Source organism: Pristiophorus japonicus, chromosome 6 (assembly GCF_044704955.1).
Source record: "Pristiophorus japonicus isolate sPriJap1 chromosome 6, sPriJap1.hap1, whole genome shotgun sequence".
NCBI lineage: Eukaryota > Metazoa > Chordata > Chondrichthyes > Pristiophoridae > Pristiophorus > Pristiophorus japonicus.
In genome coordinates this window covers 199713675-199785763 of record NC_091982.1, presented here as the reverse complement: position 1 = coordinate 199785763, position 72089 = coordinate 199713675, and the positions used below count along the sequence as shown (strand labels likewise).

The 72089-nt window shown below is 48.6% G+C and overlaps 1 long non-coding RNA gene across 1 annotated transcript; it reads right to left on the bottom strand.

The window, feature by feature from the left end:
* Positions 1-20027: 20027 nt before the first annotated feature.
* LOC139265940 (uncharacterized) lies at positions 20028-28469 on the bottom strand. Its single transcript, XR_011593661.1, has 2 exons — positions 28281-28469; positions 20028-21343 (listed from the first exon to the last, which is right to left on the bottom strand). It is a non-coding gene; the product is annotated as an uncharacterized lncRNA (long non-coding RNA).
* Positions 28470-72089: the final 43620 nt, after the last annotated feature.

The following is a 72089-nucleotide window of genomic DNA, read 5'->3' as shown; positions in this document are numbered from 1 at the left end:
ATTCCAGCGCAACATGGAGAGTCTGCTCAAGTCCATCCCGGGGACGGTTGTATTTCAAGACGACATACTTATCATGGGCAGGGACACCGACTCCCATCTCCGTAATTTGGAGGAAGTACTAAAGCGGGTTGGATCGGGTAGGCCTACGAGTCAAGAAATCCAAGTGCCTGTTTCTCGCACCCGAGGTTGAATTTTTGGGCGGAAGGATTGCCGCTGATGGAATCCGCCCAATAGAGTCCAAAACAGAAGCAATTCGCTTGGCACCCAGGCCCCGGAATGTCTCAGAACTGCGCGCCTTTCTCGGGCTACTCAATTACTTTGGGAACTTTATGCAGAACTTAAGCACGCTGCTGGAGCCTCGCCACGTGCTACTCAGGAAGGGGTGTGATTAGTTTTGGGGGGACGCCCAGGAACGCGCCTTCAATAAGGCACGCAACCTTCTGTGTTCCAACAGTGTTTTGACTTTCTTTGATCCAGGTAAAAAGCTAGTTCTCACATGCGATGCGTCAGCGTATGGGGTCGGGTGCGTTTTGCAACATGGCAATAATGCGGGCAAATTACAACCCATAGCTTATGCCTCCAGGTCACTTTCGCGGGCGGAGCGCGGGTACGGAATGGTAGAGAAGGAGGCGCTCGCGTGCGTGTACGGTGTCAAAAAGATGCACCAATACCTTTTCGGGACCAAGTTCGTGTTAGAAACCGACCACAAGCCCCTCACGTCCCTCCTATCCGAGAGCAAGGTAATAAACGGCAACGCCTCGGTGCAAATTCAACGGTGGGCACTCATGCTGACGTCCTACGACTATACCATAAGGCACAGACCAGGCACAGACAACTGTGCCGACGCGCTCAGCAGGCTACTCCTGGCGACCACGGAAGGGTCTGGCGAACAGGACTGTGAGATAGTCATGGCAATCAATGCCTTTGAGTCCATTGGTTCGCCCATGACGGCTCTCCAAATCAGAGCCTGGACGGCCAGCGACCCCACGTTATCCTTAGTAAAAAGATGTGTTCTAACCGGTGACTGGGCAGAGGCTCGCGATACCTGCCCCGAGGAATTAAAACCCTTTCACAGGCGCATGCATGAGCTATCACTACAAGCAGACTGCTTGATGTGGGGCAGCTGAGTAGTCATGCCTCTGCGAGGCAGAGAGGCATTTGTCCGGGAGCTCCACCGCGAGCACCCGGGGATCGTTCTCATGAAGGTCACAGCCAGATCCCACGTCTGGTGGCCTGGTATTGACGCAGACTTGCAGCTCTGCGTCCGAAGGTGCACCATTTGTGCCCAACTCAGCAATGCCCCCAGAGAGGCTCCCCTGAGCCCCTGGCCCTGGCCTACCAAACCCTGGTCACAGGTGCACGTAGACTATGCGGGCCCATTCATGGGCAAAATGTTCCTCGTAGTTGTAGATACATTTTCAAAGTGGATCGAATGCACCATTTTAAACTCGAGCACAACCTTCATGACTGTGGAGAGCCTCGCAACCATGTTTGCAACGCACGGAATCCCTGACATATGGGCAGAGGCAGTGACAATGGTCCGTGCTTCACCAGCGCAGAATTCCAAGATTTTTTTAATTGACCACGGCATAAATCACGTCAAGACGGCACTGTTCAAGCCGGCCTCCAATGGCCAGGCGGAGAGAGCAGTGCAAATCATTAAACAAGACATGCTTAAAATCCAAGGTCCCACGCTGCAGGGTCGCCTGTCGCGACTGCTGCTGGCATACAGATCCCGTCCGCACTCATTGACTGGGATCCCCCCTGCGCAACTGTTGATGAAAAGGACTTTAAAGACAAGGCTCTCATTAATCCTCCCAGACATGCACGAAATCATTGAGGCAAAGCGCCGTAAGCTGACTGAGTACCATGACAGAAATTCGAGGGGGAGATGGAATGAGATAGGGCAGGGGTCCCAAATGGCTTGTAGGGACAGTAACGGGCAAGGAAGGAAACAGGCTACTGGTAGTACAAATTGACAATGGCAAAACCTGCCGGGGGCATGTAGACCAAGTCAAAAGCAGATTTACCAACAACACTGCGGAACCAGAGGCAGACTACAATGTGGAACTCGCACCACACCTGGTGGACAGACGGAGGGAACAACCTGAGGAAAGGGCAATCCCAACAGACAGACCAGGCGAGTCAACAACAATCACACCAATCAAAACAGTCAGCCCAGGCGAGATACCAGCAACCACACCCAAAGAAAAACAGATACCAAGGCAAACAACTGAACCACAACTCAGACGCTCCACGCGAGAGCGTAGACCACCTGAGAGACTGAACCTATAAAGACAATAAGACCTTGGGGGAGGGTGATGCCATGTATCTTACATTATTATATATAACTGTATCCTAACATGCTATACATGACTGTAATAAGATATGACCTGTAACCACCAGCATACCTTAGCACCAGGGGTGCACTTGCAAGAGACAGGTATATAAGGACAGGTCTCAGGCAAGTGCAGCATTCCAGAGCTGTGAAATAAAGGTGCAGGTCCAGAGTGACCTTGACTTCACTACATGCCTCGTGTGAATCTGTACTGAGGGGACAGGACTTTACACTTTGTTGCTTGCATATTTACACTCTCAAAAGCAATAATATCCTTCCTATGAATAGATGACTAGAATCCTATACAATACTTTAGTTGGAATCTGGCCAATGCAATTTGCAGTAACAGTACAACCTCTTTGCATGTGTGCTCTATCCGTCACCGAATGCAACCCAGACCTTATTTGCTTAAAAAAAATGGAACTAAGAATTATGCTGACAGCTTCAGAGGTTTATCCCGCATAACCCCAAGATCTCTTTTAAGATCAGCATGTTGTACCACTTAACACATACTTTGTTTTTTGGTTCCAGTTATTTTACATTTACCACAATTAAATGCATCTGTCAACTGTTGGCCCCATTACCTAAAAGATCTAGGGCTAGATTTTCCACTAGGTGGCCATTGCCCCCCAAAATGGACCTTGTTTCAGCGATGTAGGACATCATAGCTTTACTGATCGCTGGTACATGGCCCATTTTTTTTTTTTGCAATTTTCCACCCGGCCTTAGGCCGGTGATGTGGACTGGGTGATCTTGATTTTTCGGCGATGTCGCGTTCACCCATCGAAAGAGTTAGTCAAAAGCTTCCCTTGCAACAGCCTTCTGCGCATGTGTGAGATTTTTTTTTTCGGCCGACTGGTTTTACTGCGTTTTGGGAAGTCAGGGGTCATCACACAGATCAGAAGGTACAGGATGGAGGAGAAAGAGCGAGAGAGAGGAGATAGAGAGAGTGGAAGAAGCCAGAGAGTTAGAGAAGAGGGAATTGAATCGATTGCAATTATAAGTCTAAATGTAAGTGCTATAAATATAATTACTATAAAAATAAATAAATGTAAGTACTATAAGTAATATAAGTACAATTAAAATGTCAGCTGAATTTGAGAGGAAAAGGGCAAAACCCTTCAGTGATGAAGCAAACGAGGCCCTGATGAACGAGGTGCGTGCCAGGTGTGCTGACTTGACACAGGGTGTGCATGGGAAACCTCCACCCTGTGTCTACAAAAAAATTTGGGGGGAGATTGCAGACATCTGTGTTATGTACGTAAACCTGTAAATACCATGTCTACCCACCAGAGGGCTTATCCCCTGGAGTCCCAAGGAATCCCACAATCCCTTGGAAGCACCTGTAAATAAGGAGGCCTCACACGCTGGAGAGGCACTCTGAGATCTGTAATAAAGGACTATGGTCACACCTTACTTTGAGCTTGCAGTATCTAGTCTGACTCTTTATTCAAGACATAACAACTGGTGACGAGATACAAATGACGAACCCCACTGCAACGATGCAGAGAACCGTGGGCACCCTGGAGAAATTTTCAGAGGGAGATGATTGGGAAACCTTCATGGAGCGACTCGACCAATACTTCGTGGCCAACGAGCTGGAAGGAGAAGCGAACGCTGCCAAACGAAGGGCGATCCTCCTCACTGTTTGCGGGGCACCAACGTATGGCCTCATGAAAAATCTGCTCGCTCCAGAGAAACCCACAGACAAGTTGTACGATGAGTTGTGCACACTAGTCTGGGAGCATCTAAACTCGAAGGAAAGTGTTCTGATGGCAAGGTATTGGTTCTACATGTACAAGAGGCCTGAAGGCCAGGAAGTGGCGAGCTACGTCGCCGAGCTAAGGCGTCTTGCAGGACATTGCAAATTTGAAGGACACTTGGAGCACATGCTCAGGGACTTCTTTGTACTTGGTATTGGCCATGAAGTAATACTTCTCAAACTTTTGACTGTACAGACCCCAACCTTGTGTAAAATCATAGCGATAACCCAGGCGTTTATCGCCACCAGTACCAAAGACAATACCAAAGAAATTTCTCAGCACACGAGTGCTGCTGCAAGTACTGTGAACAAAGTAACGTTGTTTTCGAATCGAAGTGTACAGGGCAGGACTTACATACCTGCAGCTGCACGTCCGCAGATGTCTCAGAGTCCACCAGCAAGTGTGATGAATGAAAGACCATGAACACCTTGTTGGCATTGCGGGGGTGATCATCATTTCCATTTATGCCGCTTCAAAGGGTATGTTTGCAAGGGTTGGGGAATAATGGGACACCTCCAACATATGTGCAGGCGAGCTGCAAACCCTGCTAATCCTGCAAACCATCATATTGCAGAGGAGGACAGATCCACGGCGGATCACAACGAACCAGAGCCTCAGACCGAGGAGGCAGAGGTATATGGGGTGCACACATTTACCACAAAGTGTCCTCCGATAATGCTGAAGGTTGAATTAAATGGACTCCCGGTGTCAATAGAGCTGGACATGGGCGCGAGCCAGTCCATTATGAGCAAAAAGACTCAATAAATTGTGGTGCAGCAAGGTCTCAAGGCCAGTCCTGACTCCCATTCACACTAAACTGAGAACGTACAAAAAGGAACTAATTCCCGTAATCGGCAGTGCTACTGTAAAAGTCTCCGACGATGGAGCGGTGCACAAACTATCACTCTGGGTGGTACCGGGCGATGGTTCCACGCTGCTCGGCAGGAGCTGGCTGAGAAAGATACGCCGGAACTGGGACGACATCCGAGCGCTCTCGTCCGTTGATAACACTTCGTGTGCCCAGGTCTTAAACAAGTTCCCCTCGCTGTTTGAACCAGGCATCGGGAAGTTCCAAGGAGCAAAAGGAGCAAAAGTGCAGATCCACCTAATTCCGGGGGCACGACCCATCCATCACAAGGTGAGAGCGGTACCGTACATGATGAGAGAGAGGGTGGAGATCGAGCTGGACCGGCTGCAACAAGAGGGCATCATTTTGCCGATCGAATTCAACAAGTGGGCCAGTCCAATTGTTCCAGTCCTCAAGGGAGATGGCACCATCAGAATCTGTGGTGATTACAAAGTAACTATCAATCGTTTCTCCCTACCAAAGGCAGACGACCTATTTGCGACGCTGGCAGAAGGAAAGACATTCACGAAGCTGAACTTGACCTCGGCCTACATGACGCAGGAGCTGGAGGAATCATCAAAGGGCCTCACCTGCATCAACACGCACAAAGGTAACTTCATTTATAACAGATGCCCATTTGGAATTCAATCAGCCGCAGCGTCATTCCAGCGAAACATGGAAAGCTTGCTGATATCGGTCCCGCACACCGTGGTCTTCCAGGACGACATCTTGGTTACAGGTTGGGACACAGTCGAGCATCTGCAGAACCTGGAGGAGGTTCTTAGTCGACTCAACTGCGTGGGGCTCAGGTTAAAACGCTCGAAGTGCGCTTTCCTGGCGCCTGAAGTGGAGTTCCTGGGGAGAAGAACCGCAGCGAATGGCATCTGGCCCATCGATTTGAAGACGGAGGCAATCGAGAACGCACCGAGGCCATAGAACGTGACGGAGCTGCGGTCGTTTCTAGGACTCCTGAATTACTTTGGTAACTTCTTACCGGGTCTCAACACACTGTTAGAACCACTGTAAGCCTTACTGCATAAAGGAGATGAATGGGTATGAGGCAAAAGCCAAGAAAATGCCCTTGTAAAATCTAGAAAATTGTTATGCTCAAACAAATTGCTTGTGTTGTATGATCCATGTAAGCGTTTGTACTAGCATGTGGTGCATCATCATACGGCGTCGGGTGTGTATTGCAACAAGCTAATGAATCTGGGAAATTGCAACCGGTTGCTTATGCATCAAGAAGTCTGTCTAAGACTGAGAGGGCCGACAGCATGATTGAAAAAGAAGCATTAGCATGTGTTTATGGGGTAAAGAAAATGCATCAATATCTGTTTAGGATCAAATTTGAATTGGAAACTGACCATATGCCACTGATATCTCTTTTTTCCGTAAGTAAGGGGATAAATACAAATGCATTGGCCCGCATCCAGAGATGGGCGCTCACGTTGTCCACATACAACTATGCCATCCGCCACAGGCCAGGCACAGAAAACTGTGCCGATGCTCTCAGTAGGCTGCCATTGCCCACCTCGGAGGTGGAAATGGCACAGCCCGCAGATTTAGTCATGAGCAATCACCCGTCACAGCCCTACAGATTAGAACCTGGATGAGCCAGGACCCCTTACTGTCCCGAGTAAAAAATTGTGTGCTTCACGGGAGCTGGTCCAGTGTCCCAGTGGAAAAGCAGGAAGAGATAAAGCCGTACCAGTGGCGCAAAGATGAAATGTCTATACAGGCAGACTGCCTCCTGTGGAGTAATCGGGTAGTGGTCCCCAAGAAGGGCAGGGAAATTTTCATCAGTGATCTCCACAGTACTCACCCAGGCATTGTAATGATGAAGGCGATAGCCAGATCCCACGTGTGGTGGCCCGGTATCGATGCGGACTTAGAGTCCTGCATTCACAGATGTAATACATGCTCGCAGTTAAGCAATGCACCCAGGGAGGCGCCACTAAGTTTATGGTCTTGGCCCTGCAAACCGTGGTCGAGGGTCCATATCGACTATGCAGGCCTGTTTTTGGGTAAAATGTTCCTAGTGGTTGTAGATGCACACTCCAAATGGATTGAATGTGAGATAATGTCAGCAAGCACATCTACTGCCACCACTGAAAGCCTGCGGGCCATGTTTGCCACGCACGGCCTGCCTGATGTCCTTGTGAGCGACAACGGGCCATGTTTCACCAGTGTCGAGTTCAAAGAGTTCATGACCCTTAATGGGAGCAATCATGTGTCATCTGCCCCGTTCAAACCAGCATCCAATGGTCAGGCAGAGAGAGCAGTGCAAACCATCAAGCAGAGCTTGAAGAAGGTAACTGAAGGCTCACTGCAGACTTGCCTATCCCGAGTCCTGCTTAGCTACTGCACGAGACCCCACTCGTTCACTGGGATTCGACCCGCTGAGCTGCTCATGAAAAAGGCACTTAAGACCAGGCTCTCGTTAGTCCACGCTGACCTACATGAACAGGTAGAGAGCAGGCGGCTTCAACAAAGTACATATGATGATCACACAAATGTGTCATGCGAAATTGAGATAAATGATCCTGTATTCGTGTTGACGTATGGACAAGGTCCCAAGTGGCTTCCTGGCACTGTTTTGGCCAGAGGGGAGTAGGGTGTTTGTGGTCAAATGCTCAAATGGACTCACCTGCAGGAAACACTTAGACCAAACCAAACTCAGATTTATGGACTATCAAGAACTATCCATAATAGACACCACCTTTTTCGACCCTCAAACACTAACACAAGTGGCAACCGACCCAGCGGTTGACCACGAAGCAGAACCCATCACCCGCAGCAGTCCAGCAGGACTTACCACCCCCAGCAGCCCAGCAAGGCCAGCAATAGCAGCGCATTTGGAAAGCAGTGACAGGATCGGTCCAAGTCAGCATGGATTTATGAAGGGGAAATCATGCTTGACACATCTTCTGGAATTTTTTGAGGATGTAACTAGTAGAGTGGACAAGGGAGAACCAGTGGATGTGGTGTGTTTGGACTTTCAAAGGGCTTTTGACAAGGTCCCATACAAGAGATTGGTGTGCAAGATCAAAGCACATGATATTGGGGGTAATATACTGACGTGGATAGGGAACTGGTTGGCAGACAGGAAGCAGAGAGTCGCGATAAATGGGTCCTTTTCAGAATGGCAGGCAGTGACTAGTGGAGTGCCGCAGGGCTCAGTGCTGGGACTCCAGCTCTTTACAATATACATCAATGATTTGGATGAAGGAATTGAGTGTAATATCTCCAAGTTTGCAGATGACACTAAACTGGGTGGCGGTGTGAGCTGTGAGGGGAACGCTAGGAAGCTGTAGGGTGACTTGGACTGGTTAGGTGAGTGGGCAAATGCATGGCAGATGCTGTATAATGTGGATAAATGTGAGGTCCACTTTGTGGAAATCCACTTTGGGGGCAAAAACGCAAAGACAGAATATTATCTGAATGGCGGCAGATTAGAAAAAGGGGAGGTGCAACGAAACCTGGGTGTCATGGTTCATCAGTCATTGAAAGTTGGCATCTAGGTACAGCAGGCGGTGAAGAAGGCAAATGGTATGTTGGCCTTCATAGCTAGGGGATTTGAGTTTCGGGAGGTCTTACTGCAGTTGTACAGGGCCTTGGAGAGGCCTCACCTGGAATATTGTGTTCAGTTTTGGTCTCCTAATCTGAGAAAGGACATTCTTGTTATTGAGGGAGTGCAGCGAAGGTTCACCAGACTGATTCCCGGGATGGCAGGACTGACATATGAGGAGAGACTGGATCAACTAGGCCTTTATACACTGGAGTTTAGAAGGATGAGAGGGGATCTCATCGAAACATATAAGATTCTGACAGGACGGGACAGGTTAGATGCGGGTAGAATGTTCCCGATGTTGGGGAAGTCCAGAGCCAGGGGATACAGTCTTAGGATAAGGGGTAGGCCATTTAGGACTGAGATGAGGAGAAACTTCTTCACTCAGAGAGTTGTTAATCTGTGGAATTCCCTGCTGCAGAGAGTTGTTGATGCCAGTTCATTGGACATATTCAAGAGGGAGTTAGATATGGCCCTTATGGCTAAGGGGATCAAGGGGTATGGAGAGAAAGCAGGAAAGGGATACTGAGGGAATAATCAGCCATGATCTTATTGAATGGTGGTGCAGGCTCGAAGGGCCGCCTGGTCTACTCCTGCACCTATTTTCTATTTTTCTATGTTTCTATGCACAGCAGCCCAGCGAGGGCCCAACAAATCACTCACCAAAAGCAGCATTTGCACCGAGACGATCAACCAGGGAAAGGAAGGCCCCAGATTGACTCACATTGTAAATAGTTACACTATCGACTTTTGGGGGGTGGGGGGAGGGGGGGGGGCAGGAATGTTGTTATGTATGTCAACCTGTAAATACCATGTCTAACCATCAGAGGGCTTATCCCCTGGAGTCCCAAGAGATCCCACAATCCCTCAGGTGGCCTCACAGGCTGGAGAGGCACTTTGAGATCTGTAATGAAGGACTACGGTCATATCTTACTTTGAGCTTGCAGTATCTAGTCTGACTCTTTATTCAAGACATAACAGTTTGCATCCCATGAGGTGAGGGGGCCTGACCAGTGCAGAAAACGCTGGAATAGCTTCGTCGTGGCAGCAAGAGTAAGTTGCATTTTATATTTAATATTTTAACTTTAATATTTTACTGACGCTTGCAATTTTTGATTAGAGCAATGAATGTCCTGCATTGAATTTAAGTTTGTCATTCTTTATTGTATTAATTAATTAATTAAACCATGTTAACAGTAAGTTGCATTTTCTATTTCAAATGTTATATTTAATATTTTACTGATACATGCAAATGTTTATTATGATACTACCAAGTCCATTAGCTTATGCCACGCCATGCTCTTTTCTCGTTTGCAGAAGAAGATATCTATCAACCGTTCCAAGCAAAGGCGGAGGAGGGGGGGAGGCTCTGCTGAGCTGCAGCCTTTAAGTGAAATTGAGGAGCGTGCGGCCATGCTGGTTAGACATGACAGCCGTTCGGCCAGCAGCCGTGGTCTGGCTGAACCCAGCCATGCGTCTCATGAGTAATGTGTCAAACAGTATTAAAAATAGTATTAAAAATGTATAAGTAACTGATGTAATGTCATGTAATTATAATGCAATATACTTATGATGTACTTATGATATACTAATGATGTTATGTCATGCATGCGGCCCTTGAACATAAGAAGCAGGGAATGTAGCCGCTACAGCTTTCTGGGTTGGTGCAAAGTATTGATATGAAACGTCTCTTGTTAATGTTCACCGTTATGCTCTGTAAAAATATCATATGTGTTTTAAAGGTCAACCTGAGAAGATCTTCCAATCCAGCTGGCACCAGCAGCTACACCAACAACCTTGGAGGAGGAAGAAGATGACGAGGAGGAAACAGAGGAACAGGAGCACTTTCCTCACCTCGAGGAGGAGGTGGAGGATGACGATCCTGAGATCCTGCAGGATCCGTCTTGTTGTGAACCTCCGGTCATCTCTGTTGAGCAGGAAGAGGCACCGGGACCAAGCGGTGTGCAGCCGGCAACGCCAAGGCGTGATATATTGCACACGCTGAACCCATGGAGTCCAGGTCAGCGAGGTGAGCAATCACCTACCTTGGAAGGGCAGACGGAGTGCTTGATCTCCATGTGCAGGCAGACGGTCGTGATAGTTTGCAAGCTTATCCAGGGCTTCCATCAGTTCTCCAACAGGTTGAGCCACTTCTCCACGAACTTCTCCAACTGGTCTGTCATACAAACACAGTTAGCACAACAGACCTTAGAGGGGATCAGAGAACAGACCGCCGCAACCAATGCCCTTCGGCATGCATTGCTGGCTGGACATGGCGCTGCACCCCAAGATGTCACGTTGGTTCAAAGTGGAACTCCTAGCACTCAAGCGAGTACTGAGGATACAGTTCCTCTAGACTCGGAAGATGAACAACATGATTCGCTTTCCACTCCAACACCTCCACCACAGCAGGAAGTTTTGCCATTGCCCGCTGCACGCCAGCTTCGATTCGGTCTGCAGCGACCAAAATGGGCGGGTGGTGTTAAAACACGGGGTGGTAAAGGACCTGGAAGTAAACGTAGCCGCAGGTAGGGAGGGGGGTTGTTTTTCTATATCAATATCAATGTCACATTTTTTTAAGTTCATTGTTGTTGGGGGTGGGGAGGGATGGGGGGTGGGGGGGGGGAGAGAGGGCGTTGAAAGAAAATGTTTTAAAATTTGTTGTGTTCATTTGTTGTGCATTCTATTATTATAACAAAAGTTTACTTAGGTTAAGCATTAATGCAAATACCAGGCCTGTGCAGGCAAGCACAAAAACATAACTCAACGGAAATGCAACTTTTGCTTAACCTTAACTGTAAATGTAAATGCGAGTATCCACAATGTAAGTTCAGGAAAAGCGTTCATAAATGAGCTGCTGACGCAACAGCTTAGCAGCCGCGTAACTGCCCCTGTATACTGGCCTTGGGGTGGGGGGGGCGGGGTCCATGGCTAGATCGCCAGGCTGATTGGCCTCCCCTAGGTCCTCACCAACCTCTTCTTCCGCCTCTTCCTTCTCTTGCTCCTCGGCGGCTGGCTCTTCCATCTCCCCTCCTTCCGGACGTGGACCTGCATCCCATCTGGCAATAGTTGTCCTCTCCTTATAGCTAGATTATGCAGCATGCAACACACCACAATAAACTCAGCGACCTGCTCAGGGTGGTACTGTAGGCTGTCACCAGAATGGTCCAGGCATCTGAAGCACTACTTTAGGACGATGTTGCGTGTCGCTATGTGGCTTCCATTGTAACGTTTCTCTGCTTTAGTGACGGGATTACGCAGTGGGGTCATCAACCAACTGGAAAGGCCATATCCCTTACCCTCCAGCATCCAACTGTAACCTTCTGGCTGATTGACAAACAAGTCAGGGATAGCACTCTCACATAGGAGGTGCACATCATGGATGCTGCCAGGAAATGTAGCATTGACTGTCATGATTATTTGCTTGTGGTCGACAACAAGTTGCGCATTCAGGGAGTGGAATCCCTTTCTGTTACGAAACACCACGTTCTTTAAAGGGGCTTTTAGGGCAATGTGCATGCAGTCTATTGCTCCCTACACCTTGGGGAAGTCTGCTATTCTCGAGAAACCTAAAGCCCTCTTGGTCTTTGCCTCCCTGGTCATTGGGAAGCTTATAAAGTCCATCCTGCGAACATAAAGGGTTTCAGTCACCTGTCGAATACAGCAGTGTGTAGCATGTTGAGAGACATGACAGCTGAAGCCTGAAAAGATCCCGATGTGTAGAAGGTTAGGGCTGCAGTAACCTTCACCTCAATGGACAGTGTAGTTCTGATGGCGCTGGAAGGCTGCAGGCCCCCCTTGATGAGCTGGCAAATCTCATTGATGACCTTCTTCCGGAAGCGCAGCCTCCGAAGACACGCGTTTTCAGACAAGTTGAGGTAAGATTGCTTTTCCAAGTACCTTCGTTGGCTGTACGCTCACCTCCTCTGTCTCTGTCTACGCATTACTCTGCCACCTCTTCGATTGATCCTTTCAGAAACCAGCTTGTGAGCAGTTACGAGTAATGGCACAGAAAGCATAGGCTCCATCACTTTCAATAATTATTTTTACTTGGTATAAATGCACTTTTCACTAAAAAATGTCTAATCCACTAGGCTACTATTAGTAAAATTAAATATAATTAATAATCTGAGTAGATCTATCTATACAGGACCCTTAAATAACTCACAACTATCTAAGCACGATATTTTAGCTGCTTCCACCCTTCCTCCGATCTTCAAAATGGTATCCGCAGTGCCCATTTCCTTCAGTAAAGCCTGGTAAAAGCAACTATTACCCAGCCATGTTCTCGGCGAGCGATCAGCCCGGTGAAGTGCCGGCGATGTGCCAAAAGTTGGGATGGGCCATGTGCGGGCGATCAGCTCGGCGATCAGTTCAGCGAAGTGAGCCGAAACTTGGGGTCTTATTTTTCCGGCGATCTTTCTGGCCTAGTTTCCATTTTTTGCTCAAAATGGGCGGCAGAGGTCTGTTTTGGGGCGATATATGGGCCTTATATGGGCGATGTGAAGTGGAAAGTCTAGCCCCTAAATCTTTATGAATTAGGTTGCATTGTTAATCTTCATTTTCCTTGCCTGCTATTTTTATATTTGCAGTGGTGGAAATTTTACTTTGTCCAAGTCGTTAATATATATTTATTTCGTGTAGCGCTGGCATCAAACGGTTTCACTTCACACTGATTGCTGCAGTTAGTGTAAATGTAGACTGAACTTGCCCAACTTCCTGGAGGAGGCAATCTCATTCCACTTCAGCAACAGTTTGGATCTTAATACCCAATTTACAGTAGTTTTGTTGTAAAGCCAATGCCACCTTGCATCTTCACCGAGGCGTACGAAAGCATGGGCCTTACACTAAACATTCATAAGACAAAGGTCCTCCACCAACCTGACCCCACCTCACAGCACTGCCCTCCAGTCATCAAATTCAATGGCGTGGCCTTGGACAACGTGGACCATTTTCCATACCTCGGGAGCCTACCATCAGTAAGGGCAGACATCGATGACGAGGTCCAATACTGCCTCTAGTGTGCCAGCGCAGCCTTCGGTCACCTAAGGAAGAGTGTTCGAAGACCAGGACCTCAAATCTAGCACCAAGCTTATGGTCTACATGGCAGTAGTGATACACGCCCTCCTATATGGCTCAGAGATTTGGACCATATACAGTAGACACCTCAAAGTGCTGGAGAAATACCACCAGCACTGCCTCCGCAAGATCCTGCAAATCCACTGGGAGGATAGACGTACCAACGTCAGTGTTCTTGATCAGGCCAACATCCCCAGCATCGAAGCACTGACCACACTCGACTAGCTCTGTTGGGCGGGCCACATCATCCACATGCCCGATATGAGACTCCCAAAGCAAGCGCACTACTCGGAACTCCTACATGGCAAACGAGCCTGAGGTGGGCAGAGGAAACATTTCAAGAATGCCCTCAAAGCCTCCTTGATAAAGTTCAACATCCCCACTGGCACCTGGGAATCCCTGGCCCAAGTGGAGGAAGATCATCCGGGAGGGTGCTGAGCACCTCGAGTCTCGTCACCGAGAGCATGCAGAAACCAAACGCAGACAGCGGAAGGAGCGTGCGGAAAACCAGACTACCCACCCACCCTTTACTTCAACCACTCTCTGCCCCACCTGTGACAGAGATTGTAATTCCCGTATTGGACTGTACAGTCATCTGAAAACTCACTTTTAGAGTGGAAGCAAGTCTTTCTCGATTTTGAGGGACTGCCTATGATGATAAGAACATAAGAACATAAGAAATAGGAGTAGGAGTAGGCCATACGGCCCCTCGAGCCTGCTTGACCATTTAATATGATCATGGCTGATCCGATCATGGACTCAGGTCCACTTCCCTGCCTGCTCCCAATAACCCCTTATATCCTTATCGGTTAAGAAACTATCTATCTCTGATTTAAATTTATTTAATGACCCAGCTTCCACAGCTCTCTGAGGCAGCGAATTCCACAGATTTACAACTCTTTGAGAGAAGAAATTCCTCCTCATCCAAATTTTAAATGGGCGGCCCCTTATTCTAAGATTATTCCCCCGCTTCTAGTCTCCCCTATCAGTGGAAACATCCTCCCTGCATCCAGCTTGTCAAGCCCCCTCATAATCTTATATGTTTCAATAAGATCACCTCTCATTCTTCTGAATTCCAATGAGTAGAGGCCCAACCTACTCAACCTTTCCTCATAAATCAACTCCCTCATCTCCGGAATTAACCTAGTGAACCTTCTCTGAACTGCCTCCAAAGCAAGTATATCCTTTCGTAAATATGGAAACCAAAACTGTATGCAATATTCCAGGTGTGGCCTCACCAATACCCTGTATAACTGCAGCAAGATTTCCCTGCTTTTATACATAGAAACATAAAAACATCGAAAATAGCTGCAAGAGTAGGCCATTCGGCCCTTCGAGCATGCACCACCATTCAATATGATCATGGCTGGTCATTCACCTCAGTACCCCTTTCTCGCTTACTCTCCATACCTCTTGATCCCTTTAGCCGTAAAGGCCATATCTAATTTCCTCTTGACTATATCAATGAACTGGCATCAACGACTCTCTGCGGCAGGGAATTCCACAGGTTAACAACTCTCTGTGTGAAGAATTTTCTCCTCATCTCAGTCCTAAATGGCCTACTCCTTATCCTAAGATTGTGTCCCCTGGTTCTGGACTTCCCCAACATCGGGAACATTCTTCCCGCATCTAACCTGTCCCGTCCCGTCAGAATCGTACACGTTTCTATGAGATCCCCTCTCATCCTTCTAAACTCCAGTGTATAAAGGCCTAGTTGATCCAGTCTCTCCTCATATGTCAGTCCAGCCATCCTGGGAATCAGTCTGGTGAACCTTCGCTGCACTCCCTCAATAGCAAGAACATGCTTCCTCAGATTAGGAGACCAAAACTGAACACAATATTCCAGGTGAGGCCTCACCAAGGCCCTGTACAATTGCAGTAAGACCTCCCTGCTCCTATACTCAAATCCCCTAGCTATGAAGGCCAACATACCATTTGCCTTCTTCACTGCCTGCTGTACCTGCATGCCAACTTTCAATGACTGATGAACCATGACACCCAGGTCTCGTTGCACCTCCCCTTTTCCTAATCGGCCACCATTCAGATAATATTCTGCCTTCGTGTTTTTGCCACCAAAGTGGATAACCTCACATTTATCCACATTATACTGCATCTGCCATGCATTTTCCCACTCACCTAACCTTTCCAAATCACCCTGCAGCCTCTGAGCATCCTCCTCACAGTTCACAACGCCACCCAGTTTAGTGTCATCTGCAAACTTGGAGATATTACATGCAGTTCCTTCATCCAAATCATTAATGTATATTGTAAAGAGCTGGGGTCCCAGCACTGAGCCCTGTGGTACTCCACTAGTCACTGCCTCCCATTCCGAAAAGGACCCGTTTATCGCGACTCTCTGCTTCCTTCCTGCCAACCAATTCTCTATCTACGCCAGTACAATACCCCAATACCATGTCCCTTGATCTTGCACACCAATCTCTTATGTGGGACCTTGTCAAAGGCATTTTGAAAGTCCAAATACACCACATCCACTGGTTCTCCCTTGTCCACTCTATTAGTTACATCCTCAAAAAATTCCAGAAGATTGGTCAACCATGATTTCCCTTTCATAAATCCATGCTGACTTGGACCGATCCTGTCACTACTTTCAAAATGCGCTGCTATTTCATCCTTAATAATTGATTCCAACATTTTCCCCACCACCGATGTCAGGCTAATCGGTCTATAATTCCCCATTTTCTCTCCCTCCTTTTTTAAAAAGTGATGTTATATTAGCTACCCTCCAGTCCATAGGAACTGATCCAGAGTCGATAGACTATTGGAAAATGATCACCAATGCATCCACTATTTCTAGGGCCACCTCCTTAAGTACTCTGGGATGCAGACAATCAGGCCCCAGGGATTTATCGGTCTTCAATCCCATCAATTTCCCCAACACAATTTCCTGCCGAATAAGGATATCCTTCAATTCCTCCTTCTCACTAGACCTTCGGTCCTCTAGTATATCCGGAATGTCATTTGTGTCTTCCTTCGTGAAGACAGAACCAAAGTATTTATTCAATTGGTCTGCCATTTCTTTGTTCCCCATTATTAATTCACCTGAGTCCAACTGCAAGGGACCTACATTTGTCTTCACTGATCTTTTTCTCTTCACATATCTATAGAAGCTTTAGCAGTCAGTTTTTATGTTCTCGGCAAGCTTCCTCTCATACTCTATTTCCCCCCTCCTAATTAAACCCTTTGTCCTCCTCTGCTGAATTCTAAATTTCTCCCAGTCCTCAGGTTTGCTGCTTTTTCTGGCCAATTTATATGCCTCTTCTTGGATCTAACACTATCATTAATTTCCCTTGTTAGCCACGGTTGAGCCACCTTCCCTGTTTTATTTTTACTCCAGACAGGGATGTACAACTGTTGAAGTTCATCCATGTGATCTATAAATGTTTGCCATTGCCTATTCACCGTCAAATTTTTAAGTATCATTTGCACCAGGGAGGCAACATACCATCCTGGAGTCTCGGTTGCGGCCGCAGAAACGCCTATCTATTCCCCTTACAATCGAATCCCCTATCACTATAGCTCTCCCACTCTTTTTCCTGCCCTCCTGTGCAGCAAAGCCAGCCATGGTGCCATGAACTTGGCTGCTGTTGCCCTCCCCTGATGAGTCATCCCCCTCAACAATACCCAAAGTGGTGTATCTGTTTTGCAAGGGGATGACCGCAGGGGACCCCTGCACTAACTTCCTTGCACTGCTCTTCCTGTTGGTCACCCATTTTCTATCTGGCTGTGTACCCTTTACCTCCGGTGAGACCAACTCGCTAAACATGCGATTCACATCATTCTCAGCATCATGGATGCTCCAGAGTGAATCCACCCACAGCTCTAGTCCGCAATGCGGTCTGTCAGGATCTGCAGGCGGATACACTTCCCGCACACGTAGTCGTCAGGGACACTGGAAGCGTCCCTGAGTTCCCACATAGTACAGGAGAAGCATAACACGTGTCCGAACTCTCCTGCCATGACTTAACCCTTAGATAAACTTAATTTGGCAACAACAATGCTAAATGTTACTTGCTGATAAAGAAAGAAAAAGAAAAGCTACTTTCCAATCACCAGTCAATCACTTACCCCCTTGGCTGTGACGTCACCTTTCGCTTTCTTTCTACTTCTTTATTGCCTTCTCCCTGCAGCTGCAGTGGCTGGCCTCTCCGACGCTGCCCGACTGCTGATCTCGCGGCCCTTTTTTTGGCCTCCGACCCCGGACTCTCGCCTCCTCACCGGCGGCTTGATTAGCTCTTGCATTTCAACGGGGATGCTGGCCCAGCTCCCATGCAGTACACAGTTTTTTTACAGGGACAGCAGAGGATCTTGGCTGGTCCAAGTCCTAATCTGGTGGGCCGTGACAGGTGATTTATCATTTTCAAACGCTTCCATGACCATCAACAAGTCTGCGGGCTGCGCCACCATCAACAAGTTTGCAGGCCACGCAATGGTAGCTGACTGTGAGCATCCGCACAGTTCTCGGTGCCTGGCCTGTGACGGATGGTATAGTTATACGATGACAACGCGAGTGCCTACCTTTGTATGTGGCTGAGGCATTCGGATTTATTCTCTTGTTTTCAGCGAACAGGGATATGAGGGGCTTGTGAATCGTTTCCAGCTCAAATTTGAGGCCAAACAGGTACTGATGCATTCACTTTACCCTGAACACACACGCTAATGCCTCTTTCTCAATCATGATGTCGGCCCTCTCGGCCTTAGACAAGCTCCTGGAAGCATAGGTGACAGGTTGCAACTTCCCCGCAATGTTAGCTTGTTGTAATACACACCCGACTCTGTACGACGACGCATCTCATGCTAGCACGAGTCTTTTACACGGGTTATACAATACAAGCAGCTTGTTGGAGCATAAAATGTTTCTGACTTTCTCATACCCAGTTCTCACCTTTACGCAATAACACATGTAGTGGGTTCTAAGAGGGTGCTTAACCTCGGTAGAAAGTTACCAAAATAGTTGAGGAGTCCCAGGAATGACCGCAGCTCCGTGATGTTCTGTGGCCTGGGCACGTTCCTGATAGCCTGTGTCTTGGCGTCTGTGGGCCGAATGCCGTCCGCCGCGATCTTTCTCCCCAAAAACTCCACTTCTGTTGCCATGAAGATGCATTTCGACCTCTTCAGCCGCAGCCCTACACGATCCAGATGCTGGAGGATCTCCTCCAGGTTTTGTAGGTGCTTGACGGTGTCCCGATCCGTGACCAATATGTCATCCTGAAAAATCACCAACTTGAGTAGGCTCTCCATGTTTCTCTGGAAGATCACTGCGGCCGACCGAATTCCAAACAGGCATCTGTTGTAGATGAACAGTCCCTTGTGTGTGTTGATGCAGGTGAGGCCCTTCGAAGACTCCTCCAGCTCCTGCGTCATGTAGGCCAAAGTCAGGTCGAGCTTGGTGAACGTCTTGCCTTCTGCCAGTGTCGCAAATAGGTCGTCTGCCTTAGGTAGCGGGTATTGGCCCTGTAGCGAGAAACGATTAATAGTTACTTTATAATCGCCGCAAATCCTGACCGTGCCATCACTTTTGAATACTTGAACAATCGGGCTGGCCCACTCGCTGAATTCCACTGGGGAGATGATGCCCTCGTGTTGCAACCTGTCCAGCTCGATTTCCACTCTCTCCCTCATCATGTGAGGTACCGCTCACGCCTTGTGGTGAATGGGTCATGCCTCTGGGACCAAGTGGATCCGCACCTTCGCCCCGGAAAAGTTTCCAATGCCTGGCTCAAAAAGGGAAGGAAATTTATTAAGAACCTGAGTACATGAGGCCTCATCGACATGTGATAGTACTCGGATGTCATCCCAGTTCCAGCGGATTTTGTCCAGCCAGCTCCTTCCAAGCAGTGTGGGGCCATCGCCCGGGACAATCCAGAGTGGCAGTTCGTGCACTGTGCCCTCGTAGGTGACCTTGACCATGGCGCTGCCCAGGACAGTGATAAGATCTTTGGTGTACGTTCTCAGTTTCGTGTGGATGGGGCTCAGGGCTGGTCTGAATGCCTTGTTGCACCACAGTCTCTCAAACATCTTTTTACTCATGATGGATTGGCTAGCGCCAGTGTCAAGTTCCATGGCTACGGATACGCCATTCAATTTTACGTTTGGCATTATAGGTGGACATTTCGTTGAAAATGTGTGCACCCCGTGTACTACAGCATCTGCCTCCTCTCTCTGAGGCTCGAAATTGCTTTGGTCCACCATGGATCGATCTTCCTCTGCCACGTGGTGGTTAGCAGGTTTTGCAGATCTTGCAGCTCATCTGCAAGCTTGTTGGAGGTGCCCCATTGTTCCACAGCTCTTGCAAACATACTCTTTGAAGCGGCATTGAAGGGGGATTTGGGAAGGCTTCTCTTCTGATATAAAGGATCGACGCTCGCCCCAACCCACATAACAGTCCTCGGAGTTAGCAAACAGAGACGGATGGCAAGGTATGATGATCTTTTATTACGAATGTCCAGGAACATCTCTCATCACAGCTGCCTGTGAGTGGAGATGCTCCCCGAACAGCACAATCATACAACTTTTATACATTTCAAAAACCTCTAATTGGACTACCTTATCAGTGCTACTTCGGATTCACAGGCCAAGATTTCGTGACCACCTTAAGCCGTAACTAGAATGACTTCATTAGGTTAGAATTTGTTAATCTCCTTTGGTGCCATGAAGTCTATCTCGGGCCTCTTTACAAGGTCTTATCAGTGGTCTGTTTAGGCTCTCTCATATGCACGTCTTGTTGGAATGCTATCTGGTATCCCAACCCAAATCAGTACCTTCTAGAGCCTTGGTACTGGAATGTGCAAGGCCAGAAGAAACGGCCTTTATCCCCTTTATGGGATCCTACAGAAACTAACACTTTAACCCTTGACTTGCTTGTATCCGTAATGCCAAATTTTCTCTTACAATATTCCCCCCTTTTGGCCCTTGGCTATATGCCAAGCGAGCCACATTCCCCGATAATTATCTCCCTGTGGACGAGTTCCAGATAGGTCCGTTCACCTGGGTGGCCATCTCCCAAACTTCGGGACCTCCTGAGACCTCTCCCGCAGAGCTATATAAGGCAAGTCCTTCCTGCAGGACTGCTTAAATTTTCATCCCTTATAGTCTTAATCATAACGCGTGCTCTACCGTGTCGTTTGGCCTGTTTAATTCGTGCACATATTAATCCTATCATGACCATCAGAACCAGGCCCTGTATTACTACAAGTACATGTGATATTATTCTTATCCATGGGTAAATCTGAATATTAAGTCCAATGTTCCACAGTTTTGAGTACCAGGGCTGGTCTGCCAGCATTGCGTTAGTGTCTCTCTGTAGATTGTCTATTTCTTCCATCAGCCGGATATACTGTCGTCTTTGATTCTGGATTCCTTGCGTCAAATGTAATGGTTCCTCACTTAATTCAGGTATCTGTTTGCCTTGCGGTTCCCATACCGCCTCCTTGTACCCCTCTTGGAGGGTATCCGTGACTGTTCCGTGGATGATTTCCGTTGTCTCGGGATGTATGTGATATCCATTTATGTCTATTTCACCCTTGTGTCTGAAACAGAAGTTAGGGCTAATGAGGGCACTCCTCCCCTGGTCTTAATCGTCAGGTTGGCTGCCCCCGTGCTCACGCACCACTCTCCGTTTCTTTGCGGGGCAACGAAGATTTCAAGGTCGTGTTCGAGAGGAGTGATACTCAGCATACATCCGTTTATCTGGTGGAATCCGCAATTATCATTCGTCCTTCGTGGCATACCTCGACAAAAATCACTTGGTTATTTTTATAGCAGTCGGTTATGTCAATGCCTTTCGTACTATTGTTCATTTTAATCACCCGTCTGGCAGGCTGATGGTAACGCAACCGAGTTTGGTTTCTTACTTCACCGATATTATCGATCTGGTATAAGGGGTCTCCCTGTCGTATGGATAACACAAATCCAATCATATTCACCCGCCCAGTAATACATCTGAATTTTGGCACCCATGTGTGACTATTCCTTCGTACCTCGCACGTGTTATTCAATTTTTTATCTAGAGTCCAACTGTTGAGTATGCTGTTCGGGATCCAATCTGGTATGTCCCCATTCTGGAGTTGCTCCAAGTTATGTTGTACCTCACTTAGTATCCAGGCCCCATACCCAGAGCAAACTATCTCAGCTTGTAATCGTTTACTTATGTCGTTCCCCATTGCGTGGATCAAATTTATTGTCTTGGCATGCTTCTGCAATGTATGGGCCACCTGTAACAGTTCCTCTTCCGCGCCATCTCCATGCTTGTAGGGCTTGGTTATCTATGTCCCTTCCCAATAAACCCCTTGAAATCTGCGTCAAGGTATTGATCCAGTCGTCTATGCATACAGGTCTATAGTATTCACTGTTGCAAGCCTCGCAGCGTAACCCTTGCCCAGTGTTTCTAGTATACCCCTTTTCGTTCGACCTTGTTCTATTCCCTTTCTGATATTAAATGTCAGGGTAGTGGATTCCAGGCCTTCGAGGATTTGCTGAGTCAGGTTCCAGTACAAACTTATAGTCTCATTCCCACAGAATCTAGGAAGGATGATATCCGTGAGATTTAGGACCACCGTAAGTAGGCGTTAACGCACCCCAAAATGTATCCGCTCCCTTGATTCCTTTATTACTAGTCCCCCTGTGGCTCCCGTCTTTATGGACGGGCATGTGGGAGGGGGGTGCGAGGTGGTGCTGTAAAGAGTTGTTGTCCCCAGAGTGGTTGTCAGAGCAGCGGTGGTGGATCTATTCTGGACCCGAATGTCCTAACACCACTGATCCGTGCCCAAGCACGGGAAGGCCGGGCACATTCTCCACTTGGTATCCCCTGGTTGAGGCCTCCTTGAGAATTGGGCAAAGACAGGCGTGCACCTTATTTGTACCCATTCCCTATGAGTGCAACTTCCCCGTTCCTCCTCTAACACGAAGCACACCGTGGTCTCGTTTACTACTACTGTTAGGCCCTTGTTATTGGTCCACCTTCAATGTCGATTAAGATCCATATTGAGTTGAGTTATTCCCGTTAGTCCAACGCTACAATTTAAATCTACTGTTGTACCAGCTACCACCACTAAGGCTCTCGAATCGGAATCACAGTTAATGGTTTCAGACGTCTTATAGTATAGGCCTTGAGATCTGTGGTTTCCTTCATCAGAGGACGTCCCGGCTCCATGGAGGAATAGGATCCTATAAAACACAATGTTTCCGGTGTCCACTGGTCGGTTAGGATCCAAATCGTTTCAACTGGGTCCAGTGTTTCCATTTACCAATACCCCCCATATCTATGCAAGCGCATGTATGATCACTCGGTGGGGTCCTGTCCATTTTGGTGAGAATCTGGGTCTTTCAGGGTTTAACTTTACCATGACCTAGCTCCCTATGTGGGGTACCTGAACCCTTTGTTCCTTCGTGTCCCTTTCTAAATCTTTAATGGTTTATTGGTCTCTAGCTTGTGCTTGTAATCCATGTAATTGTTTACAGAGCTCCATCACGAGCCTTCGTAACTTGTCCTTGTAAGGTCCTACGTCCTCATTTCCAGTTACTAGTACTTCTGGCTCTTCCTGTCATTAGTTCAAAGGGGGTCAGTCTGGTAGTTCGGCTCGGGGTAGCTCTTAATTTCATTAGGATTCGTGGGAGTAACTCCACCCATCCCTTCCCGGTCTCCTCAATTGCTTTGGCTAGTGCAACTTTTAGGGTCCTATTCATCCACTCTATCAATCCGGAAGACTCCAGGTGGTACGGGATGTGGAATTTTTGTTTAATGCCTAGCAGGGCGCAGGTTTGCTTCATGATTTTTCCCGTAAAATGTGTACCCTGGTCTGAGTCCAACTGCAGTGGCATTCCCCACCTGGGTATTATTCCCCGGCCAGGACTTTAGCCACTGTATCGGCGGTGCAATTCTTAGTAGCAAAGGCTTCTACCCATTTTGTAAATTGATCTATTATTACCAGACAGTACATTTTTCCCCTCTGGCTGGGCAATGGCCCAGTAAAATCTATTTGTAAGGCTTCCTAGGGTCCCTTTGGATGAGGTTGGTGTCCCAGACGGACCTTTATCTTGTTTCCCGGGTTATGTTTTGCGCAGGTTATACACCTCCTACAATAGCTTTTTATGTCTTTCCCCATTCCTTTCCACCACCAACATCGTGACATGGAGTTTATCATGCCGGTCCTACCAGTGTGGGTGTACTCATGGTAGGGGCCCAATAGATTCTGTCGGATACATTCCGGGGCCACCACGTTGTCATTTTTCCTCCACACTCCATCCGCGCCCCCCCCCCCCCCCCACTTGCTCCGTTCTGTTCCCACCCTTCTATTTCTTGCGGCGTGGATTCTCCCTGTACTTTGAGTATATTTATTTCTTCCGTTTGGGTGGTACATGAGCCGATCGGGGCGTTACTAGTCATATCTAATTCAGCTGCCTGTCTGGCAGCTTCCTCTGCCCAGGCATTTCCCTGCTGATGCCTGTCTGTGATTTTCGAGTGCGCTTTAATTTTTATTACTGCACATTCCTGAGGGAGGAGGGAAGCTTCTACCAATTCCTTGACTTCTCTTCGTGCCTAATAGGTTCCCTCCCCCACGCCTCTTCCAAGCAGTCATGTAGTCGTGCACCACTCTGAAGGCATACCGGCTATCAGTGTATATGTTGACCCTTTTCCCTGCTGCTAATTTCAATGCTTTGGTGAGGGCTACCAATTCCGCTACCTGAGCCGATAGGTTTCCCTCTAGAGAACCCTTTCCCCTGTCTTGTCCATTGCTGTCCACGACTGCCCATCCTGTCTGTGGGGTTCCGTTTACATATCGACGGGATCCATCCACATGAAGATCCATATCTGCCCTTTCAAGTGGGGTTTCCCTAATCTGGCTCCCTTCCCCCTCACTTCCCGTGGGGTCACACTGGTGCTCTTTGCCTTCGGTGACTATCCATCCTGCGGGATTATTCCCGCTATCCTTTATTATAGTCAAGGCGCTATTTGAGGGCAAAAGCATTGCTTCCCAATTGCCGCGTCGTGCGTCGGATATAGTTCTAAGCCTCCCGATGTTAAGCAACTCCACGAGGGTATGCGGTGTATGCAGGATAATCTGCCCAGTCATCACTATCGGCTCGCTAGCCCTCACGGCCCATGCCGCACAATCAAGAGTTGCGACACATCGGGATAGCCCTGCGGCCATCGCTCCTTGTTTCGTGGAGTAGTATGTGACAGGTCTTTGTCTATCCCTGTGTTCCTGGGTTACCACTGCATTGTAGTGGGTCTCACTATTGTACATATACAGGTGGAAGGGCCTATTCTGATCCGGCAACCCCAAGGCGGGTGTGCTCATAAGGGCGTGTTTAAGCTGTGTGAATGCCGCCTCCTGGGGGCGGCCCCAGTCTACAGGCTCCTGGGAGGGTTTACCTCCTTTCACTAGGTCCTGCATCGGCTGGGCCATCTCTGCATATTCTGGGATAAAATTCCGGCAATAATTAAATAACCCCAATATCTGTCGGACCCCTCTCACCGTCCTTGGTCTTGGCATAGTTCTAATCACCTCCTTCCTATCGGCGGGCATCTGTCTATTCCTTTGGGATACTACGTATCCCAAATATGTAACCTCCTTTCTTTCGATCTGGGCTTTCCTAGGGTTCACCTTCAACCCTGAGCGCTGTAAGGCCCCTAATACTGTAGTTAGGGCCACCAGGTGTTGCGCCTCAGTACCCGAGGCGATAAGAATGTCATCCACGTATTGTAGTACAGTGCTTCCTTCCCCAAAGTCCAGGGGTTCCAAGATCCCTGACAATGCCCGGTGAAATATTCCCGGGCTATTGTGAAACTCCTGGGGCACCCTGGTCCAAGTATATTGTCTCCCCTTTATAGTGAAAGCAAACTTCTTCTGTGAATCCTCCTCTAAAGGTATGGCCCAGAACCCATTTGCTATGTCAAGTACCGTGAAGATTTTATGTTCTGGGTTCAGGCCGTTGAACACAGTGGAAGGGCTCGCCACAATCGGGTATTCCCTCGGGGTGACCTTGTTCAAGGCGATATAATCAACGGTGAACCTATAAATCCCGTCAGGTTTCTTCACAGGCCACACCGGTGAATTAGTGGTGGCTGCTACTTGCTTTACCACTCCTTGTGCTTCTAACTCTTGCACTATTTGGTGGACAGCTGCATCAGCCTTGGGTTTTAAATGGTATTGTTTATGGGCCTTATGCTCCGCCCGGGAATATTGACCGGTTCCATTCGGGCCAGCCCACAATCTTGTTTATGCTGTGCCCACAGAACCGAGTATAGTCGTTATACACTGCCCCACACGCCCTTTGTTTCCCACTCGGGCTGTATTGGGACAATCCTTGCTACTCGCTGCTGCTGATGCCCCGGGCAATCGAACTTCTGTTCGGTCCGATGTTTTTCTCCCCATATAATCCGATTACGCTGGGGGTCTATAAATGACCCTACTCCCCTCAACGTACCTATCCCTAGTATGGTGCCTTCTGGGTTAGGGCAGCACCAAAATTGGGTGGGTATCATTATGCCCTGTATCTCTAAAAGTACTACTTCACTCAATGTTGCTTTTTTAAATCCCCCCCCCTATCCTTTGGTTATTGACCGTGGTTCTAGTAAGGGGGAGGTCTCGGTTGGTTATGGATACCGACGCTCCCGTGTCTACTAGCATGTTGCACTGCCGGCCCCCTAACACTGCACTAATAAACATACGGGGATCTAACGTTGGCCGTTCCAACCTTCCTTCGGGGGCCAGTAACCCCTAGCGACCACCACTAGCCAGTTTGAGTAGGTTGAGGAGCTCCTCATTCGAGGGTGACTCTGGCGGGGGCAATGTTGTTTGCTGGAGGATGTCCACCAGTTCCTCATGGGTAATGGGTGTCCCTGTTTGTTTCCCGGTTTGGGGGGTTTGTTGCCTAGTTTGCTGGGGACCCTTTCCTGCTGCCCCCCCCTGCCGGTGCCCAGCATCTTTTTGCTATGTGTCCCGGTTTGTTGCAATTAAGGCACCTGGGTCTATTCGTCCCTCTCCCAACCTCCTTTTGCGGGCATTCTCTGCTAAAATGCCCGTCCTGATGACATGTGTAACACGTCAAGGGGGCGGCGCGGAGGTCCCCCTCCTCTTCCTTATCTCCTGTAACTAATGCTGCCGCCACTATCTTGGACACTCTCTCTTTCTGCTCGGCCTTTAGCTCCTCTACGTTCTGTACCCATTCTAAGACCTCATCATAATCATCCCCTATCTTGAATCCCAGTTTAATTATTTTTTGATGCGCCTCTCCCAGCCCATCCTTAAACATCTCTAAGAATGCCGCGTCCTCTTTCTCGGGGTTGTTGACATCGGAGTGGTCCTTTCTCGAGCCATTTCCGCTCTCCATACTCTCCTACAGTTTCATTTGGTTTTTGGGTTATCTTTAATATCTTGCTCCAATTAGTTCTTATAGGTCCCCAACATTCATCCATCCCGTGTTTGAGGTCTTGTATCCGCTGTGCCTTGGTCCGGTTCCCTGCCGTCATCCAGTCGCCGCTTTGCACGCCTCGGGTAGCTCTCTGCCAATTTGCATTACCGGTTTTGGCCTTTACCAAACTGTGTATGTCACCGAAGGTTAAATTATGTGCATCAAACATTTCCTCAACCTTTTGCCAGAACTCTGTATTTCTGCTATTGGGTTTGGGGGCTGGGTAAATCTTTTAGTAGTGTCTGTCTCTCATGTGGGATGAGGGGGACTTCTTGTATAGTGACGTGAGCGGGTTGCTCCCCGTGTGCAGGGGTGGTATTGGTGTGTACGGGAGCTGCCTGTATGTATTCGTTGTATGCCGGTGGCTCTCCCTGGGTCCCATCATCTTGAGGCTCTCCTACCGGTATCTCCTCCAGGGGGGGATACATCGGGGCGGGTGTTGCTGATGCACACTGTAGGGGTTTACCGTTCTCCTGTACAGCCCTTTCTAATGTTGCTATTTTCGTGTTTAATTTCTGAATCAATTCGACATGGGTATCTATTTCCATTACCAGTTCCCAGTAGCAGGTGAGGGCCATTCTAACCTTGTTTTTGGTCTGACTATCCCACCATTTTTTCTGCCTATCAGGGGCATCCGTAGGCTGCCACCCTTTCCGTTTCATTCCTTCCGTTAAGGTTGTATATTTGTTACCCAGTAAATTTAATAGAGACCCTTCGGGTCCCCAGCTACACTCACCCTTCTTCCTTTGTTTAATGGCCTGGATCCCCATTCCCTCTCCAGTTTCATCTGTCCTTTTACTTGCCGAATTATCTTCTTCGGGAGGTTATGAGGGTCTTGGGTACTCCCTTCAATTCGTGTTTGGTATGCAGGACATTGTCTATATGTCTCTCCTCGGCGCTGTACACTTGTACTGCAACTCTTTGAGTCAATATGTCTCGTCTCTGCGGGGACGTCATCTCTATGTCCTCAATATATCTCGTCCCGGCACCGTGCGCTCGTACCGCTTTGGGTCAATAGACCTTTCCCTATATCTGCCTTTGCGTCGTACCTTCGCATTGTTGCGCTACCTCCACGCGCGCGTCTTAGGGTATACCTTTGACCCCCTTCTTCTTCCACCCCTAGATCATCCTTGTCCTCTGCCTCCGCCCCTCCGGGACTTGCTACAGATGGTTCTTTGTACAGATATCCTTCCCTTGCAGTTTACAATGCCACAGCTCTAACTTGAAGGTGGTAAATTAAAACATACTCACCCCAACAGCTGGGTCATTGTTCCGTTCAGGAAGTCTGTATCCTGCTCGCAGCGCCAATTGAAGGGGAATTTGGGAAGGCTTCTCTTCCCTTTGATATAAAGGGTCAACGCTTGCCCCAACCCTCGGAGTTAGCAGACAGAGACGGATGGCAAGGTATAACGATCTTTTATTACGAATGTCAAGGAAGACCTCTCATCACAGCCGCCTGTGAGTGGAGATGCTCCTCGAGCAGCACAATCATACAACTTTTATACATTTCAAAAACCCCTCCGTTCCCTGGTATAACCTCCCTAAATCTCTAATTGGACTACCTTATCAGTGCTACTTCGGATTGACAGGCCAAGATCTCGTGACCACCTTAGGCCGTAACTAGAATGACTTCATTAGGTTAGAATTTGTTAATCTCCTTTGGTGCCATGAAGTCTATCTCAGGCCCTTTACAAGGCCTTATCAGTGGTCTGTTTAGGCTCTCTCATATGCACGTCTTGTTGGAATGCTATCTGGTATCCCAGTACCTTCTGGAGCCTTGGTACTGGAATGTACAAGGCCAGAAGAAACGGCCTTTATCCCCTTTATGGGACCCGGCAGAAACTGACATTTTAACCCTTGACTTGCTTGTATCCCTAATGCCAAATTTTCTCTTACAGGCATGAATAGGCTGAATGGAAGCCTCCACAATGCCAACGAGGTGTGAATTGCCTTGCAGTCATCCTTTGTTGCGGACTCTGTCATCTGGGTCACCTGAGGCCTGCTGGCAGTTGCAGACTTGTGGTTTCTGCCCTGTACATTTCTGCTCGCAAACACAGTTCCGGTTAATTTATGAACATTGCTAGCACTTGTGTGCTGAGAGATTTGTTTGGTGTTATCACTGGTGGACATAAATGCCTGTGCTATCGCAATGGCCTTACTGAGGGTCAGTGTCTCTACAGTCAAAAGTTTTCGTAGGATGGTCTCGTGGCCAATGCCCAGTACAAAAAAGTCTCTGAGCATTTGCTTCAGGTAGCCATCAAACTCACATTGTCCTGCAAGTTGCCTTAGCTCGGCGACGTAGCTCGCCACTTCCTGACCTTCAGATCGCTGGTACGTATAGAACCGATACCTCGCCATCAGCACGCTCTCCCTCGGGTTAAGATGCTCCCGAACCAGTGTACACAGCTCCTCATACGACTTATCTGTGAATTTCACCAGAACCAGAAGATTCTTCATGAGGCTGTAGGTCGGTGCCCCACAGACCGTGAGGAGGACCGCTCTCCTTTTTGCAGCGCTTCCTTCTCCGTCCAGCTCGTTGGCTACAAAATGTTGGTCTAACTGTTCGACATAGACTTCCCAGTCCTCACCCTCTGAGAACTTCTCCAGGATGCCCACAATTTGCTGCATCTTTGCGTTGGATTTGTGTACTCGTCGCCAGTTGTTGTGTTCCTAACACAGATGAGACTGCACACAGGGAGGTTAAACTAACAGTGACCTCAGTCTTTATTAAGACACTCCAGAGTGAGTAACAGGCCTTAGGGGCCGACTTATATACAGTGCTCCCAAGTGATGCTGGGATCCCTTGGGACTTCAGGGGATGCACTTCCTGGTGGCGGAACATGGGAGTGCATGCTTTACAGATACACAACACAAGCCATCGTCAACATCTTCACCGAGATGTACGAGAGCATGTGCCTTACACTAAACATCTGTAAGACAAAGGTCCTCTTCCAATCTGCCCCCGACACATAGCACTGCCTCCCGGTTATCAAAATCCACGATGAGGCCTTGGACAATGTGAACCATTTTCCACACATCGCGAGCCTACTGTCAACAAGGGCAGACATCGACGAAGAGGTCCAACACTGCCTTTAGTGTGCCAGTGTAGCCTTCGGTCGCCTGAGGCAGAGAGTGAAGACCAGGACCTCAAACCCAGCATCAAGCTCATGGTCTACAGCGCAGTAGTATTCCCACCCTCTTATATGGTTCAGAGGCATGGGGCTAGAATTTCCATTAGTTTTGCATGCATAATGCCCACTTAACATCCATTTTACTGCTGAAATAAGGTGTAATGCCCAGATATCACCCATTTAGCCACAAAATGGAAACTGACGCCCATTTTTGGAGACTTATCGCCGAGCGTTACTTTCGGCATGTACGTAACGCCGGGAAAAAATATTACCGGCCGCCCACGTTTTTTGGGCGGAATCATCAAAATGGATGAAACCAACGCCCATAATATCGCCCAGCGTTACTTTCGGCACGTAATTAACGCCGAGATTCAATAATACCGACCGCTCACTTTGTTTTGTTATAAAGATCAAACTTGCCAAAACTAACGCCCAGTATATCGCCCAGCGTCACTTTCATCACCTCACACATCTCACCCACAATATCGCTCGCCCAAAAAACCGCTCTGAAAAAGTGGAACTGTTCTGAACTAATCACAGTGGTGTGGGCGCCATTTTTCAAATCGCAGGTCGCTTTATTGAAAAGGCTGCTTCAACTTCGGGAGAGTTTGGATTGACTCTGGAGTTCTTCTCAGTGCAGTGACCAGCTCAACAGACTTCTTTGCAGATTGTGGGTGATTGGGTTTTACTGTAGGTGTCTTTTAGGTGGAAATGATTGCTTCTCATCAATCGCTATTATACTTTCATTGGAATGGTACAGCCATTTCTCAGCCTGCATTGATTAATACGCAGATGCTGCAGAGTGCAAATGGCACAACATCTAATGCACAATATTATGTGCCTAATCTAAGACATGCCAGACTGAGGAGGTGGTCGAGACCATACAGACCCCACACTTACAGGGAGAAGAGGTCTTATCTCGACGTGTCCGAGAACACCTGCCTTCAGAGACTGCATTTCCACAAGGTGGTGATCACTGAAATATGCAAGCTCATCAGGCCAGATATGCAGCCTGCCATCAGGACATCACTGTCGGTCGAGGTCAAGGTCATCGCGGCACTGTCGTTCTACGCGTCCGGTTCCTTTTGGGCCACCACGGTCGAGATTTCCCCTCTGTCTCACCATGCCACACATCACTGCATCAGACAGGTCAGGGAGGCTCTGTACGTGGGGTAGGATGGACTTTATTAGCTTCCCCATGACCACAGAGGCTCAGATTGACAGGGCTGGAGCATTCTACCGCATTGCTAAGTTCCCCAGGGTGCAGGGAGCATACAGTGCACTCATATCGCCATGCGGGCACATTCTTAGGACCCAGAGCTTTTTCGTAACAGAAAAGGATTTCACTCCTTGAATGTCCAACTAGTTGTTGACCACAACCAAATAATAATGGCAATGAATGCCAAATGTCCGGGCAGCTTCGATGAGGCTCACATCCTGAGTGACATGATAGGTCCAAGTCAGCATGGATTTGTGAAAGGGAAATCATGCTTGACAAATCTTCTGGAATTTTTTGAGGATGTTTCCAGTAGAGTGGATAAGGGAGAACCAGTTGATGTGGTATATTTGGACTTTCAGAAGGCGTTCGACAAGGTCCCACACAAGAGATTGATGTGCAAAGTTAGAGCACATGGGATTGGGGGTAGTGTACTGACATGGATTGAGAACTGGTTGTCATACAGGAAGCAAAGAGTAGGAGTAAATGGGTACTTTTCAGAATGGCAGGCAGTGACTAGTGGGGTACCGCAAGGTTCTGTGCTGGGGCCCCAGCTGTTTACACTGTACATTAATGATTTAGATGAGGGGATTAAATGTAGTATCTCCAAATTTGTGGATGACACTAAGTTGGGTGGCAGTGTGAGCTGCGAGGAGGATGCTGTGAGGCTGCAGAGCGACTTGGATAGGTTAGGTGAGTGGGCAAATGCATGGCAGATGAAGTATAATGTGGATAAATGTGAGTTTATCCACTTTGGTGGTAAAAACAGAGAGACAGACTATTATCTGAATGGTGACAGATTAGGAAAAGGGGAGGTGCAAAGAGACCTGGGTGTCATGGTACATCAGTCATTGAAGGTTGGCATGCAGGTGCAGCAGGCGGTTAAGAAAGCAAATGGCATGTTGGCCTTCATAGCAAGGGGATTTGAGTACAGGGGCAGGGAGGTGTTGCTACAGTTGTACAGGGCATTGGTGAGGCCACACCTGGAGTATTGTGTACAGTTTTGGTCTCCTAACCTGAGGAAGGACATTCTTGCTATTGAGGGAGTGCAGCGAAGGTTCACCAGACTGATTCCCGGGATGGCAGGACTGACCTATCAAGAAAGACTGGATCAACTGGGCTTGTATTCACTGGAGTTCAGAAGAATGAGAGGGGACCTCATAGAAACGTTTAAAATTCTGACGGGGTTCGACAGGTTAGATGCAGGAAGAATGTTCCCAATGTTGGGGAAGTCCAGAACCAGAGGTCACAGTCTAAGGATAAGGGGTAAGCCATTTAGGACCGAGATGCGGAGGAACTTCTTCACCCAGAGAGTGGTGAACCTGTGGAATTCTCTACCACAGAAAGTTGTTGAGGCCAATTCACTAAATATATTCAAAAAGGAGTTAGATGAGGTCCTTACTACTAGGGGGATCAAGGGGTATGGCGAGAAAGCAGGAATGGGGTACTGAAGTTGAATGTTCAGCCATGAACTCATTGAATGGCGGTGCAGGCTAGAAGGGCCGAATGGCCTACTCCTGCACCTATTTTCTATGTTTCTATGTTTCTATGAGAGCGCTGTTTCTGACATGTTTAAGTGTCAGCCACAAGAACAATGCTGGATGCTTGGTGATAACCGATATGGCCACTTGGCTGATGACCCCACTGCGTGACACCCACACTGAGGCCGAGAAGCGATACAACCAGAGCCACAGAGACACACGCAATTTGGTACATAAAACAATAACTGCTTAAGCAGCGCTTTAGATGCCTGGAGTACTCAGGAGGGGAGCTACAATACAAGCCTGAGCAAGTAGCTAAATTCATGGTTGTGTGCTCCATGTTGCACAACCTGACTATCAGGAGGGGACAAGAACTGCCAGAAGGGACTGATGGTCCATCTCAGGAGAGAGAGGAAGAAGAGGACGAGGGGCTGGATGCTGACCTAGCACCAGACAATCAGGCTAACTATGCAGCCATGCCCATGCCCCCCCTCCAGACCGCAGGAAAGGGCCCGTGGTGGCTACAGGCTACATAGCTGCAAGACTCTTACATCAAGACCTCATAAATGAGTGATTTGCCTTAAAGAACGTTGCTGTAATTGACACACTGCTGTGTGTATGTGCAGCTCAGACATCAATGATGGGCATCACCTTGGTGCCAGTTAAAGTTTAAGTTGATTCAAGTTATGTTTTATTTAACCCTTTCATGTTACGGAATCACCAGTGTGTAACGGTCCAGCTATCTGAGACAATGCGCGACAGGATTATGTGGAATAAAAAAAGTTTTATACGACCATTGGTCTGAAATCATAAGTATCACGGGGAAAAACACACCACCACCACCACCCCACTTTTTCGACCATTGACAGCAGTCAAATGGTCAACATGTCCAGCAACACAGAATACAAAGGCAAAGCAGGAGGGCGGATCCCTGCCCCCATACATTACAACAAATTTCATACACCGAGAAGGAGACATAACACAGTCATCACCTGCAGACAAGCACCTCACTGTCCTTCCTCCCTCCCCTTCTTCTCCCCACCTCTACCCCTTCCCCTCCTCGCTCCATGCCGCCTGGCCGAAGAGCTCCTTAGGTGATGCCTCATTGCGGGGGATGAAGGCAGAGGCGGTGGTTGCACGGGTACGGGAGCGAGTGGTGCTGAGGTGGGAACATTCTCGGATCCAGAAGCAGGATCTTGGTCCTGCCTCTCATGTGTCATTGCCACTGGTGGTGCAGAACCTAGGGGTGGAGTGCCGTGCTCCGGGACCACTGGGAGGCCTGTGCCAGCAGTATTCCTGGCTATCGCCTCCAGGGCCTTCGCCATCCATGAAACATACTCAGTCATGGTGCCGGAGATGGTGGCCAGCTGTCGGGATATGCCCCACAATGCACTGAGGACCTGGTCACCAATGTTTAAGTTCTCCTGGACAACTTAACCATCTCTCCGCTCTCATCTGGCGCTCGTGGACCAGACCTGCCACGTTCACGAAATCTCCGCGGGGTCAGCACCATCCTAGGGACAAATGGGGTGCCCTGTGGCGAGGTGCTTGGGCCCGGTACCTCCAGACTGCAGGCGGGAATGGCCGGAGGAGCACTAGATGGCCTTGGGGTGGAATGCCTTCTGGAGCCTGGTGATGCAGGTTCCTCGAAGTCCGTGTTCTCATCCTTAGAGAACAGACCCAGCGGTTTGACAGGCGAGAATCAGAGCTCCTCAGCAGCAGATGTAGAATCGTCCACTGAGTCTGGCCCCGCGCTCCCACCTTCTGGCCTCTGTGGTCTTGCCTGGGGCCGCACTGCTGGCTGAGCTGCAAAACACAAATTAGGTTATTAGAGGAGAAGGAGGTGCTAGGGTCACAAGGTGAGTCCTGTAATGTCCTTACATACTACTATAAATTCACACGAGGCACATTCTGCAGACAAGGTCACTCTGTGACCTGAACCTTGATTCACAGGACCAAGAAGTGATGACCCTGCGTGGGACCTCTCTTTATATACCTGGATGACCAGGTGAGGAGTGTCTCCCACAGTTCACCACCTGTGGTCAAGGTGTGCATTTCTTAGGTGTATACAGTATGCAGCGTTGTTATGAAGGTTACAGTCATATGAAGGTTACATACATGACATCACCTCCGCCCCCCCAACATCTTATAGGGTCAAAGATTAAGTCTTTCAGGCGGTCGACGCTCTCTCGTGGAGCGCCGCAGTTGGGGCTCTGGTTGTTGAACCTTGGCATGCGTCTCTGTCACCTGTGGTGATTCCGGCTTGTCCGGGCTGGCCGCAGGAACTGTGCATGCTGCTGAATGTTCTTGTTGCTCATTCACTGGCGGTGGTGTGGGCAGCATCTCATGATCTTCCTCAGGTTCCTCAGTGTCCATGCTGAACCTTTTTTTTACTTGGTCCAGATGCTTGCGGCATATCTGTCCATTGTTACGTCTGACCACTATGAGCCTATTCCCCTCTTTGCCAATTACAGTACCCTCAAGCCACTTGGGCCCCAAAGCGTGATTAAGAACAAATACAGGGTCATCGATTTCTATACATCGCCCCTTTGAGTTACGGTCATGGCACTCATTTTGGGACTGGCGCTTGCCCTCAACAATGTCTGACAGGACAGGATGAATGAGGGACAGCCGAGTTTTAAGTGTACGTTTCATGGGTAGTTCTGCGGGCGGGTCTCCCGTGAGCGAATGCGGTCGGGACCTATAGGCCAGCAGGAGGCGCGATAGGCGGCATTGAAGGGAGGGTCCTTGAATCCGGAGCATACCCTGTTTTAATGATTTGGACCGCACGTTCCGCCTGGCCATTGGAAGCCGGCTTGAACGGTGCTGTCCTGACATGTTTGATGCCATTACCCGACATAAACTCCCGGAATTCATAGCTAGTGAAACACGGGTCGTTGTCGCTAACCAGGTTGTCCGGCAAGCCGTGGGTTGCAAAGACCGCACGCAGGCTCTCCACAGTGGTGGATGTCGTGCACGAATTCAAAATGATGCACTCGATCCATTTCGAGTACGCATCAACAACAATGAGAAACATTTTTCCCATGAACGGGCCCGCGTAGTCTATGTGAATACGTGACCATGGCCTGGTGGGCCAGAGCCACGGGATGAGTGGGGCCTCCCTGGGGGCATTGCCCAGCTGGGCACACATTGTGTACCTGTGAACACAGTGTTCCAGGTCTGAGTCAATTCCTGGCCACCATACATGTGACCGGGCAATGGCCTTCATTAGCACGATGCCAGGGTGCTCGCTGTGGAGTTCCCTGATGAATGCTTCCCTTCCCTTCTGGGGCATGACTACCCGGCTGCCGTATATTAGGCAGTCGGCTTGGATGGAGAGCTCATCCATCCATCTGTGAAACGGTCTGACCTCCTCGGGGCATGCTCCGTGTGCATGCGCCCAATCCCCAGTCAGGACACATTTCTTAATCAAGGATAGGAGGGGATCTCTGTTGGTCCACATTTTGATCTGGCGGGCTGTGATGGGGGAGCCTGTGCTGTCAAAGGCTTCAACGACCATGACCATCTCAGCGCTTTGCTCCGCTGCTCCCTCAGTGGTGGCCAATGGGAGCCTGCTGAGCATGTCAGCGCAATGTTCGGTGCCTGGCTGGTGCCGTATGGTGTAGTCACACGTAGCCAGCGTGAGAGCCCATTGCTGTATGCGAGCTGACACATTGGCATTGACAGCTTTGCTGTCTGACAACAGGGATGTTAACGGCTTGTGGTCCATTTCTAACTCGAACCTTCTGCCCAAAAGGTACTGGCGCATCTTTTTCACCCCGTAGACACATGCGAGTGCCTCCTTTTCAACCATCCCATATCCCCATTCTGCTTGGGAGAACGACCTGGAGGCATAAGCCACAGGTTGGAGTTGGCCCTCATCAATACTCTGTTGCAACACGCACCCAACCCCATAGGATGATGCATCACATGTCAAAAACAATTTCTTACAGGGGTTGTACAGAGTCAACAGCTTATTAGAACAAAGCAGGTTCCGCGCCCAATTGAACGCTCGTTCCTGACAGTACCCCCAAAGCCAATCGCAACCCTTACACAGGAGCACATGTAGCAGCTCCAACAATGTGCTTAAGTTTGGCAGAAAGTTCCCGAAATAGTTCAAGAGTCCCAGAAATGAACGTAACTCCGATGTGTTGCCGGGCCTGGGCGCACAATGAATCGCCTCCGTTTTGGATTCGGTAGGCCGGATCCCATCTGCGGCAACCCACCTGCCCAAAAACTCGACCTCTGGGGCCAAAAATATACACTTGGCCTTCTTTAGTCGCAGGCCTACCCGGTCCAGTCGGCGTAGCACCGCCTCCAGGTTGTGGAGGTGTTCCTCGGTGTCTCGACCCATGATAAGGATGTCGTCCTGAAATACGATTGTTCCAGGGATGGATTTGAGCAGGCTTTCCATGTTCCTTTGAAAGATAGCGGCCGCTGATCGAATGCCAAACGGACACCTGTTGTAGACAAATAGCCCCTTGTGCATGGTGATGGTGGTCAGTAGCTTGGATTCTTCGGCCAGTTCCTGGGTCATGTAGGCTGAAGTGAGGTCCAACTTGGTGAACAGCTTGCTGCCTGCCAGCATGGCAAAAAGATCCTCCGCTCTCAGAAGCGGGTATTGGTCTTGTAGTGACACTCGGTTGATAGTGGCCTTGTAGTCGCCACAGATCCACAGAGCCATCCATTTTTAGGACAGGGACGATGGGGCTTGCCCAGTCGCTGAATTCAATGGGTGAAATTATGTCCTCTCTTAGCAACCTGTCCACTCTCAATTTTCTCCCGCATCACAAACGGCACAGCTCTGGCTTTGTGGTGCACTGGTCTGGCGTCCGGGGTGATGCGTATTACTACTTTGGTACCTTTGAAAGTCCCGACACCAGATTGAAATAGTGACTCAAATTTCTGTAGGACCTGTGAGCATGAACTTCACTCCACAGATGAAATGGCATGCACATCCCCCCATTTCCAGTTCATCTCGGCTAGCCAGCTCCTCCCCAAAAGCGTGGGACCATTTCCCGGGACAATCCAGAGTGGCAGCCGGTTCTCTGATCCATTATGTGTGACCACCAATATTGCACTGCCTAGCACTGGGAAGATCTCTTTGATGTACTTCTGTAGTTGCTTATCAATGTGTTCTAGTTTGGGTCTGCTAGCTCTGGGTGGCCATTGTTGGACAGTCGAATTGTTGGACACTCATAAGTGACTGGCTGGCCCCTGTGTCCAGCTCCATGCGTACCGGGATGCCGTTTAATAGGACTTTCATCATCATAGGTAGAGGTAGAGTTTGGTATATGAGCTGTGGATGTTTGCCACATGAACCCGCTGAACTTCAGCGTCCATTGCTTTATTCCAAGCATCAACCTGATTGCAGACCTCTCTTCCGGTTCATCTGCCTCATAAATTAGCCTCGCTGCGGGCTTCCTGCACATTCTGGCTAAATGTCCACTGAAGTTACAATTTCTACAGATAAATTGTTGAAACCTACAGGTTTTTGCAGCATGTCTGCCCCTGCACCTCCAGCATGAGCTGAGATCGTTGTGAACAAAAGAGCTGTTACCAGGCATTCCTCTCTCATTGTCTCTTTGATTACTCTTGAGCACTCTGTTAATGGGTGTCAATGGCCCCATCCCGAGACGCATTGTCCACCGTGATGGTGTAAATGTCCGTTCAACCTGCCATTGTTTCTGTTGAGGATCCACACTAGAGTCTGTTGCTGCCTGGGTGGTGTCGAATTGCCCTTGCCTGCCTGTGGGGTTCTGAGTCACGTTTACAATGTTAACTCCCTGATCCATCGCCACATTGGAAGCAGAGTTGTCCACGTATATTATCTTGGTTTCCTCCTCCCCCGCCATGAAGGTCTGAGCCATCAACGCCGCCACTTTCCAAGGTCAAGTCCTTGGTCTCAATTAGCTTTCTGAAAATCCCTGCATGACCAATGTCCTCAATAAAGAAATCCCTTAACATCTCCCCCCTGCAGGCGTCTGTGAACTTACAGAGGCTGGCCAAGCGCCGAAGGTCCGCAACGAAGTCTGGTATGCTCTGTCCTTCCCGACGTCGGTGTGTATAGAATCGGTGTCGAGCCAGGTGTATACTGCTCACCGGTTTGAGGTGCTCACCGATCAGTTTGCTGAGCTCTTCAAAGGTTTTGTCTGCCGGCTTCTCGGGTGCGAGCAGGTCTTTCATCAGCGCGTACGTCTTAGGTCCACAGCTGGTCAGTAGATGCGCCTTTCGCTTGTCAGCCGCTGCATCTCCCAGCCAGTCCTTCGTGACAAAGCTCTGCTGGAGCCTCTCAATGAAATCATCCCAGTCCTCACCAACACAGTACCGTTCCTCTGTGCTACCGGTGGCCATTCTCGTGAGTCGTTGATTCCCGTTTCTCGTCGCCAAATGTAATGTCCTTACACACTACTATAAATTCACACGAGGCACATTCTGCAGACAAGGTCACTCTGTGACCTGAACCTTTATTCACAGGACCAAGAAGTGATGACCCTGCATGGGACCTCCTTTTAGATACTTGGATGACCAGGTGAGGAGTGTCTCCCACAAGTTCACCCCCTGTGGTTAAGGTGTGCATTTCTTAGGTGTATACAGAATGCAGTGTTGTTATGAAGGTTACAGTCACATGAAGGTTACATACATGACAAGTCCAGCACTACACACAGCATATGCACGACAAAAGCACCACCGCTATCAAAATCATCACAGACATCACATTTCATGACCATCAACACATTTGCATTGCAATGATTTTCATTCGGCCAGCATTATTTCTAGGACAATTTTAGAAATCATCTATCATATATGATTGTTTGGATGTGAGTAGATGTGGCATCTATTGACTTTACATCACGCACTGGTGTAAACTTTATTCATGTGACATCACTTCAGGGTCTCAGATGCTTCCGTGGCTGTCCGGGTGTGCTTCCCCAATGAGTGCGAGCACCCGCTCCTCCATCTCAGTGATATCACTTGGGACTAGTGGCCCCCCACCCGTTCGCCTCTGCACGGACCTCATCCTTGATAGCTTCTTCTGTAAAAGGTGACAGGACGACATGGCATGAGATCATTATGTGATATCATTGCTAGGTACTATCGCAGAGACTGATACAACACATAACCGACAGAAATAATCATGATTATTATGATAATTATCATTTTTACCTAAAGACATACACCATGAACACAGGCTTTGAGTACAACATTCCCGGTAAAAGTGAAAGACCTCATATCTGATGATAGTCACTCATGACTCTTACAAATCAAATTATATAAATATATAAGTACATGTAAATAAATGTAATACTCTTGCTGATCCAACAAGGTCGTTCCATCGCTTGCGGCATTGGTTGCTCTCACGCACCTCGTTGGTCGCTGATGAGACCATGTCTGCTATGTCGGCCCATATCTTCTGGTAGGCCTTTGGGGTGGGCTTCCCATGCCCTCCCTGTGTCAAATCACCCCAACGCAACTCTACTTCCTGCAGGAGGGTGGCATTTGCCTCATCCGAGACCCTCCTCGCCCTTTTGCGCCCTCCAATGTGCTCCTCTCCTAGCTCACTGCTCTCGCAAGCGTCAGTCTCCACAGCCTCCCCTTCTCCCTCCATTATAGGCACCAAATTCGGGCAAATATCCGGCTGGTAACAACTTATTTTTTTCCCCAATTTTCTATAAAGCTTTAAACTCTCCCTCCTTCCTCCCAAAGCAGCCACACCACACCCACACGCACCTTCACTCCCTCTCAGCTCCCTCTCTCTCTATCTCCTCTTATGCGCATGTCATGATGACCCTTGACCTCTTGAATCACAGGAATCGAGCATTGCTATCCCATTGCTAAGGATGGTGACACTTTATGGCAGAAGGTCAGAGAGATTTAACACTAACACCCATTTCATATTGCTCGCGGTAACGCCCAATTTCAAAAATGGAGACTAGGCGCTTTGAGAATGGGCGACAAGCCGGCGATCTGAAAACCCATTTTTACTGCCCACGCCAGAAATAATGCCCAATTTTGGGTGATCTGCACAAAAGTGTAAAATCTAGCCCATGGACTATGTACAGAAGGCACCTCAAAACACTGGAGAAGTACCGCCAACACTGCCTCCGCAAGATCCTGCCAATCCATTGGCAGGATAGGCACACCAACATCAGTGTTCTCACTCAGGCCAGCATCCCCAGCATCGAAGCACTGACCCTGCTTGATCAGCTCCGTTGGACGGGTCACTTCGTCCACATGCCCGACACGAGACTCCCAAAACAATTGCTCTACTTGGAGATTCAACCACGCAAGCAAGCCCCAGGTGGGCAGAGGGAACGCTTCAAGGACACCCTCAAAGCCTCCTTGAAAAAGTGCAACATCCCCAACGCCACCTGGGAATCCCTGGCCCAAGACTGCTCAAAGTGAAGGAAAAGCATCCGGGAAGGCGCTGAACACCTCGAGTCTCTTCACCGGGAGCAAGCTGAAGCCAAGCGTAGACAGCAGAAGGAGCGCCTGGCATCCCAGGCACCCCATCCACCCATTCCTTCAATCACCGTCTGCCCCACCTGTGACAGGCTGTAGGTCCCGTATTGGATTCTTCAGTCACCTGAGAACTCATTTTTAATGTGGAAGCAAGTCATCCTCGACTCTGAGAGACTGCCTAAGGAGAAAATCCTCTTGACCACCATGCTACAATAAAAGCCACCACAAAACAAACTTTCCAGACCAATTTTATGAATCAAACCATTGCAATACTTCATTCAAAAGTCAACTAATCACCCTTGTGTCTGTCTTCAATTTGCCTTTTGGTCCTATTGCTCTATGCAGTGCTACCCCAGTGGCTGATGCATGGCTGGTGGAAGGCTGCTGACTTTCAGTGGGGGAGACTGCAGGATGAACTTGAGCAGCTCTGGGCCTAGTAGGCCCAGCTTCAGACTGCACCATCTCATCATGGGCAGCAGCAGTCTGGGCTGGCTGGCTGTCACGAAACATCAAGGGCACTGGCAGAGTGGTAGTGATAGAAAGACAAATGCTGTCATCCTGAGAGAGGACAGCGGGTTAATTCTCCTGGGAGCCACTGCCACTCCCCCAGCGCGGCACATCAGCAATCCTAGTAATCTGCTAGAGGACAAATTGCTGAATTGCTGTGACACCCTGCAAGCCCCTTTCAACACTGGAAAACCCAGCCATGATGGCAGCAATCTAGGCTTGCCTGACAGCAAGCTGAGCTTGCACAATTTCAGTCTGAGCTTCCATTGCAGCAATCAGACTCAGACTGCGCTACAATCAAAACCGAGACGTCGGCCATCAGACGCTGCATGATGGTTGGGTCCACAAGTGCCCAGGAAACAAGAGGTGCATTCTTACACCATCTACAGCTTGTAAGACAGAAGAGATTGTGGGATTAGGGGGAAATGGGATGTGAGATGGAGGATTAGGTATGTGCATATCATGTTCAATGACTTCAGCACCAACACTGACCATGGCCTCAGTCACAGCCACTCCAATTATGCCAAGCACTGTCTCCTCAGGCAGGGTCAGGATATGGAAGCGTCTCTCCATCATGTTGTGTGGCACTACCACTGTGCTCAATGGGATAGATTCAGAACAGATCTAGCAGTTCAAAACTGGGCATCCATGAGCCATTGTGGGCCTTCAGCAGCAGCAGAATTGTATTCCACCACAATCTATAACCTCATGGCCCGGCATATCCCTCACTCTACCATTACTATTAAGCCAGAGGACCAACCCTAGTTCAATAAGCAGTGCAGAAGAGAATGCCAGGAACAGCACCAGGCAGACTAAGAATGAGGTACCAACCTGGGGAAGCTGCAACACAGGACTACATGCATGCTAAACAGCGGAAGCTGCATGCCACAGGCAGGGCTAAGCCATCCCACAATCAACAGATAAACAACAACTTGTATTTATGTAATACCTTTAACGTAGTGAAACATCCCAAGGCGCTTCACAGGAGTATTATCAGATTTAAAACATTGACACCGAGCCACATAAGGAGAAATTAGAGCAGGTGGTCAAAGAGGTAGGTTTTAAGGAGCATCTTCAATGAGGAAAGAGAGCTAGCAGGGTAGAGAGATTTAGGAAGGGAATGCCAGAGCTTTCCGGCTTAGGCAACAGAAGGCATGGCCACCAATGGTTGAGCAATTATAATCAGGGATGCTCAAGAGGGCAGAATTCGAGGAGCACAGACATCTCGGCGGGAGGGGGGGTGGGGATTGTGGGGCTGGAGGAGATCTGAAATGGGAATGGGCAAGGTCATGGAGGCATTTGAAAACAAGGATGAGAATTTTGAGATCGAGGTGCTGCTTAACCGGGAGCCAATGTAGGTCAGCGAGCACAGTGGTGATGGGGGAGCAGGATATGGTGCGAGTTAGGACACGGGCAGCCGAATTTTGGATCACCACAATTTGTGTAAAGTAGAATGTGGGAGGCAGCCAGGTGTGCATTGGAATAGTCAAGTGTAGAGATAACAAAGGCATGGATGAGGGCTTCAGCAGCGGAGGCAAGGGCGGAGACAGGCGATGTTACGGAGGTGGAAATAGACGGTTTTATATACTGCGGATATGTGGTCAAAAGCTCATTTCAGGGTCAAATATGACACCAAGGGTGTGAACAGTGTGGTTCAGTCCCAGACAGAAGTTGGGGAGAGGGAGGAGTCAGTGGCTAGGGAACGAAGTTTGTGACGAGGACCGAAAACAATGGCTTCAGTCTTCCCAATATTCAATTGGAGAAAATTTCTGCTCATCCAGAACTGGATGTTGGACAAGCAATCTGACAATTTGGAGACTGTGGAGGGATCGAGTGAAGTGGTAGTGAGGTAGAGCTGGGTGTCATCAGCTTACATGTGGAAACTGACGCTGTGTTTTCGGATGATGTCACCAACAGGCAACATGTAGATGAGAAATAGGAGGAGGCCAAGGATAGATCCTTGGGGACACTGGAGGTAACGATGTGGGGATGGGAAGAGAAACCATTACAGGTGATTCCATGGCTGCAATTAGATAGATAAGAATTAAACCAGGTGAGTGCAGTCCCACTCAGCTGGACGATGGTGGAGAGGCGTTGGAGAAGGATGGTGTGGTCAACTGTGTCAAAGGCTGCAGACAAGTCAAGAAGAATGAGTAGGGATAGTTTACCTATGTCACAGTCACAAAGAATGTCATTTGTGACTTTGATGAGAGCTGTTTCGGTACTGTGGATGGCGCGGAAACTGGATTGGAGGGATTCAAACATGGAATTGCAGGAAAGATTGGCACGGATTTGGGAGGCGACAACACATTTAAGGATGTTGGAGAGAAAATGGAGGTTGGAGATGGGGCGGTTGTTTGCAAGGACGGAGGGGTTGCGGGTGATACGTATGCTTATCACTATAATGAATCACACATGGCCCATTGCTGGAGCTGATCACCTTGTGACCTTTAGGTTTAATGTAAACTCCAAAAGTGAAATCTACAGGAGGAGCCTGCTTTATATAGGGAGACAGCACGAGGTGCAGTAATGTGTGCCTCCCGGGCTTTCCCCATCTGTTGGCTGTTACATGTAATTACATGTTACAATGCATGGTATGGAGCATGGCTGCAAATACATCACAACACTTCCCCCCAAGTCTTAGATGCAGTTTAGAGGTCGAGCCTGACCGGGGTTCTGCACTCTCTGGTTGAGCGTCTGAGTTGGATGCTGGGTTTGGGCGGCCTGACCGGAGTGTCGCTGCCTTGCGGTGCTGTGGCTCTGGTCAGACTGTCCAGTGCGATGGGTTCTATCTCTTGGTGAATCGCCGGTTCTGTTGCTTCTGGTTGGACGTCGATGTCACTGTAGTCGTCCAGTGGTTCTGGATCATCGGTGAACCTCAATTTGGTTTGATCAAGTGCTTCCTGCAGGTTTGCCCATTAGTGAGTCTTACCACGAATCCCCTACTCCCCTCTTTAGCTACAACAGTGCCTGCGAGCCACTTGGGGCCCGTACCAAAGTTCAACACGAAAACAGGGTCATTGACGTTTATACAACGCATTACAGAGTTGCGGTCATGATATGTACATTGCTTAAGATGCCGGTTTTCAACAATCTCACTTAAAACCGGGTGCACGAGGGACAACCTTGTTTTGAGGTCCTCTTCATGAGGAGTTCGGCGGGCAGAACCCCTGTGAGTGAGTGGGGCCTCGTCTGATATGCAAGCAGCACGCGAGACAGATGGGTCTGTAAGGGGCCTTCTGTCACTCACTGCATGCCCTGCTTTATGATCTGTACTGCTCATTCAGCTTGGCCGTTGGAGGCTAATTTGAACGGGGCCGACCAGACATGCTTTATGCCGTTACAGCACATAAATTCGCAAAATTCGGAACTCGCAAAGCATGGTCCATTGTCACTAACAAAGACGTCGGGCAGGCCATGGGTGGCGATCATTGTCCGAAGGCTCTCTATTGTGGCGGTGGATGTGCTGGACGACATTATAACACATTCGATCCATTTAGAATAAACATCAATTACAACCAGGAACATTTTTCCTAGAAAGGGACCCGCGTAGGCTACGTGGATGCGGGACCAGGGTTTGGAGGGCCAGGACCACAGACTCAGGGGGGCTTCCCTGGGTGCGTTGCTGAGTTGCGCGCACGTGTTGCACCGGCGTACGCACGACTCTAAGTCTGCTTCGATGCCCGGCCACCACACGTGCGATCTCGCAATGGCTTTCATCACTACGATACCGGGGTATGTGTTATAGAAATCCTTGAAAATAAATCTCTGCCCTTTTTGGGCAGGACTACGCGATTTCCCCACAAAATGCAATCGGCCTGGACGGATAACTCGTCCTTGCGCTGGTGAAACGGCTTAAAATCGGCATGCATCTCTCCATACGTGGTTGCCCAGTTTCCATTTAATATACAGTTTTTCACCTGGGACAGAAGTGGGTCTTGGCTGGTCCAGATTCTTATCTGGCATGCCATGACGGGTGACCCTTCGCCCTCAAAGGCTTCCATGACCATGACCAGTTCCGCGGGCTGCTCCACTTCACCCTCGGTGGTGGCAAGCGGAAGCCGGCTAAGCGCATCTGCGCAGTTATCTGTGCCTGGTCTGTGGCGGATCGTGTAGTCGTAAGCGGACAGCATTAATGCCCACCTCTGAATGCGAGCTGAGGCTTTAGTATTAATGCCTTTGCTCTCAGAGAATAACGACGTGAGCGGCTTGTGGGCGGTTTCTAGTTCGAACCGCCGGCCGAATAGGTACTGGTGCATCTTGTTTACCGCGTACATACAAGCTAGAGCCTCCTTTTCGACCGTGCTGTACCCCCTTTCAGCCTTGGAAAGGCTGTGGGACACATACACTACAGGTTGGAGCTTACCCGACACATTCACTTGCTGAAGCACACATCCGCTCCCGTAGGATGACGCATCGCACGCTAAAACAAGATACCTACAGTGATCATACAACGTCAGTAGCTTGTTTGAACACAATAAGTTTCTGACCTTCTCGAAGGCAGTTTTTTGATTTTTACCCCCGACCCAGTCATCACCCTTACGGAGCAGTACATGTAATGGTTCAAGCAAAGTGCTTAGCCCAGGCAGAAATTTACCAAAGTAGTTCAGTACTCCTAGGATCGAGCGCAGCTCCGTCGTGTTGCATGGTCTCGGGGCCTTCTGGATCGCCTCCGTCTTGGAGTCTGAGGGTCTGATGCCATCTGCTGCGAATCTCCTTCCCAGGAATTCCACCTCTGGTGCCAAGAAGACGCATTTGGTTCGCTTTAATCTTAGACCTACTCGATTTAGTCGGCGTAGTACCTCTTCCAGGTTATGGAGGTGTGCATCGGTGTCATGTCCGGTGATCAAGATGTCGTCTTGGAAGACGACCGTTCCTGGGACAGATTTCAGCAGGCTCTCCATGTTTTGTTAGAAGATCGCAGCCACTGAACGGATCTCGAAGGGGTACCGGTTGTATACGAACAGCCCCTTGTGTGTGTTTATGCATGTCAGCTTCTTGGACGATTCCGCCAGCTCCTGGGTCATGTACGCTGAGGTGAGGTCCAATTTCGAAAACAGCTTTCCGTCCAACAGGGTCGCAAACAAATCCTCCGCCTTGGGTAGCGGGTACTAGTCCTGCAATGATACTCGGTTTATGGTTACTTTATAAACCCCACAGATTCTAATTGTCCCATCACTTTTAGGAACGGGGACAATGGGACAATGGCCCAGTCATTAAATTCCACTGGCGATATAATGCCTTCGCGCTGAGGCTGATCTAGCTCAACTTCTACTTTCTCCCGCATCATGTAAGGGACCGCTCTGGCCTTGTGGTGAGCTGAGGTACATTGTCACCGTGGCCCCTGTGAAGCTGCCGATGCCAGGCTGGAACAGTGACGGAAACTTGTCTAAGACCTGCGCACACGTGGCTTTTTCCACCGACGATAATGCTTTTACATCGCCCCATTTCCAGTTAAAATTCCGTAGCCAGCTTCTGCCAAGCAGCGTGGGCCCATTACCGGGAACAATCCAAAGTGGCAATTTATGCACAGAACCATCATACAGCACCTGAACCATTGCACTTCCGAGGACCGGGATAATCTCTTTGGTGTCGGTGCGCAGCTTCTCATCGATCGGGGTCAGCTTGGGCCTGTGTGCCTTGTTTGCCCATAACTTCTCGAAGGCCTTCTGGCTCATGATCGATTGGCTCGCGCCCATGTCCAGTTGCCGGTATGCCATTCAGTTTAACATTCATCATAATCGGGGGACTCTTGTTGGAAAGGTGTGCACTTCATACACATGCACCCCATGTACCTCTTCCTCCTCGGTCATCTCTGCATGATCCTCAGGATCTACGCTTGAGCTCCCATCCTCCGCTATGTATCAAGTTGTAGCACATTTACACATTCATTGGAAGTGCCCCATCATTGAGCAACTCTTGCAGACATATTGTTTGAACCTGCACTGGTTTGCGTGATGAGCCCCTCCACAGCGCCAACAGCTTGCTGATGGACTTGCATTGACAGGTACTGATTTCTTCGCATTAGTCCATTGTTGTGGTGAGTGAGTCATCTCAGGTCGAGCAGAGGTCGCATTCGCCCAGCTGGGGGCACTTCTTGTAAAGTCCTTGCACAATACCACAAATCCACACGAGGCACATTCTATGGACAAGGTCACTCCATGACCTGAACCTTTATTTACAGGACCAAGAAGTGATGACCCTGCGTGGGACCTCCCTTTATATACCTGGGTGACCAGGTGAGGAGTGTCTCCCACAAGTTCACCCCCTGTGGTCAAGGTGTGCATTTCTTACGTATGTACAGTGTTGCAGTGTTGTTACATAAAGGTTACATACATGACACTTCTCCTGTCTACCGACGAATTTAGCTTATTCACGGTGTTTAGCCCCGGGTGATTCCGAAGTTGTGAGTAGAGTGACTTTGTTTCTCCCTCTCTGGCCATGTATGCCTGAGCAATCAGGATGGCTTTGGCTAGGTCCAAGTCTTCCTCCGCTAGCAATTTGCAGAAAATCCCTTCGTGCCCGATTCCCAAAGCAAAGAAGTCCCTTAACATTTTTTCAAGAACTGTCCCGAATTTGCATGGCCCAGCAAGACGCCTTAGCTCAGCGATGAATGCTGCCACGTCTTGGCCTACCCCGTGCCATTGGGTGTAGAAACGGTACCTCGCCATGAGCGCACTGCGTTTCGGCTTTAGGTGATTGCGAACTAGCTCACACAGTTCTTCGTAACTTTTCTCAGCGGGTTTTGTCGGGGCCAGCAGGCCCTTGATCAATGCGTATGTCCGTGATCCGCAGACCGTGAGGAGGACGGCCCTGCGTTTGTTGGCATTCGCGACTCCCGCTAAGTCTTTCGCGATAAAGCATTGATCCAGCCGGTCAATGAAGTCATCCCAGTCTTCCCCGGCGCAGCATCGCTCGATGTAGTCAACGGTGGCCACAGCTGCGTATTAGTATCCCATCCTCGTTGCCAGTTGATACGTATGTTTATCACTGTAATGAATCACACGTGGCCCATTGCTGGAGCTGATCACCTTGTGACCTTTAGATTTAATGTAAACTCCAAAAGTGAAACCTGCAGGAGGAGCCTGCTTTATATAGGGAGGCAGCATGAGGTGCAGTAATGTGTGCCTCCCGGGCTTTCCCTATCTGTTGGCTGTTACATGTAATTACGTGGTACAATGCATGGTACGGAGCATGGCTGCAAATACATCACAGAGGGTTGTTTTTTAATGAGAGGGGTGATCACGGCAGATTTGATTGAGAGGGGGACAGTATCTGAGGAGAGAGAACCATTAACAATGTCAGCTAACATGAGATCAAAGCTCTGCAGGCCTTCCACATCCAGTCGTGAATGGTAGTGGACCATTAAACAACTAACAGGAGGAGGAGGCTCCATGATAATCGCCATCCTCAATGATGGTGGAGCCCAGCACATAAATGCAAAAGACAAGGCTGAAGCGTTTGCAACCATCTCAGCCAGAAGTGCCGAGTGGATGATCCATATCGGCCTCCTCCTGAGGTCCCCACCATCACAGAAGCCAGTCTTCAGCCAATTCGATTCACTCCACATGATATCAAGAAATGGCTGATGCAGTGGATACAGCAAAGGCTTTGGGCCCCAACAACATCCCGGCTGTTATGCTAAAGACTTATGCTCCAGAACTAGCCGGTCCTCTAGCCAAGTTGTTCCAGTGCAGCTACAACACTGGTGTCTACCCAACAACGTGGAAAACTGTCCAAGTATGTCATGTCCACAAAAAGCAGGACAGATCCAATCCGGCCAATTACCGCTCCATCAGTCTACTCTCATTCATCAGTTAAGTGATGGAAGGTATCATCGACGGCACTTACTCACCAATAACCTGCTCACCGATGCCCAGTTTGGGTTCTGCCAGTACCACTCGTCTCTAGACCTCATTACAGCCTTGGTCCAAATATGGACAAAAAGGCTGGATTCCAGAGGTGAGGTGAGAGAGTCTGCCCTTGACATCAAGGGGTAGAAATTTACCTCTGCCCGAAACGGGGCACACCTACTGCTTTTTGCCATTCATTACCACCGCAATGGATGCCCTTGAGGTGACTGGCGGCCAGAGTCAGGAGGACATCCTTGAGGCCATGGAAGATCATGCTGGCATGTCTAAGGAAGAGGGGGACACTGCTGCCAGTATCACATCACTGCTTCCTACACTCATGCGCACCAGCTCAGATACTGGGAGTACATGGTCGGATCAGGTAGATTTAGGAGAGAGGTCTGCACTGGGTGATGTACCAGGGTCTAGCAGGCTGCATCATGGTGATAGGCCAAGGGAACCTCGGGTGCCATCTCTCTGGGAGGCGATGTTGGGGCTAATGAAAAAAGGGTGGAGGCCATGCAATCCGAGCTCCTGTCGCAAGTGGTCAGGAGTGTGGAGGAGTCCACCTCTCGCATTGTGGACAGCTCTGCACCCACCATGGAGCTCATCATTGCTATTGTGCAGACAATGGTGGACTTTCAGAGTGACCGTGCGGATCCAGCTGTGATGCCACATCTCGTTGGCAATGTTGCAGCTGCATTACAGCACAGGCGCAAGGGAACCAACGTCTCAGTGCTGTATTGGAGAGGATGGCACGACCTTGGAAGCTCAGAATGCTCTCATGCACTCTGGGCAACAGGCCATGGAACGTCTTACTGGAGTTAGGAGAGAGGTCTGCTCTCATGCTGTCTCAGCTGGATGCCACGCGAGAGCTGACTGTTGCCTCGCAGCTGGGTCCACCATGGTCTGAGGGGGACCTTCCGGTGTCGTGCCACACCACCGACGTGTGCTCCCTCAGATTGGTGGCAATGGTGCGCTGCTGCCCCCGGTGAGTTCCGCAGGCTCCTCGGACCAGGATGATGACATGCTCTCTCAGGATCACAGCAGTCCTGACCTCAGCTCTGTCACTCCACCATTGCTGACAAGCATGAACTCGCCCGTGCCAAGGCCAACTGAACACACCACAGAGGATGCTGCCCAGTCTGCAGCCGAGCCTTCCAGGGCCAGAGGTGGTCGAGGGCATCCTAGAAGGTCATCTGTAGCTTCCTCTCCTGACACAGGGGAGTCTTCCCAGAGCCAAGATGCAGCCACAGGGGAGACAGTGCAGTGTAGTGTAAGATTAGGTATGCGTAAGAGGGGTTATAATGAGGTGCACAGGGTGATAATCGTTAATGTGTATAAATGATAAAGCGTATGTTTTGTAGATCCATTGTTTGGGGTCTAATAAATCTTCATTTTGGTTTGCTATCTCTGTATAGGTCTCCTATTTAACTGTGAGAAATGCTGTGTGAGAGGGCTCATAGGTTTGCCTGTGGAGATGCACAGATGAAGGCTTAAGTGCGCATTAGCTTATCAGAAACGCGCAGCAATGAGACGGCTTTGTGCTTCCCTTGCAGGGTCAACATGGTGATGCCGCCTGCTGTGTGGCTGCCGACCCGCATCCTGGTCCTCCTCCTGTGTCTCCTCCTGCTGCTCCTCATGCGCTTCGGGCTCCTGCACCTCCTGTTCCTGGTCCTCCTCCTCCTCAGGTGGTACTGCTGCCTCGTCCTCCAATGGTTGCACCCTCGTGATTGCCATGAAGTATGCAGCACACGACCACGAATATGGAGACCCGCTCAGGCTAGTACTGCAGCACACCTCCTGAGCGGTCCAGGCAATGGAACCTCTGTTTCAGGATTCGAATGGTGTGTTCGATGATGGACCTACACGTGCTGCGCATCAGTCCAGGAGTTGCCAAGGGGAGCCATCAGCCAAGTGCACAGTGGGTAGCTCTTGTCTCCAAGGAGCCAGCCGCAATCTTGATTAGGCCCAGTAAAGACGCCTGGCACACCGGTCTGCTGCAGTATGAAAGAATCGTGGCTGCTGCCAGGATACCGGGCATTAACTGCTATGATTTTGCGGCTGTGGTTGCACACCAGCTGTACATTGTGGGAGTGGTATCCCTTGCGGTTTCAGAACATCTCGGGAGTGTTTTGGGGTGTTCTCAGTGCGACATGGGTGCAGTCAATGGCTCCCTGGACTCTTTGCTGCTCCAACTGCTTCTCCCTGCTCATGGGGAAGGAGATGTAGTCGCTCCACCTCTTATAGAGAGCATCTGTGACCTGACATATGGATGTGTGCGTGGTAAACTGCGAGATGTTGGAGATGTCTGCTGTTGCAGCTTGGAAGGATCTAGTGGCATAAAAGTTGAGGGCGATGGTTACCTTGGATGCGATGGTCAGGGTTGTCCTCAATCTTGTTTGCGGCTGCAGGTCTGGCTGCAGGAGATTGCAGAGCTCCATGACAACATCCTTGCAGATTCGCAGTCTACAGAGACACTGGTCATCAGTTAGGTCCCTGTACAACAACTGCTGCCGGTAGACCCTTTGCTGATAGTACCTTCTGGCACCACGTCTGTGCAGGCGTCTTCTTCTTTCAGCTGCGTCATTACCTTCTCCCTCCTGGTCTGGTTGGTCCTCAGCCTCTGCAGGCTGCTGCCCAGCATTTGCCTCCTCTGCAAGCTGCCTCCTGGCCTGCTGGCCCAGTATCTGGTGCGGGGATTCCGCGAACCTCACTCTCCTCCGCATGCCCTTGCTGAGGCCCTTCCTGGTGCAGCTCTCTGGGCTGACCTCTCTCGCCATCTCCCTGGCCTTCTGCATGCTGCTCAGCCATGATTGCTGCGGACCTTGCCCACTGTTGGATCTGGCGCCACCTTCTCCTGCGTGCCTCCCTGGCATGCACAATGTGCAGGAGGCGTTGGCCTACCAGCACTGCCCCCATTTCGATAAAAGGAGCGAGCAGCCAGCCACTGCAGGGAGCAGCGTGAGCAGGTAAGAGAAGGTGACAAAGGAGAACAAGGCGAATACATTCGACATCACAGGAAGGCAGGGAAGTGATTGGATGGTGAGTTTTTCTCTCTCTTGCTTTAAATTAAAGGCCTTAAATTAGGGGCTGGGATTAATAACCAAAAGCTAAATCTAATTAATTCAATACGTTAGAGATGGCAGGGCAGACGATGTGTCACTGCTGCAACAAGTGGGAGCTGGTGGACACCACTGAGGTCCACGGCAACCACATCTGCAGCAAGTGTCTGCAGCTTGAGGAGCTTCGGCTCCGTGTTGATGAGCTGGAGTCTGAGCTGTGGACACTACGACACATCAGGGAGGGGCAGAATTACCTGGATGCCACGATCCAGGAGCTGGTCATGCCAATTAGAGTAATTAATTCAAATTCGATCCGTGGTCAGGGACAGGAAGGTATGACTACAAGTGAAAAAGGTATGGGGACTCAGGATGGAGTGATGGAGGAGCCAACAGGTTCGAGGCTCTCACTCCCTGTGTGGACAAGAGCAGGGACTGCAGGGAGGATGAGCAAACTGGTTCACAGCATTGTGGCACAGGAAGCCACTCAAATGGGGGGAGTAAAAAGAAACGTTGTACTGGTACAGTATAGTTAGGGGGAAAGATAAGGTTCTCTGCAATGACAGCATGAGTCCCAAAGGCTGTGTTGCCTGCCCGGTGCCAGGGTTAAGGACATAGCCTCAGGGCTGGAGAGGAACTTGGAATGGTAGGGGGATGTTCCAGTTGTGGTCCACGTGGGTACCAACGATATAGATAGGACAAAGAAAGAGGTTCTGCTGAAGGATTATGAGCAGCTAGGGGCCAAATTAAAAAGCAGAACCACAAAGATAATAATCTCTGGATTACTACCTGAGCCATCAGCAAATTTGCATAGGGTAAATAAGATCAGAGAGTTAAACACGTGGTTCAAAGGCTGATGTGGGAGGAATGGGTTTTGGTTCGTGGGACACTGGCACCAGTACTGGGGTAAGAGGGTGCTGTTTCATCCAGATGGGCTCCACTTAGACCGTGCTGGGACTAGGGTCCTGGCGAATCAAATAGCTAGAGCTGTCGGGCCCAAGTTTCAGTTGAGGATTAGAACGGCGCACCTCAGAGATCCGCCAATTTCCTGCAATAAAAAGTGCGCCTGTTTCCTACCTTGCTATTCTCGACTTTCATGCAGCCTCCTGTGGCCTCGGCACAACGTAGCAACAACAGTGGGGGGCGGAGCTACAGCCCCGCGCCTAAAAGACTGCCGGCAGCTGCACGCATGCGCAGTGGAGTCTGCGCGTGTGCGCAGTAGCTCCTGGCCCTCAGATTCGGTGTGCGTGTGCTGTAGGCTGTGTGGGAGGGACCCGAAGCACGCCACTCCGAGCCCTGGCCGAATGGGCTCCTGGGGCGGGTGACCGACTATGCGGAGGAGAAGGAGGTCCTGAGCTCGGATCTGGAGATGGAAAACAAGAAAGGGAGAAGGAGCTGGCAAAAGTGACCATCAAGAAGGAAGATGTCGATTGCTCTCTCTGACTGAGGCCATAGAGTGTTCCTTGGGACTGTCTCGGAGATGTTGGGAGGGGCGTGGGTAGCAGGAAAGCAAAGAGATTGGTGGCAAGACGTGAGTAGGATGGGACTTGGGCAGGCTCGTCTGTTTACTGTTGCCTCCTCTCCACCTCTTCCTCCCCCCCTCTCCCTTCCCCCTCCCCTCCCTCCCACCTCCTCCCATTCCCCTCCCCCCTCTTCCTCCCCCCTCCCCTCCCGGCCGTGCTCACGACCCTATCCCTGGCTAAGTGGCCTGCCGCTGCTTGCTGTCTTTGCGTATGGGCTGCGTGTGCTTGCTGCTGTACGCACTGCTGCAGGGCTCCCGGTGCTCTCAAAAGGGTAGGTGGGGTAGGAACTTTTAATTTCTTATTTATTGATTTATTTTTTTAATTTTTAATTTTTTATTCATTGATTTATTGATTGATTGATTGATCATTTATTATTGATGATGGCTCTTTATCTCTTTATTTTTAAAACTGAAGGTGTTTAGTGCTCTCTCTTCCCTCCCCCCCGCCCTCCATCTCTGGCTAGCTGCGCTGTTTTCTTAACTCTACACAAGGTTTTTCGTGGCTTACAAAAGTGGACACTTACTCCGTTCTAAGTTAGTTTGGAGTAACTTTTCGCAGTCTAAACTTGCAAAACAGGCGTCAGTGGCTGGACACTCCACCTTTTGACAAAAAAACTGAACTAAAACGAAACTAAACTAACTTACTGGGGCCAAGTTTCGGCCTGAGTTGCTCCTGTTTTTTTGGAGCAACTGGTTTTGAATGGAGTATCTTAGAAATTTGAATTCTCGGCATTTAGTTTGCTCCAGTTCTAGTCAGTTAGAACAGTTTCACTTTGGTTCAGAATTTTTTTTCAAAAGGGGGTGTGTCTGGCCACTTGCATCTGTTTTCAAAGTTTAGGCAGTGAAAACTTACTCCAAACTAACTTAGAATGGAGTAAGTGAAGATTTTTGTACGTTCGAAAAAACCTTGTCTACACTTTAGAAAATCAGGCGTAGGTTACAAATTAGGAGTAGGGAATGTGGGGGGGGGGGGTTTAAAGGGAAGTTTACAAACATTGAACACTTCAGTTTTACAAATAAAGAGCCATCATCAATAATAAATGATAAATACATCAATAAATCAACCAATAAATCAATCAAAAAAAATTAATAAAAAATAAAAAATTTTTTAAAAATCAATAAATAAAACATTTTCTATTTACCGACTGCAGCACCGGGAATCCTCCAACAGCATGCTGGGACGGCCCCCCCAGTGTGTCTCTGTCAGTGTCTCTATCTCTCTGTCTGTCTGTGTGTGTGTGTCTCTCACTCTCTGTCTGTCAGTGTCTGTGTTTCTGACAGCGAGGGGAGGAGGAGAAGGGGGGTGGGGGGGGAGAATGGGGGTGTAGGGGGGGGAGGGGGAGAAGGGGGGTGGGGGGGAGAGGGAGAGGAAAGAGGAGGGAGGTAGAGGGGGGTGGGGTGGGGGCTGGGGGTAGAGGGGGGTGGGGGTGGGATGGGGTGGGGGAGGAGGTGGGGTTGGTGGGGGAGGAGGTGGGGGGGTTAGGAGGGGTGGGGGAGGAGGATGGGGGGGTGGGGAGGAGGAGGGGTGGGAGGAGAAGGGGGGGAGACGGGAGAGAGGATGGAGGGAGGGAGGGAAGGAGAGAGGAGGGAGCGAGGGAAGGATAGAGGAGGGAGGGAGGGAAGGAGAGAGGAGGGATGGAGGGGGGGAAGGGAGAGAAGGAGGCTGAACGGCCAGGCCCAAGACGTCGGGCTGGATGTACAGGTAGGTGGCGTCGGTTCTCGGGGGCGGGGGGGAGTCACAGAGGTCCGGGGGCGGGGGGAGAGAGAGTCGCGGAGGTCCCGGGTGGGGGGGGGGGGAGCGGAGGTCGGGTCGCCGGGTGGGGGGGGGAGCGGGGGTCGGGTCGGGTGGGAGGAGCCTTATTCACGCAGCCCCAGTGAGGCCATTCGGCCAGGGCTCGGGGCTGCGTGCTTCGGGCCCCTCCCACAGTTTTGGGCGCCTGGATCTACTGCACATGCGCGCCCACTGTAGCGCACATGTACAGAGGTCCCGGCACTGTTTTCAGCGCAGGGACCTGGCTCCGCCCCCCACAGTTCGTGCTGCGCCGCGCCCAGCTCCAGAGGACCTGCAGGGAGCCGGAGAATAGGTACGTTTTTTTTAGGCGCACTTTCTGGCGCGAAAAACGGGCGTCCAGGTCCGGGCTGCGCCGTTTTAGGCGCGGCCCGAAACTTGGGCCCACTGAAACTGGAGCAAACTAAATGTGGAGAATTGCAATTTCTAGGATAATCAAAAAAAAACTATTTGTTCCAAAAAAATACAAGCAAATCCAGTTGAAACTTGGGCCCGTAGAGAGGTCTTTAAACTAATTAGTCGGGGGAAGGATTCAGGTGAGCGAAAATGTAAAAAGTCAAAGAATAAGGAGAAGGCAATAGAGCAGGGTAGCACTGGGGGAAATGAAAACCAGAACGTGCCAGGAAGGGACAGAATGTATAAACATAAAGGTGAATCAGAAGGTGGGGTCAAAGCAGGAAAAAATGGTTAAAAAAACAAATTTAAAAGCTCTTTATCTGAATGCACGTAGCATTCGTAACAAAATAGATGAATTGATGGCGCAAATAGATACAAATGGGTATGATCTGATAGCCATTACAGAGACGTGGTTGCAAGATGACCAGGACTGGGAACTAAATATTCAGGGGTATTTGACAATTCGGAAGGACAGACAGAAAGGAAAAGGAGGTGGGGTAGCATTGTTAATCAAGGATGAGATCAGTGCGTTAGTAAGAAACGATATTAGCTCAAAAGATCAAGATGTTGAATCAGTTTGGGTGGAGATAAGAAATAATAAGGGGAAAATGTCACTGGAAGGCGTAATCTATAGGCCCCCTAACAGTAGCTACACTGTTGGACGGAGTATAAATCAAGAAATAATGGAGGCTTGTAATAAAGGAACGGCAATAATCATGCGCGATTATAACCTTCATGTTAATTGGACAAAGCAAATTGGCCAGGGTAGCCTTGAGGAAGAGTTCATAGAGTGTATCCGGGATAGTTTTCTTGAACAGTACATTGCAGAACCAACCAGGGAGCAGGCTATCTTAAATCTGGTACTGTGTAATGAGACAGGATTAATAAATGATCTCATAGTAAAGGATCCTCTGGAAATGAGTGACCATAACTTGGTTAAAATTCAAATTCAGTTGGAGGGTGAGAAAGTTGGATCTCAAACCAGAGTCCTAATCTTAAATAAAGGAGACTACAAAGGTATGAAGGCAGAGTTGGCTAAAGTGGACTGGGAAATAGATTAAAGTATGGGAAGGTTGATGAGCAGTGGCAGACATTTAAGGAAATATTTCATAACTTGCAAAAAAATATACTCCAATGAGAAGATTGTAAGAGAAGGGATAACCATCCGTGGCTAACTCAGAAAATAAGGGATGGTATCAAATTGAAAACAATGTGGCCAATCTAGTGGGAGGCCAGAGGATTGGGAAACTTTTAAAAGCCAGCAAAGAATGACTAAAAAAATGATAAAGAGGGGGAAGGTAGATTATAAAAGTAAACTAGAACAAAATATAAAAATAGTAAGAGTTTCCACAGGTACATAAAAAGCAAATGAGTGGCTAAAGTAAATGTTGGTCCCCTAGAGGATGAGACTGGGGAATTAATAATGGAGAATAGGGAAATGACAGAGACGTTGAACAAGTATTTTGTATCTGTCTTCACGGTAGAAGACATTATAAACATCCCAATAGTGGATAATCAAGGGGCTATAGGGAGGAAGGAACTTAATGCAATCACTATCACCAATGAAGTAGCACTTGGTAAAATAATGGGACTAAAGGTGGACAAGTCCCCTGGACCTGATGGCTTACATCCTAGGGTCTTACAAGAAGTGGCTGCAAAGATAGTGGATGCATTGGTTGTTATCTACCAAAATTCCCAGTGGATTGGAAAACTGCAAATGTAACATCCCTATTTTAAAAAGGAGGCAGACAAAAAGCAGGAAACTATAGACCAGTTAGTCTAACATCTGTCATTGGGAAAATGCTGGAATCCATTATTAAGGAAGCAGTAGTAGGATATTTGGAAATGCATAATTCAATCAAGCAGAGTCAGCATGGTTTTATGAAAGGGAAATCATGTTTGACATATTTGCTGGAGTTCTTTGAGGATGTAACGAGCAGGGTGGATAAGGGGGAACCAGTGGATATGGTGTATTTGGATTTCCAGAAGGCATTCAATAAGGTGCCACATAAAAGGTTACTGCATAAGATAAAAGTTCACAGGGTTGGGAGTAATATATTAACATGGATAGAGGATTGGCTAACTAACAGAAAACAAAGAGTTGGGATAAATGGGTCATTTTCCAGTTGGCAAAAAGTAACTAGTGGGGTGCCGCAGGGATCGGTGCTGGGTCCTCAACTATTTACAATTTATATTAATGACTTGGATGAAGGGACCAAGTGTAATGTAGCCAAGTTTGCTGATGACACAAAGATGGGTGGAAAAGCAAATTGTGAGGAGGACACAAAAAATCTGCAAAGGGATATAGACAGGCTAAGTGAGTGGGCAAAAATTTGGCAGAGGGAGTATAATGTGGGAAAATGTGAAGATATCCACTTTGGCAGAAAAAATAGAAAAGCAAATATAATTTAAATGAAGAAAAATTGCAAAGTGCTGCAGTACAGAGGGACCTGGGGTCCTTGTGCATGAAACACAAAAAGTTAGTATTCAGGTACAGCAAGTAATCAGGAAGGCAAATGGAATATTGGCCTTTAATGCAAAGGGGATAGAGTATAAAAGCAGAGAAGTCCTGCTACAACTGTACAGGGTATTGGTGAGGCCACACCTAGAGTACTGCATACAGTTTTGGTCTCCGTATTTAAGGAAGGATATACTTGCATTGGAGGCTGTTTAGAGAAGATTCACTAGGTTAATTCCAGTGATGAGGGGGTTGACTTATGAAGATAGGTTGAGCAGGTTGGGCCGATACACATTGGAATTCAGAAGAATGAGAGGTGTTCTTATCGAAACATAAGATAATGAGGGGGCTTGACAAGGTGGATGCAGAGAGGATATTTCCACTCATAGAGGAAACTAAAACTAGGGGACGTAATCTCAGAATAAAGGGCCGCCCAATTAAAACTGAGATGAGGACAAATTTCTTCTCTCAGAGGGTTGTCTATCTGTGCAATTCTCTGCCCCAGAAAGCTGTGGAGGCTGGTTCATTGAATATATTTAAGACGGAGATAGATAGATTTTTGAGCAATAAAGGAATAAAAGGTTATGGGGAGCGGGCAGGGTAGTGGAGCTGAGTCCATGATCAGATCAGGCATAAGCTTATTGAATGGCGGAGCAGGATCAAGGGGCCAAATGCCCTACTCCTGTTCCTATTTCTTATGTTCTTATGTTCTACTGCCCAAGCCTAGCCTCCTCAATCATGGCTCCCTGCTGTGGATTTGGAAAAACCTGGAGCACTGTCAATCAAGCATGCTGTCAGCAAGGCTGCTCGCAATGTTTTAAAAAGTCCAAGGAATAGTTGCCGATAAAAATGCTCCTAAAGCCAACAAATCTTTAAACACTAATACAAAAGCAAAATAGTGCGGATGCTGGAATCTGAAATAAAAACAGCAAATGCATGAAATCTCAGCGGGTCAGGCAGCAGCTGTGGAGAGAAAATTAGAGTTATTGTTTCGGGTTGACGATCTTTGTCAGAACTGGCCGCTGGCGGCCTTCACCAAGCACCTAATGTAGGCACCGCCACAAGACTTTTTCAGCTGAATTTTGCTTCCAGGGTGCCTCGGCGGTGCCTTTGATGATGCAATTATGGAGGCTTTGACAGCAGCGGGGCGGAGGTTGGTGGTAGCGGGGTGGATATGGTCACCGCCAGAAAAGTGCACGAGGGCAATTGCATGAACGGCGGTCGTACCGCAGAAACATGGCGGCCATTCCCCGCTGCTCCATGGCCGCTGCTTTCCGTCGGTCAGAGGCCTTAACGAAAGGGACAATTTTGGCCCCCAAGTCAGCATTTGGCCGAGTGTGGCATCAAGGAACCCTAGTAAAATTGAAGTCAGTGGGAATCAGGGGGAAAACTCTACACTGGCTGGCATCATACCTAGTGCAAAGGAAAATGGTTGTGGTTGTTTGAGGTCAATCATCCCAGCCCCACGACATCGCTGCAGGGCTTCCTCAAGATAGTCCAAGGCCCAACCATCTTCAGCTGCTTCATCAATGACCTTCCCTCCATATTAAGGTCAGAGTTGGGGACGTTCGCTGATGACTGCACAGTGTTCTGAGCCGTTCCCAACTCCTCAGATAATGAAGCAGTCTATGCCAGCATGCAGCAGGACCTGAAAGACATTCAGGCTTGGGCTGATAAGTGGCAAGTAACATTCACACCACACAAGTGTCAGGCAATGACTATCTCCAATAAATGAGAGTCTAACCACCATTCTTTGACATTCAACGGCATTGCCATTGCCGAATCTCCTACCATCAGCATCCTGGTGGTCACCATTGACCAGAAACTTAACTGGACCAGCCACATAACTACTGTGGCAACAAGACCAGGTCAGAGGCTGGGTATTCTGCAGCAAGTGACTCAACGCTGAATCCCCAAAGACTTTCCATCATCTACAAGACACAAGACAGGAGTGTGATGGAATAACAACACTCAAGAAGCTTGACACTGCAATATAGAGCTCCCCCTTGTGGACTACTGTTCCACCTAGTGGACTACTGTGGTAATGCAACTACTGATGTAAATACAATAAAAGGGTCATGTGCCAAACTCACATGCTGACAATTTCTGTGTAATGAAGCCATCTTGTAGAGTGTGTTTATTAGTGATGTCATAAGAATATATCACAGACACCATCCAGGACTAAGCAGCCTGCTTGATTGGGACCCTATCCACCACCTTAAGCATTCACTCCCTCCCTGTACCATGGCTGCAGTGTGCACCATCTACAAGATACACTGCAGCAACTCACCAAGGCTTCTTCGGCAGCACCTCCCAAACCCGCGGCCTCTACCACCTAAAAATTCAAGGGCACCAGGCGCACCACCACCTCCATATACCCGTCCAAATCACACACCATCCTAACTTGGAAATATATCGCCATTCCTTCATCGTCTCTGGGCCAAAATCCTTGAAGTCCCTCCCTACCAGCACTGTGGGAATACCTTCACCACACGGACTGCAGCGGTTCAAGAATGCGGCTCATCACCATCTTCTCAAGGGCAATTAGAGATGGACAATAAATGCTGGCCTTTCCAGCGAAGCCCACATCCCATGAACGAATAAAAAAAAATTGTGAAGGAAAGTGGCACTGACACAGAATGGCAACTCACCCTTTTCTTCAATAAGCACCAAAACTGTTCACCCTCTAAAAGTAATTGCCGTAAAAAGTAATGCTTCACACTGCTCTGTCGTTAAAGGATGCACTAACTTGGGATCTTACAGTATGCGTCACCTTCTCCACTAACAACAATACTTGCATACAGAACCTTAAAACCCTTCCTCTGCTTCAACAGGGTGGTATTATCACTTTTCGCATCAGTTGTCTATTCCACCTGGGAGACATCCCTCAAATTCCTACCTTTACCTAATTTACTCAATTCTTTTCCAGGAAGAATTTGCACACAGAGAGGCAGGATAACAGAAGGGACATTCCTGATAACTCTACGAGGACCAGGTCATGGATCTACTAGTGAGTTACTCTGCTCTAGTTGTGAAAGATGGCAAAATTGTTGGGAAGTACAGATGGCAGGTTAGTGGGTGCACATCTACACAGTCACCATTACATCTCTGTGATGCAGCACACAGCCACAAGAAAACACTGAAGACACTCAGCAGATCAGGTAGCAAACCCTCTGCTGCCATGGATAATGACCTGAATTTAGAAGTTAGAGTTTTTTGCACTAGATCTGAGAAGGTTAAAGGTGACTTGAAGAGGTCTTTAAGTTTATGAAAGTAAATGTGAGACTGTTCCATTGGTTAGCGAAAAGGTAACAAGAAGGCACAAATTTAAGATATCCAAAATAAGTATTAAAGGGGATGTTAGAAGGAATTTCTTACACAGAGGGTTAGACTGCAGAATTCTCTGCCACAAATAAATAAAGCAGAGTCCATAAATTATTTTTGAAAGCAATTAGATTATTGCTTGTAAAAAGCATTGAAATAGTCTGGGGAATGAGCAGGAGAGGGGATTAGACTAGGTGGATCATTCGGAGCAAAATACAGCTGCTGTGGAAGCAAAAATACATTGGCCTTATGGCCTCTTTCTGTGCTATAACATTCTCAAAGGCCTTTACAAACCTTGACATGAATCCAAAGCTCCTCTGCTGCATTAGCCAAGACACTTATTATTATGCATACATTGTTCTCTCATCCATGCTACTACTCCTCCACTTGCTTTGCTGCAGGTTCTACACCCTGTTTGTTCATCTCCCAATCTATGTCCTGGTTTAACCAGTTCTCTATTCTCATTGGGTTGTACTTATCCTTCAAATTTTATAAAGTGTTTCATACGGCCATAGCATTAGCATAAAGGCTACTTAGCTTTTCTCCGATTATTTCTCCTTTCTTTTTGAACCATTTTTACTGCAACATTTACTTGTAAGCATTTAGTTTATTTTCAAGTTCCAAATTTACTGCATACATCTGTAAGATCATGCATTGCTCCGAAATACGTATTTCTACCATTGGACTGAGCGTGGCACTAAATTATTCAAATGAAAACTGGTGTGGATTTCATAAAGACACATTCATAAAGCCCTTGGACCTCATATAAACTTAAAAGAAAGAACTTGCATTTCACAGCCAATAAATTATTTCTGAAGTGCAATCATTGTTGTTATCTAAGCAAACACAACAGCCAATTTGTGCACAGCAAGTTTTCATACACAGCAAGGTCAGATATTCTGTTACATCGCAAACTTTTTCCAGCATTGTCGAAGGGTCATCGACCTGAAACATTAACTCTGTTTCTCTCTCCACAGATGCTGCCTGACCTGCTGAGTATTTCCAGCATTTTCTGTTTTTATTTCAGATATTCTGTATTGGGCAGTATTGGTTGAAGGAGGAATCTTGGCCAGGACACCATGACAAGTCCCTGCTTAAAATACTGCCATGGGATATTAATGTCCAGCTAAATGGTGGGAATAGTTTAAAATCTTATCCAAAGGACAGCACCTCCAGCAATATAGCACTCCTTCAATACTACACTGGAGTGTCAGTCTAGATCATGTGCTCAAGTTCTGGAGTGGGGCTTAAATCCACAATCTTCTGATGTAGAGGCTACCAACTCAGTGAAGCTGTCACTATAAGATTTCACTTTCACCTTGTGTAAGTGATTTATGTCAGTTGTTACAGACAGAAACGAATTTCTAAACACTCATCCAATGCTGCATTTTAATTTTAATTTTTATTGTGGCTTTCATTCCACAGCTTTCTATGAATCATTGCAGTAACAAATAAAATTGCACGTTTGAATACAGGGCCAGCATTGTGGTACCTGTACCATAAAATATCAAATATTCTGAGACTAAGGCCCAGATTAGCATTTTTGGTAACCGTTTCCCAATCACAACCAACCAGATTGAGAGGCTGCTGGCTGGCGGGCGGGTAGGCCTTCGTCAGCAGGCCACAGCCCGAGAGTGGAGAGGAGGGAGGGAAAGACCAAGGTCGGGAGAGACATCGATTGCGGGCGGGGGGTGGGGGGGGGAGCATGGGCAAGCCGGTGCCAGGAGAGATCAGGAAGGAGGGGAGGAGATCGTGGAAGAGATCGGAGGAGGAGGGGAGAAGATTGCGAGAGGCTCGTGGAGGAATGGGGGGTGGGATGGGATAGTGGTGTTTGAGACGAGATCGCAAGCTGTGAATGACATCGAGAGGGCATGGGATCATGGGGAGGGTGATAGCTGTTCACTGGGGAGGTTACCCAGGTTCATTTGGGGGGCTGGGGGGGAAGCATTATCGCTCCTCCTGGCCCACAAGCAGTGCTGGAAAAACACTTACCTGTTATAGCCAACAGTTCTCGTTCCTCTTAGCTGCCTGGTTTTGCAAGGCCAGAAATTTGGACAGCCAGCGTTAAAACTGGAATAGCGAATAAAATTTGAGGCACGCAGCCTCATTAAAATATTTAAATGAATGACCCACCTCCTGGGAGTGGGTTGGTCACCAGTTCCCCATCCGCCTCTGTTAAAACCAGAAGTAGGCCAGCTCTAGATGGGTTAGGTTCGGGTTTTAGAATTTTAAAGTTTTTACTTCCCACCCGACCCAAACCCACCTGTTTTGCGGGATTAAAATTCCCCCAAAAAACCTTATCTGACTAATTTACCAATATACCAACATTCTGACATTAAGAAAAACTACAGAAACCATCTTATTAGGTTATGCTTCCCCCTGCTGGATTTGGTCAATGCATATAAAGAACAGAAAATGCAGCAAGAATGGCTGCAATTTTGAAGGTTTTTGAGGCCCTTAAATCCTTCGTCTGAAGATTGCTCTTTGGCTTCTGCTATCCCAACTAATGTAAAATATTTCTCTTTTTCCTGTCGGCCAGTTGCAGGCTGTTTTTTTCAGTCTTGGCTGCATTCATTTTAACATTCAATGCTGCCTGACTAGAAAAACAGACCACTGCAATAAATGTCCAAAAATATCAATGCCATGGAGACCAATTTTGTGGAGAGTGGGCACATTCCAAATGGATCCCTTAAGTTCAGTTACTGCTAATTATCCTCCACTGTTTACTGAAGGAAATGAATAAATACTCGGCTCCACAGAAGAGAGTGGTAAATACAAATATTGCAAATTAAATAAAGAACTAAAAGACTATATAGGGCTGGATTTTCAGCTCCCTTGTGCCTCTGGTAGCACCCCTAAGGGGCGGTAAAGGGTGTTTCTCGGTGTAACAGCAGGCGGCCAGCTTTTACCGCCCAGTCGGAAAATTTGATTCAGGGTTTGCGGCGGCACAGAAACGTACCGCCCCGCCCTCTAGTTTCACTGAGATCATGACGTCAATTGTTGTGCAATGCACTGCTCGTGCCCCAGATGCAAAATTAGGCCTTAACACCGCATTATACCCCCACACCAGGGAACGTTCCACGGTGCAGCAGACAGTATTTGCGGCGTATTTAAATGGAGGGGGAAGGATCCTACATCGCAGGTCACATTGACAGCAACGGTTATGCACAGCATGCTGCGTGAAGCACTGACTTGAAAGCGGCAGTTTTATGTGTCATTATAGTGTCCGTACAACTTCAGTGAGAGAATTTAACCGGGGTGTTACTAATTCGCCAGCGTATCATGCTCCATGCTACTGTGAGGTGACGTCAAGATAGAAGAAGGGCTCTTGGCCATGTCGGCCCACGGATGAGGAGAGGAAGAAGATGTTTGGGGAGGAGGGTTTACCCCCTGTTATGTAATGATGTGTGTATCGTCCCAGTACCTTAAATGTAATGTAAGTACTATGCCACACCACAGAGGGCGCTGCAGTGGGAAACCCTGGTAGTACCTGTAACAAGGGCTATATAAGGCTGACCACCACACCTGGGAGGCACTCTGGAGCTGAACAATAAAGGACGTAGGTCACAGCAGTTAGATTTACACCAGACCGTGTGGAGTCAGTGATTTGTGTGCTACATACATCACATCGGCAACGAGGAAGCGGACAAACTCCACGCAACCATGGCTACTCTGGGCTCGCTAAAGGATTTTACCGTGGGCAATGATTGGGAGGCCTTTACGGAAAGGCTCGAGTACTACTTCACAGCAAATGACCTGACGGAGAACACATACGCAATGAGAGACAAGCGTAAGGCGATATTGCTCTCCAGTTGTGGAGATGAGGTTTACTGTCTTGTCAGGGATTTGCTGGCACCCGGGAGCGCCAGGGACAAGTCATACGAGGAGCTGACTGAACTCATTCGTGACCAGTTGAAACCAAAGGAGAGCATCCTCACAGCCAGATACAAATTTTACCATCACTGCAGATCTGAGGGCCAAGATGTCACCAAATATGCTGCGGACCTCAGGAGACTCGCGGCGCCGTGTGATTTTGGGGCACACCTTGACGAGGCTTTGCGGGACGTTTTCGTTATGGGGATTGGCCACGAGGGCCTCCTTCACAAGCTGCTGGCCACAGAACCCACAGTCACTCTGACAAAGGCCATCGCCATCAGCCGGGCATATATGACCTCGACTTGCAGCACCAAGCAAATGATCCACACAGTCTCGAACCCGGCAGGCACTGTCCACAGGATAGCGCCCACCACGGACAAAACTGCAGAACGTGGCTCTGCCCGGGGCAGAGAGCACGGACCTCGGGATCCTGGAGCTCAGAGTCCGCCGAGGGGGGCCAATCAAGCAGCACCATGCTGGCGCTGTGGAGGAAGCCATGGGGCTCACCAGTGCAGGTTTGCGGAGTATACATTAAAGGCCACCTTCAGCGTATGTGTATAAGAAATCGGACTCACCATGTGGCTGAGGAGATGGGGGATGATCTACTGTTCAGCGAGGAGCAGGTAGAAGAAGATGAGGTGTTGGGACTGTACACGTGTACCGACGATTCGCCCCCAGTGATAAGTGAAGTAAAAATCAACGGAGTCCCAGTGAGTATGAAAGTGGACACGGGCTCGGGTCCGTCGTTGATGAGTCGGAGAACTTTTGATATACTGTGGATTAACCCAGCTGCACGACCCAAGCTGGTCCCGGTCACGGCGAAGCTGCATACTTACACCAGGGAACTGATACCTGTTCTTGGCAGAGCGATGGTGCAGGTATCCCAAGGGGACGAGACGCACGCTTTACCTCTGTGGGTCGTTGCAGGCGATGGGCCGACACTCCTCGGCCGGAGGTGGATGGGGACAGTCCGTGGGAGCTGGGAAGACTTCATCACTCCACAGGCTGCTGCTCCCCGGGGTGCTGCCGTGCCCCGTGTCCCCAGAGAGCAGCGCCGACCGAGCTGGAGCTGCAGCCTCAATCCCCCCACAGGCAAGTCCCAGGCCTGGACCTCACACCGAGACCCTGCAGCCTTAATCCCCACAGGCAAGTCCCAGGCCCGGATCTCACACAGAGACCCTGCAGCCCCAGCCCCCACAGGCAAGCAGCCCTGCACAGAGGGGCCTAGTGGGTGGGGGTTGAGCCGGCGGGGTGCTGCGGGCGGGGTGCTGAGGGATCCAGGGGCCGGCGGTTCGTAAGAGCCCCGCAGAGGAAGAGGCCGTTGGGCGGGCCCCGCCGAGGAGCTGGTAGTGTCGGTCAGCGGCCATGGCAGCCGCAGGGGAGGCCGCTACGGAGGCCGCGGGGGACACGGCAAGTGCGGTCACTGGAGAGGCCACGACGGCCGCAGGAGAGGCGGCAAGTCAGGTGGCAGCAGAGGGGAGCAGAGGCTGCGACGGCGGAGGGCATCCGGAGCGGCGGAGAAGAAGATGGCGGCGGCATCGTGTCGGAGCTGCAGAGCATCAAAGATGGCGGCGCCCAAGGAGAAGCCTCGTGGAATCCTCCTGCATTAAAGATGGCGCCTTAAAAAGGAAATGCACCCGGGAGTCTTAAAAGGGCCTTACAAAGAGGTGGTCCCCACAAAGGACTTCTGTTTGGCAGAGCGAGAGTAAAATGAGCTATGTTAATGTGAGATAGTGAATTTATAATAAGAATTACTTTTTTTATGCTGAATGGCCACTGTATTTGTGTAAAATAATTGATGAAGTACAATTAATGATAACGGCTAACAAGGAAATCAAGGTTCCGCTACCAGTCAATAACCAGTTAATGTACCAGATAATATGTACCATACTAATGCACTGTCTATGCCCACCTGCCTTCCGTTGGACAAGTGTGATGTTATGTAATGATGTGTGTATCGTTGTCCTGCGTCCAGGTGGTGGGGGGGGGGGGGGAAGGTGATGTTATGTAATGATGTGTGTATCGTCCCAGTACCTTAAATGTAATGTAAGTACTATGCCACACCGCAGAGGGCATTGCGGTGGGAAACCTTGGTAGTACCTGTAACAAGGACTATATAAGGCTGACCACCACATCTGGGAGGCACTCTGGAGCTGAACAATAAAGGACGAAGGTCACAGCAGTTAGACATACACCAGACCGTGTGGAGTCAGTGATTTGTGTGCTACATACACCACACCCCCCATGGGAAAATGTAAACGCATCTGTGCATGCAGAAATTTTGGAACATTTTTAGCGCCGCGATTTTCGGCTGGGTGCAAAAACTTCCTTGTGTAATGCCTGATTTTGCGCCCCCGATCATCGAACCTCATTTTTTGCCAAATTTTTCAGATGAGGTCACAAACTCTTTCCAGGCAGTATTAGTACCACCCCGCCGCCATTACCGCCCCAAAATCACAAAAGCCGAAAATCCCACCCCACTGTATGAAATTTTGCAAAGGATAATTTTGTTTGATTTAACTATTAACCAGTGTTCATACTGTGGAATAATTTTTATTAAGTGTGTTCACTAATGTAAAATCAGATTGGAGAATCTATTTTTGAAAAATCACTTAGGCCTCTAATCCACTCTACTCACTTTATTAAACATTGCATTACCGGAGGATATTGTAGTGGTTGCTCTCCACTGCTTTCATAGATTCATAGAATGGTTACAGCACGGAAGAAGATCATTCGGCCCGTCGAGTCCGTGCCGACTTTCAGCTAGTACCACTCCGCCACCCTTTTCCCGTAGCCCTGAAAATGTTTTTCCTTCAGATACTTATTCAACTGCTTTTTGAAAGATAAGATTGAGTCTGCCTCCACCATCCTTTCAGGCAGTGCATTCCAGATCATAACCACTCACTGTGTAAAAAAGTTGTTTCTTACGTCGCCTTTGGTTCTTTGGCCAATCACCTTAAATCTGTGTCCTCTGGTTCTCAGCCCTTCTGCCAATGGGAACAGTTTCTCTCTACTCTGTCCAAACCCCTTATGATTTTGAACACCTCTATCAAATCTCTCCTCTGCTCCAAGGAGAACAACACCAGCTTCTCCAGTCTGTCAACATAACTGAAGTCCCTTATTCCCGGAATCATTCTCATAAATATTTTCTGTACCTTCTCTAAGGCCTTCACATCCTTCCTAAAGTGCGGTGCCCAGAATTGGACACAATTCTCCATTTGGACCCAAACCAGTGTTTTATACAGGTTCATAATAATTTTTACACTTTTGTACTCTATACCTCTATTTATGAAGCCCAGGATCCTGTAAGCCTTTTTAACTGCTTTCTCAACCTGCCCTGCCACCTTCAACAATTTATGCACACATATCCCCAGGTCTCTCTGTCCATGCACCCCCTTTAGGATTGTACCATTTAATTTATATGTCATCTCTTCATTCTTTCTACCAAAATACATCACTTCACACTTTTCTGCATTAAATTTCATCTGCCATGTGTCTGTCCATTTGCCCAGCCTGTCAATATCTTCCTGAAATCTATCACTATCCTCCTCACTGTTCACTATACTTCCAAGTTTTGTGTCATTTGCAAAGTTTGAAATTGTGCCCTGTACACCCACTTCCAAGTCATTAATATATATCAATAAAAGCAGTGGTCCTAGAATCGACCCTTGGGGAACATCATTGTATACCTTCCTCCATTCCGAAAAACAACCATTCACCACTCCGCTCTGTTTCCTATCTCTTAGCCAATTTCCTCGGAAATCGGTGCGGCCCCGGCTGTAATGTCTGTAAGCGTGTAATGTTTGTAGCTCCACACTGTGGATGTGGACGTATTGTGTACTGCAAGTGCAGAGTTAAGCATTAAACAGAACCAGGCAATTCCGGAGACTTGCGAGAGAGCTGCCTGCCATGTTAGGAAGCTGTGTGTGCTGTGTTCTGTGAAGATATCACATTTGGCGACGGAAGATAGGATTTTTCGGATGATTTAAAGCTTAAATTTTGTTGGTGAAAGATTCAGCCAGCCAACAGAAGACTTTGGAAGTTTCTGTCTTTGAAAAAAGCTACAAAAATCCAAGGTAAAATACAGCACACGGCGTGAACAGCTAGAGATTAAAATGGCAGGTGTATTGGGATATTTGGGTGAATATAGATACGACCGGAAACGTTTTAAAGCATATGTGGATCAGCTAGAAATGTATTTCACTGCAAATAACATAATCGAAGTTCCAGACAATACAGTCCAGAACCAGGCTGTGTTGGAATGTAATCGGAGGCAGGTCCGGCATTATACGAAACCCTTGTAAATCTGCTTGTGCCTGACAAGCCAAAGGACACAACGCTTAAAGAGATTTTAACGAAGCTGGAGCAGCACTATAACCCCAAACCGCTAGAAATTGCTGAAAGCTATCATTTTGAGATTGTTTGTCAGACAGCAAGGTCGATGGGCATGGCCGAACAATATTCCCGAGAATTAAATAATAATTACGGTCGTCAATCAACCGAGGTAAATCACCTGCAGGTTCAAAGTAAAAGAGGAGCATGGCTGAAAGTCTCAGAAACTGGAAATTCTAACAGAGCGTTTAAGTCATGCTATAGGTGCTTGGGACAAGACATTGCTCAAAGTTGTCCATACGTGAAGGCAGAGTGTTTCTTCTGCAGAAAGACTGGGCATCTTGCAAAGGCATGCTGACTGAAGGGTAAATCAGCGTTCAAAGCTATGAGTCCAGCGTTCAAAGCTATGAGTATAAATCCCCAGAGACTACATAGCATGGAAGAACAACAACAGGATGAGGAGATGTTAGAGTTACATGTCATCAGGAGCACGAGGTTAATGGACAGCGATTCGGAAAGCATCAAAATCCACATAGATGTTGCGGGATTCAAGATACCAATGGAAATCAACATAGGTGCATCCGTGAGTGTGATACCGGAGTCACTGTACTGCGACAAATTGCGTGATTTCCAACTGGAGAAATCCAAGATAGAGCTGCGAGGCTACTTGGGAGAGAAAATTCCTGTGGTAGGTCGTATCACCGTACCGGTGAAATATAAAGATCAATTTCAGAACTTGCCTCTAATAGTAGTGAAAGGAGACAAGTCTGTCTTACTAGGAAGAAATTGGTTGAGCTCACTGAAGCTGGATTGGAGTAAGATTTTCTGTGTGGAAGTGAGATTTTCATCAACAGATGAGGTTATCAAGAAGTATCCGAAGGTGTTCTGCGAATCGGGCAGTCCGATCCAAGGCTTCAAGGCGAGCGTAAGGGTACAGAAGGATGCTAGATCGGTTTACTACAAGCCACGTTCTGTAACATATGCACTCAAGGAGAGAGTTGAGCAAGAACTCAAAAGACTATAAACTGAGAACATTATTTGTAAGATAGATATATGTAATTGAGCTACACCCATTGTTGTTGTACCTAAGTCCGATGGTAAGGTAAGATTGTGTGGTGATTATAAAATAACCGTAAACCAGGTTCTAGAGGGTAATGTCCCCAATACTTTGCCGACTATAGAAGATTTGTTCACAACACTGACAGGTGGGCAGATCTTCTCAAAACTGGATCTTACGAATGCCTACTTACAGCTTGAACTAGATGAGGAGTCCAAGTCATGTTTGACTATAAATACTCATCTAGGCCTATATCAATTTAATAGGCTACCGTTTGGAGTGTCTTCCGCCCCTGCCATATTCCAAGGGGTGATGAATCAGATTTTGCAAGGTATTGAAGGGGTAGTATGTTATTTGGATGAAATACTAATTTCAGCACCAAATAGGCAAATTCATGATAACATATTGAATGAAGTCCTCAAACGTCGAGAGAAGCACAGAGTACGAGTGTCTGCTCGTAAGTGTGAGTTATTTAAAAACTCAGTGGAGTACTTAGGGTACAGAGTAGACAAAGATGGTTTACATCCAACCATGGAAAAATTGGATGCAATTAGAAATGCACCCACTCCCAGGAATGTCACTGAACTTCATTCATT